Source organism: Pristiophorus japonicus, chromosome 21 (assembly GCF_044704955.1).
Source record: "Pristiophorus japonicus isolate sPriJap1 chromosome 21, sPriJap1.hap1, whole genome shotgun sequence".
In the NCBI taxonomy this organism is placed as follows: domain Eukaryota; kingdom Metazoa; phylum Chordata; class Chondrichthyes; family Pristiophoridae; genus Pristiophorus; species Pristiophorus japonicus.
Window position 1 is genome coordinate 12,013,925 of NC_091997.1, and position 72,089 is coordinate 12,086,013.

Sequence of the window (72,089 nt, forward strand, 5' to 3'; positions counted from 1 at the left end):
GAGCGCATGTTGCAGGTAGCTGATGCGTTGTCAGTGAACATGAGGGAGGGAATGTTGCAAATAGTTGACACACTGTTGCTCAACATGAAGGAGGGCATGCCACAGGTAGCTGAGACACTGTCGGCAAACATGAGCGAGGGAATGTTGCAGATAGTTGACACACTGTCAGGGCACATGAGGGAGGGAATGTCGGAGTTAGCTGCTGCAATAAGGTAACACGCGCAGACCCCGCGCCCGTTCACAGAATCAACTGCCACTTCCATTCCAATCCCCAGACTAGCCTCTGAAGAGGCTTAAGCCAGGCCTTCCACATTACCGCCTGCCTCCCCCCATCAAGAGGTGCACATTACCCGAGATATTCGAAAGAATAAGCTTGGTACTAACCCGAGAAATGCTGCGTCACCGCCTGCGGGCAGGGGTGGAGTCACCAAGACCAAGCGCAGCGGGCGGTCTTAGAATAAGATGGAGGAGAGATGGGTGCAGTCTTTCTTTGCTGCTGTTGTTGTTGTTGTTATTGTTGATGTTATTATTATTGTTGTTACTATTGTAACTGTTCTCAAATTTAAAGTTTTTTATAAGTTATGTAAATTTACAAGTTTAGAAGTTAGTAACTGATCTGAAAGTTTTTAAGTGATCTTAGAATTTGTAATATTTACATATTTACAGCAGGATCCAGTGCCTCCCAACGGGTAACCTACGCACCTACTAAAAACAGCAAGTTAAAATTACTTCCCGCTCATTTATGATGGTTAAAATTGGGCCTTTAATTTGATTTTTAAGAGTGTCTTCAGTTTTCAGCTGGTATATCTAACATATTACACAAAAAAATTAAGTAGTAAGGATTTTAGTTCAAAAAGTCCAGTGTCATTATTACTGAAAAACCATATATAGCATAAGGATTAATTTAGTAAGTAATTTGCAATAAAATCTTAAAGAATAGTTAGCCTAGGAGTTCCAAAATATTGTGGAGCTATATGGTTCAATGGCCTAAAAATTCGTGAATGCCACAAAAGCTGCCAATGCCTCCGCGGGCGGAGGTTAACGGCCGCCGAAAATGTTGGCTCTGGCAGGACCGAAAAATTGATGATGGGTGTTATATATGTAAACCTGTATATATATACCTTGTGTAGCCACCAAAGGGCTCATCCCCTGGAGTCCCAAGGGATCCCACAATCCCGTGGGAGCACCTGTACTTAAGGAGGCCTCACAGGCTGGAGAGGCACTCTGGAGACCTGCAATAAAAGACTACGGTCACACTCTACTTTGAGCTCACAGTATCCAGTCAGACTCTTTATTCATACATAACAACTTGCGACGAGCTACAGATGATGAACCCAATGATGCAGAGAACAGTGGGCATCCTGGAGAAATTTTTTGGAAGGAGATGATTGGGAAACCTTCATGAAGTGACTCGACCAATACTTCGTGGCCCACGAGCTGGAAGGAGAAGCGAATGCTGCCAAACTAAGGCCGATTTTCCTCACCGTCTGCGGGGCACCAATGTATGGCCTCATGAAAAATCTGCTTGCTCCAGCGAAACCCACAGAGAAATTGTACGACGATTTGTGCACACTGGTCCGGGAGCATCTGAACCCGAAGGAAAGCGTTCTGATGGTGAGATACCGGTTCTACACATACAGAGGTCTGAAGGCCAGGAGGTGGCGAGCTATGTCGCCGAGCTGAGATGCCTTGCAGGACATTGCGAATTTGAAGGACATTTGGAGCACATGCTCAGAGACTTCTTCGTACTTGGCATTGGCCAGGAAGTGATACTTCACAAACTTTTGAATGTAGAGACTCCAACCCTGAGTAAAGCCATAGCAATAGCCCAGGCGTTCATTGCCACCAGTGACAATACTACGCAAATCTCTCAGCACACGAGTGCTGCTACAAGTACTGTGAACAAAGTGATGTTGTTTTCAAATCGCAATGTACAGGGCAGGCCTCACATGCCTGCAGCTGCACGTCCGCAGATGTCTCAGAGTCCACCATCAAAGGTGATGAATACAAGGCCATTAACACCTTGTTGGCGCTGCGGGGGTGACCATCGTTTCCATTCATGCCGCTTCAAAGGGTAAGTTTGCAAGGGCTGTGGAACAATGGGACACCTCCAACCTCGAACTGCAAACCCTGCTAATCCTGTAAACCATCATGTTGCAGAGGAGGACAGATCCACGGCGGATCACGACGAACCAGAGCCTCAGACCGAGGAGGCAGAGGTATATGGGATGCACACATTTACCACAAAGTATCCCCCGATAATGCTGAAGGTTGAATTAAATGGACTCCCGGTTTCAATGGAGCTGGACACGGGCGTGAGCCAGTCTATTATGAGCAAAAAGACTTTCGATAAATTGTGGTGCAGCAAGGCCTCAAGGCCAGTCCTGACTCCCATTCGCACGAAACTGAAAACTTACACAAATGAACTGATTCCCGTAATCAGCAGTGCTACTGTAAAGGGCTCCTACGATGGAGCGGTGCACAAGCTACCACTCTGGGTGGTACCGGGCGATGGTCCCACGCTGCTCGGCAGGAGCTGGCTGGGAAAGATACGCTGGAACTGGGATGATGTCCGATCTCTCTCGTCTGCTGACGACACTTCGTGTGCACAGGTCTTAAATAAGTTCCCCTCGCTGTTCAAACCAGGCATCGAGAAGTTCCAAGGAGCAAAAGTGCAGATCCACCTAATTCCGGGGGCGCGACCCATCCATCACAAGGCGAGAGCCGTACCGTACATGATGAGAGAGAGGGTGGAGATCGAGCTGGACCGGCTGCGACGAGAGGGCATCATTTCGCCGATCAAATTCAACGAGTGGGCCAGTCCAATTGTTCCAGTCCTCAAGGGAGACAGCACCGACAGAATCTGTTGTGATTACAAAGTAACTATCAATCGTTTCTTCCTGCAGGATCAATACCCAATGCCAAAGGCTGACGACCTTTTTGCGACGCTGGCAGGAGGAAAGACGTTCACGAAGCTGGACTTGACCTCGGCCTACATGACGTAGGAGCTGGAGGAATCATCAAAGGGGCTTACCTGCATCTACATGCACAAAGGTCTCTTCATTTACAACAGGTGCCCGTTTGGGATTCGATCAGCCGCAGCGATATTCCAGAGAAGCATGGAAAGCTGACTGAAGTCGGTCCCGCGCATGGTGGTCTTCCAGGACGACATCTTGGTTACAGGTCGGGACACAGTCAAGCATCTGCAGAACCTGGAGGAGGTTCTTAGTTGACTCGACCTTGTGGGGCTCAAGTTAAAACGCTCGAAGTGCGTTTTCCTGGCGCCTGAAATGGAGTTCCTGGGGAGAAGAATCACGGCGGACTGCATCAGGCCCACCAATTCGAAGACGGAGGCAATCAACAACGGACCGAGGCCACAAAACATGATGGTGCTGCAGTCGTTTCTAGGACTCCTGAACTACTTTGGTAACTTCTTACCGGGTCTCAGCACACTGTTAGAACCACTGCACGCCTTACTGCGTAAAGGAGACAAATGGGTATGGGACAAAAGAGTTGATGACCCGTAAAGGGATCAAACATCTGCCCCGTTCAAACCAGCATCCAATGGTCAGGCAGAGAGAGCGGTGCAAACCATTAAGCAGAGCTTGAAGAGGGTGACTGAAGGCTCATTGCAGATTCGCCTATCCCAAGTCCTGCTTAGCTACCACACGAGACCCCACTCGCTCACTGGGATTCCACCCGCTGAACTGCTCATGAAAAGGGCACTTAAGACAAGGCTCTCGTTAGTCCACCCTGATCTACATGAACAGGTAGAGAGCAAGCGGCTTCAAAAAAGTACATATCATGATAGCGCAAATGTGTCACGCGAAATTGAAATCAACTGTCCTGTATTTGTGTTGAACTATGGACAAGGTCCTAAGTGGCTTCCCGGCACTATTGTGGCCAAAGAGGGGAGCAGGGTGTTTCGGGTCAAACTTTCAAATGGACTCATTCACCGGAAACATTTGGACCAAATCAAACTCTGATTCACAGACTATCCAGAGCAACCCACCTTGGACCCTACCTTCTTTGACCCCCCAATATACACACCAGTGGCAACCGACACCGCGGTTGGCCACGAAGCAGAACCCATCACCCACAGCAGCCCAGCAGGACTCACTACACCAGGTAGCCCAGCAAGACCAGCTGTACAGCAGCCCAGCGAGGGCCCAACAAACAATTCACCAAACCAGCATTTGCACCGAGACGATCAACCAGGAAAAGAAAGACCCCAGATCGACTCATCTTGTAAATAGTTACACCATTGACTTTGGGGGGGAGAGTTGTTATATATGTAAACCTGTATATACCTTGTGTAGCCACCAGTGGGCTCATCCCCTGGAGTTCCAAGGGATCCCACAATCCCTTGGGAGCACCTGCACTTAAGGAGGCCTCACAGGCTGGAGAGGCACTTTGGAGACCTGCAATAAGGTCACACTTTACTTTACTTTGAGCTCACAGTATCTAGTCAGATTCTTTATTCATACATAACAATGGGGACTAATTAACATTAGCCCAGTGGTTAACTCACTGTGCAACGCCATTCTGGTGGCATTTGTCCTGGCAGGAGGCCCTAATGTAACGTGGTTGTTGTTACACTCATCATAAATGGTTAGACTGTGTGATGAACAAGTGTGACCATAGCTCCTTTATTACAATTCCAGAGTGCAGGTATCTTGTGGGTGGCCTGCTTATATACTGTGCTCCCAAGGGATGCTGGGATCCCTTGGGATTCCAACAGGTGGGCCCTCTGGTGGTCAGGTGTGATGCAGGTTATAAAGGGTTAAATACGTAACATCACTCCCACGTGAAGTTAACAGTACACTTATTTACAAGGTGAGGCCATCTGGGGCTTTGCGCTCCTTTGACCATCGTCTCGCTACAAATGCTGGTGTGGGTGGGTTGGTCAGTTCTTCAGTGGGCTGTTGGGCAGCTGGCTTTGCCGGGCTGCTGGGGATGATGAGTTCGGTTTCGTGGTCAACTGTGATGTCAGTTGCCACTTGTGTGTGTGTGTTGGAAGGTCGAAGTTGGTGGGGTCCTCTTCGGGCTGTTCGTAGCTGTTGGTGAACCGCAATTTGATTTGGTCCAAATGTTTTCTGTGCGTTTGTCCATTGGTCAGTTTGACCTGAAACACTCTACTTCCCTCTTTGGCTGTGACCGTGCCAGCGAGCCATTTGGGACCATGTCCATAACTGAGCACAAACACAGGATCATTGATCTCAATATCGCGTGACAAATTTGCGCGGTCGTGGTACACACTTTGTTGATGCCGCCTGCCCTCCACGTGATCATGGAGATCAGGGTGGACAAGAAAGAGCCTTGTTTTAAGTGCCCTTTTCATGTGCAGCTCAGTTAGGGGAATCCCGGTGAGTGAGTGGGGTCCGGTGCGGTAGCTGAGCAGTACTCGGGACAACCGGGTCTGCAGGGAGCCTTCTGGCACATGTTTCAAGCTTCGCTTGACGGTCTGGACTGCTCGTTCTGCCTGACCGTTGGATGCGAGCTTGAACGAGGCAGATGTGACATGTTTGATCCTGTTGCGGGTCATGAATTCCTTGAATTCAGCACTGGTGAAGCATGGCCCATTGGCGTTGACTCGGACATCTGGCAAGCCGTGAGTGGCAAACATGGCTCGTAGGCTTCCACTGGTGGCCGTGGATGTGCTTACAGATATTATTGTACATTCAATCCATTTTGTGTAAGCATCCACGACAACCAAAAACATTTTGCCTAGGAATGGGCCCGTATAGTCTACATGGATCCTCGACCAAGGTTTGGATGGCCATGACTACAAACTTAGCGGTGCCTCTCTGGGTGCATTGCTCAGCTGAGACCAAGTGTTGCACTGGCGCATGCATGACTCTGACTCTAAATCTGAGTCGAAGTCAGGCCACCACACATGAGATCTGGCTATAGCTTTCATCATTATGATGCCTGGGTGGGTGTTGTGCAGTTCGCAAATAAATGGTTGCCGACTGAGAGCATCTGTGCAATTCTCTGTGCCCGGTCTGTGGCAGATTACATAGTTGTACGCCGACAGCGTGAGCGCCCATCTTTGGATGTGGGCAGAGACATTGGTATTAATCCCTTTGCTCTCCGAGAATAGCGATATGAGCAGCTTGTGGTCAGTTTCAAGCTCGAAATTGAGGCCAAATAAGTACTGGTGCATTTTTTTTACCCCGTAAACACACGCCAGAGCCTCTTTTTCAACCATGCTGCAGGCCCTTTCGGCATGGACAAATTCCTGGATGCATAAGCAACTGGTTGCAAAATCCCCGATTCATTAGCTTGTTGTAACACACACCCGACCCGTATGATGACGCATCGCAGGCTAACACGAATCATTTACATGGGTTATACAGGACAAGCATTTTGTTTGAACTCAATAAGTTTCTGGCTTTCTTAAAGCCAGCCTCTTGTGAATTCCCCCGTACCCAGTCGTCTCCCTTGCGCAGTAGCACATGTCGGGGTTCTGGCAGGGTGCTTAACCCAGGTAGGAAATTACCAAAATAGTTAAGGAGTCCCAGGAACGACCACAGCTCCAACATGTTCTGTGGTCGCGGCACGTTCTTGTTGGCCTCCGTCTTGGCGTCGGTGGGTCTGATGCCATCTGCAGCGATTCTCCTTCCTAAGAATTTGACGTCCCATGTCAGGTAAACGCACTTCGAACGTTTCAATCTGAGCCTCACGTGATCCAACCGACTAAGAACCTCCTCCAGGTTCTTCAAGTGCTCCATGGTATCCTGACCTGTAACCAATATGTCATCCTGGAGGACCACTGTACAAGGAATCGACTTTTGCAGGCTCTCCATGTTCCGCTGGAAGATCGTCGTGGCCGACCGAATCCCGAACGGGCACCGGTTATAGATAAACAGACCTTTGTGCGTGTTGATGCAGGTGAAGCTTTTTGAAGACTCTTCCAGCTCCTGCGTCATGTAGGCTGAGGTCAGGTCCAGCTGGGTGAACGTCTTCCCTCCAGTCAGGGTCGCAAATAGGTCGTCTGCCTTGGGTAGCGGGTAATGGTCCTGCAGCGAAAAACGGTTAATAGTTACTTTATAGTCCTCGCAAATTCTAATCGTACTGTCCTCCTTGAGTACCAGGACAATCAGACTGGCCCATTCATTAAATTCCACCAGCGCGATGATGCCTTCACGTTGCAGCCTGTCCCGTTCGATTTCCACTTTTTCACGCATCATGTACAGTACCGCCCGAGCCTTGTGGTGGATGGGTCGCATACCAGGAACCAAATTAATCTGTACTTTTGTCCCCGAGAAGCTTCCAATGCCTGGCTCGAATAACGATGGGAACTTGCTTGGAACCTGGGTGCATGAGGTGTCGTCGACAGACGAAAGCGCTCGGATGTCGTCCCAGTTCCAGCGGATTTTCCCCAGCCAGCTTCTGCCAAATAATGTGGGGCCACCCCCAACACAATCCACAGCGGGAGTTCATGTACTGCTCCATCATAGGAGACTTTGACTTCAGCGCTGCCAATTACAGGGATTAGTTCCTTGGTGTAAGTCCTTAGTTTGGTGTGAATGAGGCTGAGCTTGGGCCTGTGTGCCTTCTTTCCCCACAGCCTGTCGAAAGCCGTTTTACTCATTATGGACTGACTTGCCCCTGTGTCCAGCTCCATAGACATTGAAATACCGTTCAGTTCAACTTTCAACATTAGTGGTGGGCATTTCGTCGTGAACGTGTGTACCCCGTTACCCCGTACACTTCTGCCTCAGTGCGAGTTTCCAATTCAGTCTGATCCATTGTGGATCGATCTCCCTCTGCAACATGGTGGTTTGCAGGGTTTGCAGTTCACCAGCACATTTGTTGGAGATGTCCCATTGTTCTGCAACCATTGCACGCATAGTGCTTAAAGCGGCATTGATGGGGCTGATGATCACCTCCACAGCGCCAACAAGGTGTTAACTGCCTCGCATTAACAAATGATGGTGGACTCTGGGTCAATTGAGGTTGGGACACAGCAGCTGGTGTGTACGTTCTGCCCTGTACATTTCTGCTCGAGACCGACGTTACTTTATGCACAGTACTGGCCGAAACTTCGTTACTCTGCGATATTTGTTTGGTGTTGTCGCTGGTGGACATAAATGCCTGGACTATCGTTATGGCTTTACTCAGATTCGGAGTTTCTACAGTCAACAGTTTGCGAAGGATTGTCTCATGTCCGATACCCAGTACAAAAAAGTCTCTGCGCATTTGTTCTAGGAATCCCTCAAACTCGCAATGTCCTGTGAGGCGCCTTAGTTCGGCGACATAGCTCGCCACTTCCTGCCGCTCCGATCGTTGACACGTATAGAACCGATATCTCGCCATCAAAATGCTTTCCTTAGGATTTAGGTGCTCCCGGACCAGCTTACACAATTCTTCGTAGGATTTCTCTGTTGGTTTTGCCGGGACCAGCAGATTCTTCATGAGGCCATAGGTTGTTGTCCCACAGACAGTTAGGAGGATCGCCCTTCTAGCTCATTGGCCACAAAGTATTGGGCGAGTCTCTCCACGAAGGCCTCCCAATCATCCCCTTCTGAGAACTTTTCTAGGATGCCGATTGTTCTTTGCATTTTTGCGCAATTGTTTGTTACCTCGTCGCCAATTGTTACACTCATAATAATTGTTAGACTGAGTATTGTGTGTGATGAGCAAGTGTGACCTTAGCTCCTTTATTACAATTCCAAAGTGCAGGTACCTCGTGGGTGTCCTGCTTATATACTGTGCTCCCAAGGGATGCTGGGATCACTTGGGACTCCAACAGGTGGGCCCTCTGGTGATCAGGTGTAATGCAGGTTACAAAGGGTTAAATACATAACAGTTGTAGCATCATTGCTGCTAGAACAGCCAGTTCTGAAAGCAAGGCTGTCATTTCAGAAAGCGGTTTCGGTTTCTTAAAGGGGAACTGCCTTCTGAAATGAAAAAAATAAAAATCATGCAACAAAAGGCGGTTTTAGCCCTTACAGCTCAGCTGCCTTCAGAAGAAAATAACATTACAAATCTGAAAGCTGAATTCCCTTCCGCAAGCCAAGGAAGTGGCACCCAGGATCTCGCACACAGCGCCAGCTTTATGCAGGGGGTCAACACTGCAAGAGAGGTCCTCTACCCGCACGGGCCAGGAGGCCATCCAGAAAGAAAGAGGTGGGACCACATCACCGAGGACATCACTGCCAGCTGTGTCCCCTCCATGATCTGGCTCCAGTGCCCAAAGATGCTTCACGACCTCAGACCAGTGGTCAAGGTCACTGAATGAATCGTCAAAAGCCGTCGCCTACCAACTGCACCACTCATCTACCAACAATCTGTACCAATCACGAGGCACACCCCCCATTCCTAGCTTTACTTCACCCCCTTGGAGGAATCGGTACTGGCCATTCTTGACAGGGCCATGTCTGAGGCCGCAGCCAGCGGCGGGGCAGAAAGGATATAAGAGAATCCTCATACGTAATCTTTCTTTTCGCATGCACCTTTTGCTTTCCCACCCTCTCCTCATCACAACTCCAGCCTTATGCATTCCTCATTTCCCACACCCAAGAAATGCAGCCTGCCCAGTCATTGGTTCACCAAGAAGAGGGAGGAGAGAGAGAAGAGAGAGGAGAGAGGAGAGAAGAGAGAGAAGAGGGAGGGGAGAGGAGTGAGGAGAGCACGGGGAGGGGAGGGGAGGGGAGTGAGGAGCGAGCAGAGGGGAGAGGGGAGAGAGGAGAGAGCAGAGGGGAGGGGAGAGGGGAGAGGAGAGAAGAGAGAGAAGAGGGAGGGGAGAGGAGTGAGGAGAGAGCGGGGAGGGGAGGGGAGTGAGGAGCGAGCAGAGGCGAGAGGGGAGGGGAGTGACGAGAGAGCAGAGGGGAGAGGGGAGAGAGGAGAGAGCAGAGGGGAGAGGGGAGAGAGGAGAGAGCAGAGGGAAGTGGAGAGGAGAGAGAAAGCAGAGGGGAGAGGGGAGTGAAGAGAGAGCAGAGGGGAGAGAGGAGAGGGCAGAGAGGAGAGGGGAGAGGGTGAGCAGAGGGGAGAGGGGAGTGAAGAGAGAGCAGAGGGGAGAGAGGAGAGGGCAGAGAGGAGAGGGGAGAGGGTGAGTAGAGGGCAGAAGGGAGAGTGCCCCTACCCCGCCCCCCACTGAAAGTCAGCAGCCTTCCACCAGCCATACTGCAGCCACTGGGGTAACATGGCGTAACATCAGTAGGATAGACAAAGGCACACATGACAGTCATTAAGGGAATGCATAAGGGTGATGAGTTGATTTCTTGATGTCATACTGGATGCATATATGGATAAAGTTGGATTGGAAAATTTGTTTTGTACAGGTGCAGCATCGAGAATCCAGAACCCTCGGGACCGAGGCCGTTCTGGATTCCAGGCTTTTCAGGACTTTCGATCGTCTTTCTGATGTCACAAATCCAGAACGTCAGAAAGTGGGGGGGGGGGGGGGTGTAGAGGGGGGAGAGAGGGGGAGCGAGGGGGAGGGGGGGAGGAGGGGGTCCCTGCCAAGGAGCTTTTGGGCCACCGGCCCCGTCGATTGAGGTCGTCGGGCGGACCCCGCCACCAAGGAGGTGTTCGGGCGGGCCCTGTCACAAAGGAAGTGTTTGGGCGGGCCAGCGAGGAGGCCCCAAGGTAAGGGCAGTGGCGGTGAGCGGGGCGAGGTCCAAGGTCAGGCAGCGGCGGGGCCCCGAGGTTGGCAGGGTCGGCGGGTCCAGATTCCGGAACATTTTATGGATTCCGGCCGACCCTGCCACCGATCGTCCCGGAGTTTGGATTCCGGAATATTGCGGATTTCTGAACTCCAGATTTCCGACGCTGCACCTGTAGTGGCTTATATTTCAGCAATGTGGCCAAGAGGGCGCTGTGGTGGTCAGTAACAGAGGGAAGGGAAGGTGTGGGACAAAAGTTGAAAGGGGAATTGGGGTTGTGGTCACTTGTACCGCAGGCGGATGTTTCGATCCCAGATATCCCGGCCAGAAAGGGGCAGTCTGGGATGCAGCGTTCCTTCTGCTTCCTCCTCTTCTGCGTCTACCTCTTCGCTCTGCAAGCGGATGCGGCAAATCTGAAATAAAAGCAGTGGGGGGGGGAATTTTAACCGCTAGAAAGGGGCAAGTTTGGGTCGGGTGGGATGTTAAAATGTTAAAAATCTAATCCCCAACCCCAACCTGCTTCCAAAGCACCCACTTTGCTTTTAACACGAGAGGCACAGGAGATGAGCAACCAACCTGCTCCCAAGAGCGGCTTGGCAATTTAAATATTATAATGAGGCTGTAACCACCATTTTAAATGTAATCCTTGCCGGCCGAATTGTCCGGCCCTCAGAACTCTCGGTGGCTAATCATCATAGGCAGTCCCTCGAAATCGAGGTCGACTTGCTTCCACTCTAAAAGTGAGTTCTCAGGTGACTGTACAGTCCAATGTGGGAATTATAATCTCTGTCACAGGTGGGACAGACAGTGGTTGAAGGAAAGGGTGGGTGGGGAGTCTGGTTTGCCGCACGCTCCTTCCGCTGTCTGCGCTTGATTTCCGCAAGCTCTTGGTATGCTCAACGCCCTCCTGGAAGCTCTTCCTCCACTTTGGGCGGTCTTAGACCAGGGATTCCCAGGTGCCCAGGTGAGAGGCGAGGACTGCTGCATCCAGGCGGTAAGTTACCTGATGGATCCAGTTTACCTGCTTCATCAACTCCCCCGCAATCGGACAACCCCCTCCCCCCTCGAATCTTCGGGAGCAGCGTCGAGGAGGTCCGTTGGTGAGGCCTATAAAAGGCACAGCAGGGAGTCTGGGGCCCAGCGTCGGCGGCAGTCGGGAGCAGCGTCGAGGAGGTCCATTGGTGAGGCCGATAAAAGGCGGAGCTTGTGCAGCTACAGGGAGAAGACAAAAAAGAAGTAGAAAGAAACAGAAAGGTGACGTCACAGCCAAGGGGGTAAGTGATTGGCTGGTGATTGGTGAGTAGTTTTTCTTTTTTTCTTTTTTCTCTCCTATAACAGCAAGTAATGTGATAACATTGTTTTTGCCAATTTAAGTGTATCTAAGGGTTAAGTCATGGCAGGAAAGCTCGGTAACGTGATATGCTCCTCCTGTACCATGTGGGAACTCAGGGACACTTCCGGTGTCCCTGACGACTACGTGTGCAGGAAGTGTGTCCATCTCCAGCTCCTGATGGTCCGCGTTGCGGAATTGGAGCTGAGGGTGGATTCACTCTGGAGCATCCACGATGCTGAGAATGACGTGAGTAGCATGTGTAGCGAGCTGGTCTTACCACAGGTGAAGGGTCCACAGCCAGCTAGGAAATGGAAGACCAACAGGAAGAGCAGTGCAAGGAAGGTAGTGCAGGGGTCCCCTGCGGTCATCCCCCTGCAAAACAGATACACCGTTTTGAGTACTGTTGAGGGGGATGACTCATCAGGGGAGGGCAGCAGCAGCCAAGTTCATGGCACCGTGGCTGGCTCTGCTGCACAGGAGGGCAGGAAAAAGAGTGGGAGAGCGATAGTGATAGGGGATTCGATTGTAAGGGGAATAGATAGGCATTTCTGCGGCCGCAACCGAGACTCCAGGATGGTATGTTGCCTCCCTGGTGCAAGAGTCAAGGATGTCTCGGAGCGGGTGCAGGACATTCTAAAAAGGGAAGGAGAACAGCCAGTTGTCGTGGTGAACATTGGTACCAACAACATGGGTAAAATAAGGGATGAGGTCCTACGAGACGAAGTTAAGGAGCTAGGAGCTAAATTAAAAAGTAGGACCTCAAAAGTAGTCATCTCGGGATTGCTACCAGTGCCATGTGCTAGTCAGAGTAGGAATCGCAGGATAGCACAGATGAATACGTGGCTTGAGCAGTGGTGCAGCAGGGAGGGATTCAAATTCCTGGGGCATTGGAACAGGTTCTGGGGGAGGTGGGACCAGTACAAACCGGACGGTCTGCACCTGGGCAGGACCGGAACCAATGTCCTAGGGGGAGTGTTTGCAAGTGCTGTTAGGGAGGAGTTAAACTAATATGGCAGGGGGATGGGAACCAATGCAGGGAGACAAAGGGAAACAAAAAGGAGACAAAAGCAAAAGACAGAAAGGAGATGAGTAAAAGTGGAGGGCAGAGAAACCCAAGGCAAAAAACAAAAAGGGCCACTGAATATAAAGGGGCTGCAGGAGGGGTCAAAACTAAAAATCATGGTTTAAAAACTAGGATTAAAACACTCTACCTAAACGCACGCAGCATTCGAAATAAAGTAAATGAGTTGACGGCACAAATCATTACAAATGGGTATGATTTGGTGGCCATTACAGAAACATGTTTGCAGGGTGGCCAAGACTGGGAATTAAACATACAGGGGTATCTGACGATTCGGAAAGATAGACAAGAAGGGAAAGGAGGTGGGGTAGCTCTGTTCAGAAAGGATGATATCAGGGCAGTTGTGAGAGACGATATTGGCTCTAATGAACAAAATGTTGAATCATTGTGGGTGGAGATTAGAGATAGTAAGGGAAAAAAGTCACTGGTGGGCGTAGTTTATAGGCCCCCAAATAATAACTTCATGGTGGGGCGGGCAATAATCAAGGGAATAATGGAGGCATGTGAAAAAGGAACGGCAGTAGTCATGGGGGATTTTAACCTACATGTCGATTGGTCAACTCAAATCGCATGGGGTAGCCTGGAGGAGGAATTCATAGAATGCATACGGGATTGTTTCTTAGAACAGTATGTTACACAACCTACAAGGGAGCAAGCTATCTTAGATCTGGTCCTGTGTAATGAGACAGGAAAAATAAACGATCTCCCAGTAAAAGATCCTCTCGGAATGAGTGATCACAGTATGGTTGAATTTGTAATACAGATTGAGGGTGAGGAAGTTGTGTCAGAAACGAGCATACTATGCTTAAACAAAGGGGACTACAGTGGGATGAGGGCAGAGTTCGCTAAAGTAGACTGGAAACACAGACTAAACGGTGGCACAATTGAGGAACAGTGGAGGACTTTTAAGGAGCTCTTTCATAGTGCGCAACAAAAATATATTCCAGTGAAAAAGAAGGGTGGTAAGAGAAGGGATAACCAGCCGTGGATAACCAAGGAAATAAAGGAGAGTATCAAATCAAAGACCAATGCGTATAAGGTGGCCAAGGTTAGTGGGAAACTTGAAGATTGGGAACATTTTAAACAACAGCAAAGAATGACTGAAAAAGCAATAAAGAAAGGAAAAATAGATTACGAAGGTAAACTTGTGCAAAACATAAAAACAGATAGTAAAAGCTTTTACAGATATATAAAACGGAAAAGAGTGACTAAAGTAAATATTGGTACCTTAGAAGATGAGAAGGGGGATTTAATAATGGGAAATGTGGAAATGGCTGAGACCTTAAACAATTATTTTGCTTCGGTCTTCACAGTGGAAGACACAAAAACCATGCCAAAAATTGCTGGTCAAAGGAATGTGGGAAGGGAGAACCTTGAGACAATCACTATCACTGGGGGATAGTGCTGGACAGGCTAATGGGACTCAAGGTAGACAAGTCCCCTGGTCCTGATGAAATGCATCCCAGGGTATTAAAAGAGATGGCGGAAGTTATAGCAGATGCATTCGTTATAATCTACCAAAATTCTCTGGATTCTGGGGAGGTACCAGCGGATTGGAAAGCAGCTAATGTAACGCCTCTGTTTAAAAAAGGGGGTAGATAAAAGGCAGGTAACTCTAGGCCGGTTAGTTTAACATCTGTAGTGGGGAAAATGCTTGAAACTATCATTAAGGAAGAAATAGCGGGACATCTAGATAGGAATAGTGCAATCAAGCAGACGCAGCATGGATTCATGAAGGGGAAATCATGTTTAACTAATTTACTGGAATTCTTTGAGGATATAACGAGCATGGTGGATAGAGGTGTACTGATGGATGTGGTGTATTTAGATTTCCAAAAGGCATTCGATAAGGTGCCACACAAAAGGTTACTGCAGAAGATAGAGGTACGCGGACTCAGAGGAAATGTATTAGCATGGATAGAGAATTGGCTGACGAACAGAAAGCAGAGAGTCGGGATAAATGGGTCCTTTTCGGGTTGGAAATCGGTGGTTAGTGGTGTGTCACAGGGATCGGTGCTGGGACCACAACTGTTAACAATATACATAGATGACCTGGAAGAGGGGACAGAGTGTAGTGTAACAAAATTGCAGATGACACAAAGATTAGTGGGAAAGCGGGTTGTGTAGAGGACACAGAGAGCCTGCAAAGAGATTTAGATAGGTTAAGCGAATGGGCTAAGGTTTGGCAGATGGAATACAATGTCGGAAAGTGTGAGGTCATCCACCTTGGGAAAAAAAACAGTAAAAGGGAATATTATTTGAATGGGGAGAAATTACAACATGCTGAGGTGCAGAGGGACCTGGGGGTCCTTGTGCATGAATCCCAAAAAGTTAGTTTGCAGGTGCAGCAGGTAATCAGGAAGGCAAATGGAATGTTGGCCTTCATTGCGAGAGAGATGGAGTACAAAAGCAGGGAGGTCCTGCTGCAACTGTATAGGGTATTGGTAAGGCCGCACCTGGAGTACTGCGTGCAGTTTTGGTCACCTTACTTAAGGAAGGATATACTGGCTTTGGAGGGGGTACAGAGACAATTTACTAGGCTGATTCCGGAGATGAGGGGGTTACCTTATGATGATAGATTGAGTAGACTGGGTCTTTACTCGTTGGAGTTCAGAAGGATATGGGGTGATCTTATAGAAACATTTAAAATCATGAAAGGGATAGACAAGATAGAGGCAGAGAGGTTGTTTCCACTGGTCGGGGAGACTAGAACTAGGGGGCACAGCCTCAAAATACGGGGGAGCCAATTTAACACCGAGTTGAGAAGGAATTTCTTCTCCCAGAGGGTTGTGAATCTGTGGAATTCTCTGCCCAAGGAAGCAGTTGAGGCTAGCTCATTGAATGTATTCAAATCACAGATAGATAGATTTTTAAGCAATAAGGGAATTAAGGGTTACGGGGAGCGGGCGGGTAAGTGGAGCTGAGTCCACGGCCAGATCAGCCATGATCTTATTGAATGGTGGAGCAGGCTCGAGGGGCTAGATGGCCTACTCCTGTTCCTAATTCTTATGTTCTTATGTTCTTATGTTCCGATCTTCCCCCAACAACCCTTCCGATCTCCTCCATGAGGCCTTCGAGCCCCGCCCCCTCCCCCTGCACAGGCCTCCGATCTTCCGTCTGGTCTCCGATCCCGCCCCCCCCCCCTCCTCTCCGTTCCCAGGCAACGGCCTGATGCTGAAGGCCTACCCGCTCGACAGGCAGCCGGCCTCTCAATCTGGGTGACTGCAGCTGGGAAACGGAGATAAAAAATACTATTCAGATCCTGCCATTAAATTCGGCAGGACGTGAGAGAAACCCGTTCTTACTGGTTTCCCGACCTCAAAGCAGCCCCTCCCTCCCCGACTCTGTATTAATATCCAGCCCAGTGTTCCTTGAGGAAATAATCATGAGGTCAGTGTTTTAACCAAATATGTTTTACATATTGTTCACTGTCTCATTCAGCAGAGAACACCAGCAAGCAAAATATTTTTACAAGATTGAACATCCTCACAACATCATCTTTGAGTCGAGGCCATGCAGGAGAGAAGGCCTCGGACTTAATTTGCTGCTGGATGCGATTTTTCCTTGATGGTAAATGGCAATCACACCAGAGGTCCCAATAAGCACTAATTTTAATATTAGATGCGTTGCTACAGACCGGTAGGTAACATTGCCCTATCATTCACACAAATTGTCTGTATTTATTCTGTAACTGCCTTTCAGGTCTTCAAACACTCAGATTAAACGATATCTGGTTTCTGGTTAGTCACAAATTTAGCCTTCTACTTTTTTGGGCTCCTTTGTAATATTTTGACGTTCTGTACAACCACAATTTTGTAGTTCAATACATTTCAGTTTTAGTGCAGAATTTTTGCAGACTCCAATGTCCATAGCCTAAATTCATCCAATCAATCTCTTGACATATCAACTAACAGTATTCAGGCATCAGATCCATATAATGATATTGGTAACCCCTCCCCCGCCAAGGCCACCCCACCCCCCCTGCCACCCCCCCCCCCCCTCCTCCCCACCACATACATTCTCTCAAACATTCACAAACCATCATATCATAACTCATTTGACCAGTTTCTATTTGCATGAATCTTCTTGATCTTCTTCAGTTTTCATTCCGATCGTCAGGATTAAATTGGATTGACAGAAGATTAAAGTGCCTTGAATAGATAGCACTGCAGCTTAATGCATTTTAAAATAAAGTAGTGCTGTTAGCCTGTAGCGCTAATGTACATTACATCATACTTCCAGTCACAAGAGTACATGATCTTCTTGTTAATGTACTTTGTCCTTGGCTGCAGTTTGCTTATCTTGGGTTTCACAGCATGAGGTTGTTGAATGCAAATTCCTTTTCCATTACATAACAAAAATCTTGGCTACGACAAATTATTACTACAGTATATATGCCCAACTTAAAATGATCAATTTGCCTGTAAGATATCAATGTATGAACAGCCATGCAAACTGCATGAACCTGATATATAAAACGGTATTAAATTTAATAAGCAATAAATGTGTACAGTTATGTTGGACATCCAGTGTAAATTTTGACAACAAAATTCTGAAAGGCCTCCTTAATGTTATTTAAATGCCTCCATTGAAACCCCCTCTCTGCCCTCGTCCTTGTGCCTGATGCAAGACGTTAATGGATTTATGTCTCCAAAACGAAGGCTATTCACTAATTTGCCTTAATCTCCTCCAACTCCTATGACTACGCCCAGCTCACCCTCTAAACAAAATGATCATTATATTTTCTCGCCTCTCTCTGCCACAATACTCATCTCACTCATCTCCCCTGAGAGAGCCACCTCACAACTCAGCTCTTGACCATTCAACTGTAGTCAACTGCACCCTTTCCTTAGGCACATTCATCCGCTTTCAAAGCTGCTAGAATCAATCCACTTTTTAAACAGCCTACCCTTGATACTCCATCTACAGCTACCGTCCCATCTCTAATCTCCAGTCTTCCCTTCCTCACTAAGGTTCTGGAAGTGTTAATTCCTTGTCCGCCACTCCCGGTTGGAATCCCTTCAGGCTGGTTTCCATCCAGTCCACAAAACTGTCACAGCTCTGGTGAAAGTCATCAACTAGATTCTGTGTGACTGACACAGTGCAATATGTATCTCTGCAGTTTTTTGGCATGTTTAACCACACCATCCTCCTCCACTGCCACGCTCCAGTGTCCACTTCTCTGACACTGTCCGAACATAGTTACATTCCTACCTGCCCAAAATGCAGCAACTGCAATCTTGCAAAGGCTTCTTCTCCTGTGCCCATGCAGTCATCTCCAATGTGCTCCAATATTCCATCATTGACCATCTTATTTTCCTCATCTATACATTACCTTTGGCAACATTTTCCCAAAGTGTGGTGTCAGCTTTTACATGTATGCCAACAACACCCAGATTTGCCTCTCTATGACAGTCACTGTGCTTCCTGCTTGGCATCAAGTAGTGAATGACCCAGAACTTGTTGCAGCTTAGCATTGGCATGATTAAAGGCAACCTGTTCAGCCCTGGTAGAATCTTTGCCTTAGCCTCTGAATCCTCCCCCTTTCCTGGATTTCAGTTCGAGTTCAATTCAATGGTGTACAGCTGTATTGTGCCGCTCAATCCTGAGCTGGGCTTCAAACCCTACATTCATTCCATTACCAGGGCCATCTACTTCTACCTTCAAAATAACACCCTGCTCCAATACTGCCTCACTTCCTGCTACTGAAACCCTTTGACACCTCCAGACCTAACCTTTCCAATGTTTTCTTTATCAGTTTCCTAAATTTCAACCTCCATAAATTCTAACCCACTCCGAACTCATCTATCCTGCACAAAGTCCCACTCACCTATCACACCATTCCTACTTTTCTCGATTGGCTCCTCATCCACAATGCATCCCTCGTCCTACAAATCCCTCCATAGCCTTATTCCTCCAGCCTATGACTTGCTGCACTTCCAATTCTAGTTTACTGTACGTTCCCCTCATTGTCTCCTCTACCATCTTAGGCAGAACCTTCAGGTGTCTGGCCTTATGGTTTAGAACTCCGTCCTAAACCCATGCAATGCACCTTGCTATATCATCAACCCCCCCCCCACCCCCCGCCCCGCCACCTTCACAAATGTCCTTAAAACCTATTCCTTCAACCACATTTTCAGCCATTTTGCCAGAATTCCCTCCTATTCCTACCTAAATCTGACCATCCACAACCACTCCCCACTCCACACCCCCAACCCTCTCCACCCCACCACCAACTAGGAATTACCTTGGGACCTTTTGTTCAGTTAAAGATACTACATAAATGTAAATAGCTTATTTCTATAGTGAAACTATTTTTCATTTATTGTCACATTTTTCAGAAGTAAAAATTTGTTATTTAAATTATTAATGGAAGCAATTTTATAATGTATAGATTGTTTATTGTGTTGAAAATCTTTAAAATCCTGAATATGTAACCACTTTTTTGCCAGACCTCTTGATTTACTACACAAATTGTTTCCAGTTGTTCCTTTCCATTTTCTGTTCAGTTAATCTCAACAATATGCTAATGTTAACACTTAATATCATCATCATCATAGGCAGTCCCTCGGAATCGAGGAAGACTTGCTTCCACTCCTGAAGTGAGTTCTTTGGTGGCTGAACAGTCCAATACGAGGGCCACAGACCCTGTCACAGGTGGGACAGACATTCGTCCAGGGAAGGGGTGGGTGGGACTGGTTTGCCGTACGCTCCTTCTGCTGCCTGTGCTTGACCTCTTCATGCTCTCGCCGTTGAGATTCAAAGAGCTCAACGCCCTCCCGGATGCACTTTCTCCACCACGTCGGTCTTCGGCCGGGGACTCCCAGGTGTCAGTGGTGATGTTGCACGTTATCAGGCAGGCTTTGAGGGTGTCCTGGTAACGTTTCCTCTGTCCACCTTTGCCCACCTTTGGCTCGTTTGCCGTGAAGGAGCTCCACATAGAGCATTTGCTTAGGAAGTCTCGTGTCTCGAACCATCAAAATGTTAATCCTCTTTCCAAATAATTTCAGTGCGAATATTGCAATGATATGATGTACGTTTATAGATGTTCACTTACTTATAATCTAGGTTGACACTTCAATGCAGTAATAAGGAAGTGCTGCATTATCTGTTGAGACATTAAGCCAAGACCCTGTCTGCCTGTTCAAGTGGATATAATCATCCAATGCTACTTTTTTCAAAGAAGTGCAGGAAGACCTTTTGTTTCCCTGGCCAACATCCTCCCTCAACCAATACCGCTAAAACAGATTAACTGGTCAGTCATCTCATTTGCTCGGATTTTGTGGTAGTAATGATGGTGAGCTGTCAGCGTTCGCCGCCATTACCTCCCTGAAACTGACCGTAACTTCAGGATTTAGCAGGTGCGCAGATAAACACAGAAACCCTGAAGTTGCGGTCAATCATTCCCTGCTACACCATACGTTGCACTATGGAACTCCCCATAGCCGGCAATCAGCGTAATCAATTGAACTCATAAAAACTCAAGCTTTTCTAAACAAATTGCACTGTTAAACACCCCATTAAAATAATTTGTTGGAACAGGTGTAATGGGGATTATTGACATATTGACTGCTCAACAACCATTCTGAACCTGAAAAATGAATTTTATACTTCTCCATTATGCGAGAAAATTACTAAATTTTTAAAATAATAAAAAAATATTTAAATAATTTTTTTCAGGTTGTTTATGATATTTCGGCTTCTACCTTAACCCCCTGTGTATGTCCAAGTCTTTATTTCGCTCTCTGTAAAACAAAATTAAAACTGAATTGAAACAGTGATTTTTATTTCCTGGTTTGTTATTTGTCATAATTTTTCAATGTGATTGGCTGCTTAGACAGCTTGATGACATAATTGCTGCATTGTGCTAGGGATACACTATTGAAAGTGCTACAATCAATGTCGAGAAACCTAAAGTTTTCGCCACAGAGATTACAAGATCTATGTGGGCAATTTTCTTCTTGGCCATATAAGATTCTGAGGTGAAAGGATAGGGTAGATGCTGAGAGGTTGTTTCCCCTGACTGGAGAGCCTAGAACTAGGGAGCATTGTGTCAGAATAATGGGTCGGCCATTTAAGTCTGAGGTGAGGAGGAATTTCTTCATAGAATTTGAGAAATTTACAGCACGGAAGGAGGCCATTTTGGCCCATTGTGTCTGCGCCGGCTGCCAAAGAGCTATCCAGCCGAATCCCACTTTCCAGCTCTTGGTCCGTAGCCCTGTAGGTTATGGCACTTTAAGTGCACATCCAAGTATTTTTTAAATGTGGTGAGGGTTTCTGCCTCTACCACCCTTTCAGGCAGTGAGTTCCAGAACCGCACCACCCTCTGGGTGAATAAATTTCCCCTCATATCTCGTCTAAACCTCTCCCCAATTACTTTAAATCTATGCCCTCTGGGTGTTGAACCCTCTGCCAAGAAAAATAGGTCCTTCCTATCTACTCTATCCAGGCCCCTCATAATTTTATACACCTCAATCAGATCTCGAAAGTAAACTTGCGCAAAACATAAAAACAGATAATAAAAGCTTTTACCGATATATAAAACGGAAGAGAGTGACTAAAGTAAATGTTGGTCCCTTAGAAGATGAGAAGGGGGATTTAATAATGGGAAATGTGGAAATGGCTGAGACCTTAAACAATTATTTTGCTTCGGTCTTCACAGTAGAAGACACAAAAACCTTGCCAAAAATTGCTGGTCACGGGAATGGGGGAAGGGAGGACCTTGAGATAATCACTATCACTAGGGGGGTAGTGCTGGACAGGCTAATGGGACTCAAGGTAGACAAGTCCCCTGGTCCTGATGAAATGCATCCTAGGGTATTAAAAGAGATGGCGGAAGTTATAGCAGATGCATTCGTTATAATCTATCAAAATTCTCTGGACTCTGGGGAAGTACCAGCAGATTGGAAAGCAGCTAATGTAACGCCTCTGTTTAAAAAAGGGGGCAGACAAAAGGCAGGTAACTATAGACCGGTTAGTTTAACATCTGTAGTGGGGAAAATGCTTGAAGCTATCTTTAAGGAAGAAATAGCGGGACATCTAGATAGGAATAGTGCAATCAAGCAGACGCAACATGGATTCATGAAGGGGAAATCATGTTTAACTAATTTACTGGAATTCTTTGAGGATATAACGAGCATGGTGGATAGAGGTGTACCGATGGTGTATTTAGATTTCCAAAAGGCATTCGATAAGGTGCCACACAAAAGGTTACTGCAGAAGATAAAGGTACGTGGAGTCAGAGGAAATGTATTAGCATGGATCGAGAATTGGCTAGCTAACAGAAAGTAGAGATTCGGGATAAATGGGTCCTTTTCGGGTTGGAAATCGGTGGTTAGTGGTGTGCCACAGGGATTGGTGCTGGGACCACAACTGTTTACAATATACATAGATGACCTGGAAGAGGGGATAGAGTGTAGTGTAACAAAATTTGCAGATGACACAAAGATTAGTGGGAAAGCGGGTTGTGTAGAGGACACAGAGAGTCTGCAAAGAGATTTAGATAGGTTAAGCGAATGGGCTAAGGTTTGGCAGATGGAATACAATATTGGAAAATGTGAGGTCATCCACCTTGGAAAAAAAAACAGTAAAACGGAATATTATTTGAATGGGGAGAAATTACAACATGCTGAGGTGCAGAGGGACCTGGGGGTCCTTGTGCATAAATCCCAAAAAGTTAGTTTGCAGGTGCAGCAGGTAATCAGGAAGGCGAATGGAATGTTGGCCTTCATTGTGAGAGGGATGGAGTACAAAAGCAGGGAGGTCCTGCTGCAACTGTATAGGGTATTGGCGAGGCCGCACCTGGAGTACTGCATGCAGTTTTGGTCACCTTTCTTAAGGAAGGATATACTAGCTTTGGAGGGGGTACAGAGACGATTCACTAGGCTGATTCTGGAGATGAGGGGGTTACCTTATGATGATAGATTGAGTAGACTGGGTCTTTACTCGTTGGAGTTCAGAAGGATGAGGGGTGATCTTATAGAAACATTTAAAATAATGAAAGGGATAGACAAGATAGAGGCAGAGAGGTTGTTTCCACTGGTCGGGGAGACTAGAACTCGGGTGCACAGTCTCAAAATACAGGGGAGCCAATTTAACACCGAGTTGAGAAGGAAGTTTTTTCTCCCAGAGGGTTGTGAATCTGTGGAATTCTCTGCCCAAGGAAGCAGTTGAGGCTAGCTCATTGGATGTATTCAAATCACAGATAGATTTTTAACCAATAAGGGAATTAAGGGTTACGGGGAGCAGGCGGGTAAGTGGAGCTGTGTCCACGGCCAGATCAGCCATGATCTTGTTGAATGGCGGAACAGGCTCGAGAAGCAGAATGGCCTACTCCTGCTCCTATTTCGTGTGTTCAATGTCATCATCATAGGCGGTCACTCGAAGGAGGATGACTTGCTTCCACGAGTTCACAGATGTTTCAATGAAGGACCCGATGTTCCAGTCCTGAACTCCAATTGAGGGAGTGGAAACAGAGAAACATAGAAAATAGGTGCAGGAGTAGGCCCTTCGGCCCTTCGAGCCTGCACCACCATTCAATAAGATCATGCCTGTGCGTGAATTTTTTTTTAACGTGTGGCGACCATTGCACACCAGCCACCACACGGGCTTGACAGAGCTCGGCCTTTATCCAGTGGCAAGGGTTAACCAGGACGACTGGAGACCTGCTCTGCTTTCACTGTCATGTTCAAACAACAGAGTGTGACTGAAAACTTTGTTCCCCAATGCCCATTATGTGACCCACCCCCAAACATTGGCTCCGATGTTAAGGGTTATGGGGAGCGAATTAAGGGTTATGGGGAGCGGGCGGGCAAGTGGAGCTGAGTCCACGGCCAGATCAGCCGTGATCTTGTTGAATGGCGGAGCAGGCTCGAGGGGCTAGATGGCCTACTCCTGTTCCTAATTCTTATGTTCTTATTATGTTCTTATGTTACGTAAACCCTCAGCCTGCTTCACATTTCACCACCCCAATGTGGCACTGCGTCGAATTGCCCAGGTGCAGGGCAGCGCTGCGCGTGCGCAGTGCGCAGCATTCTTCGGAGGCGCTCGGCTCCGCTCGGGATTTGTCCCCGTCCGACACCCCGTATTTACCCAGCGTGCAGCTTGAACCAAGATGGCGGAGCCGAGCGGCTGAACGGTGTTGACAAACGAAGAGAGGGAATCGGGCCTTAAATTCGGGGAGCGGCGATGCGAGGTAAGGCGAGGCGGCTCTCTCCCCGCCGCCGGCGGCCACGGGTGGGTGGGTGGGTGAGGGAGGAGGTTAGAACCGAACGGAAGGCGGCGGCGGCTGAGCCGAGCCGTGCTCTGGAGCGTTGGGTGAAGCGGGCCCGGTGCGTGGAGCCCGAGAGTCGGCTCGCTGGGGCAGCGGGACAAAGCGGCGCAAAGCCGGCCAGAAACAGTCGCGCAAAAAAAAAAAGCACCCCGCCCGTCCAACTCACGCAGCGCCCCGGGAAAAGGGTTTGCGCGGAAGAATGAATAAAGCAATCGAGCCGAGTGCCGCTTTCCAGACAAAGCCAGGGTGCCTCGTTCATTCCAATTGGCTTAACTTGAGTGAGGCTAATATCTTGGAAGTTTAAAAAGGGGGCCTATGCCACTGCCTTTTGATTTTTTTTTTCAATTTCCAGGCAATATTTTTGAACTAATATTTAAAGTAAAAAGTGTTAACTTCATAGAGTAATAAAATTCACAACTTTTGTAAACTAAATTTTCATCCAGATTAGAAATACTTTGAAATTTAGGCAATTTTTCCCACTCTAGCCTATCCCTTTGCCAGCCTTAAAGTGAAGTGCTGCATTAACCCACTTTACTTACTATTCAAATCTTACACACTGAAAGGGAAGGCAATTGTGTTTTGTTCAAAATACGCCACTTTTTGTATCAGTAAATGTTAGGATCAAGAAAATGTAATTTTTTTTTTTGTCTTTTATGTGGATATGGACACTCATTGGGGCAGCTATGTTGACATCACTGATGGAGAGCATCCCTCAGTAGTTCCATGGCAAAGGAGAGTGGGACTGACTTGACTGCCACACCATATACCTGGAAAGCCACATCACATAGTTGGAGTTGTGCCTGCTGTTTCCCATGGAATTGTTCCAGGGCACAGGAATGCTCCCAGTCAGTGATGTCACTGAAATGACCTCGCAGGAAGGAAGATCCTACTCTTATGGTGTCCCTGTTCGTAAGAAAAATTGTACTTAAATTTAAGCAACTTTTTTTCATCTGGAGCTTAATATTTTTTCTTTTAAAATGGGTGAGTATTTTTCAATAAAAATCACTACCTCCTAGCCTTCTCTCCTGTCTAATTTTGTTCTTGTAGTTTTTGGTTGCTTTTCTTGATACTGCTGCTTTAGATACAAAATGAACTTGGAAACCCTAACTGCTGTTCTGAATCAGCAGAGTCTAAAATCTAACAATAAAAACTGCAATTGTATGTCCCATTGTTGCATCTTTCTGAAATTCACATTTCTGATTGTGCTTGGTTGAGGATAACATGCTGCATTGTATCAAACCTATTTGAAATAGATATTTAGTGTGTGGAATGCCAAATGTTACATTATTTTTAATCGAGTTAGGCTACATGATTATGAATATGCTACTAAATTGTCACAGTACAGCGTGAAACACATGTACACTCACTGGTGTTTGTCTTGCATTCTTCCTGTATTTTATCTTTTCAAACTTTGACTTTGATCAGAGGTGTCCTATGAGCATATCTTGTGTAGAATATCTGCTTTGTTGACATGAATGTGCGTGATAAACATTGGAAAGTCTGGGGAAGAATATTTTTGTTCAAAGTGCTCTGCATTTCCCCAAAAAAATTTATTTAAAAATAATTGTAAATTTTCCCCCCAGTGTGAAAATTCTGGAGTCAGGTCCCACAGTTGAATTGCTGTAATGTCATCACGTGGGGAACATCCTGTGCTTCCCAAAGTGCCAAATAGAGATATGGGGGGGGTCAGGTGGGTGTGACTCAACTTTAAACTAAATCTGAGGACTGCCAAATTTCAGAAAGCCTAGCTAAAGATTGGGAAATTTGCATTCCCTACCAGTAATGTGGTTTCCTGGTTTTGGACTGCTCCAGACTGGCCTTGGGTCATTTTCAAGTGCCAACTGGTGCTTATAATGGAACCTTTCCAGGGTGCTCCCTCTAATTGATGTCACTAGAGCAGCCTCACAGAGGGAGACCCTGCATATTTTTGGAGAGAGTATTCATTTATTTTGTGAAAGGTAGAATTTTGTACTGAAAGTACTCTTTCATTCCCCCCCCCCCCCCCCCCCCAACATACTTTTCTTCCCCAATAGCCCAGAATTTGCGGTCGGACACTTCCGACCTGCAAACGAGATCTACGAATATACTTGGTGGTCCGGGAGGTTCATAGATTCGCGCTCCTGGGCCTCTCCAGGTACCTGCGGGTAAAGGGCCACGTAACCCAGGGGCACATGTAGTTACAAGCACCCCTGGAATCAGGTGGGCTTGCCAACCCCATTAAAAAAGCATTCATGTTTGCAGGAATTCAGTTTGTATGGAACTCATAAGTATGAATGGGGATTACTTAAAAGATACACGAACACATGAAATACATTTTTTTTTAAAACATAAACATGCCAATTAATTAAATATTTTAAACAAAACTGTAATTAAAAAAAAATGTTTTAACAGGGATAAAAATAAACCTGCCTTATTGGACTGGGTTTTTAATGAGTGGTAACATTTTATTTTTTAATTAAAAAAAAACCCTTGTACTGGTAAAAGCAGGCCTTACGCCTGTTTTTGCCAGGCATAAAATTTCAAGGGCATTCGCCGGGCAGAAGTTGGGCAAATAGTCCAACTCTTTGTCCGCAAGGCCTATTTCTTTCGGATTCGTATAGTCTATCAACTTGACAGATCGCAAGTTCTGGGTTTTCGCACGTGGGAACTTTTGGGGGGCCACCGCCCCGTGCGCACTTCGGATGCATCCGTAGGGGCCGCAAATTACTCCCCATTATCACTGGCAATGGGGTTGTGTGTAATATATTGATTAGACAAAGCAAATTGGCCAGGGTAGCCTTGAGGAAGAGTTCATAGAGTGTATCCGGGATAGTTTCCTTGAACAGTACGTTGCGGAACCAACCACAGAGCAGGCTATCTTAGATCTGGTACTGTGTAATGAGACAGGATTAATAAACCAGTGTTCTAAGCTTAAACAAAGGAGACTACAAAGGTATGAAGACAGAGTTAGCTAAAGTGGACTGGGAAAATAGATTAAAGTGTGGGACGGTTGATGAGCAGTGGCAGACATTTTAGGAGATATTTCACAACTCAACAAAAATATATTCCAATGAGAAGGAAAGACTGTAAGAGAAGGGATAACCATCCGTGACTAACTAAGGAAATATGGGATGGTATCAAATTGAAAACAAGGGCATACAAAGTGACCAAGACCAGTGGGAGGCCAGAGGATTGGGAAACTTTTAAAAGCCAGCAAAGAATGACAAAAAAAATAAGAGGGAAGATAGATTATGAAAGCAAACTAGCACAAAATATAAAAACAGATAGTAAGTTTCTACAGGTACATAAAAAGGAAAAGTGACTAAAATAAATGTTGGTCCCTTAGAGGATGAGACTGGAGAATTAATAATGGGGAACAGGGAAATCGCAGAGACTTTGAACAAATATTTTGTATCGGTCTTCATGGTAGAAGACACTAAAAACATCCCAGTAGTGGATAATCAAGAGGCTAGAGGGAGGGAGAAATGTAATACTATAAAGAAGTAGTGCATGTACTCGGTAAAATAATGGAACTAAAGGTGGGCAAATCCCCTGGATCTGATGGATTACATCCTAGGGTCTTAAAAGAAGTGGCTGCAGAGATAGTGGATGAATTGGTTATAATCAACCAAAATTCCCTGGATTCTGGGGAGGTCCCAGCGGATTAGAAAACTGCAAATGTAACACCCCTATTTTTTTTTAAAAAAGGAGGCAGACAGAAAGCAAGATACTATAGACCAGTTTGCCTAACATCTGTGGTTGTCAAAATGCTGGAGTCCATTATTAAGGAAGTTGCAGGACATTTGGAAAAGCATGATTCAATCAAGCAGAGTCAGCATGGTTTTATGAAAGGAAAATCATGTTTGACATTTGCTGGAGTTCTTTGAGGATGTAACGAGCAGTGTGGATTAGGGGGACCAGTGGATGTGGTGTATTTGGATTTCCAGAAGGCATTCAATAAGGTGCCACATAAAAGGTTGCTGCACAAGATAAAAGTTCACGGGGTTGGTGGTAATATATTAGCATGGATAGAGGATTGGCTAACTAACAGAAAACAAAGCATCGGGATAAATGGGTCATTTTCCGGTCGGCAAACAGTAACTAGTCAGGTACCATGGATCGGTGCTGGGGTCTCAACTATTTACAATCTATATTAATGACTTGGATGAAGGGACCAAGTGTAATGTAGCCAAGTTTGCTGATGATACAAAGGGATATAGACAGGCTAAGTGGACAAAAATTTGGCAGATGGAGTATAATGTGGGAAAATGTGAGGTTATCCACTTTGGCAGAAAAAATAGAAAAGCAAATTATAATTTAAATGGAGAAAAATTACAAAGTGCTGCAGTACAGAAGGATCTGGGGGTCCTTGTGCATGAAACACAAAAAGTTAGTATGCAGGTGCAACAAGTAATCAGGAAGACAAATGGAATGTTGGCCTTTATTGCAAAGGGGATGCAGTATAAAAGCAGAGAAGTCCTGCTACAGCTGTACAGGGTATTGGTGAGACTACACCCAGAGTACTGCATACAGTTTTGGTCTCCATATTTAAGAAAGGATATACTTGCATTGGAGGTTGTTCAGAGAAGGTTACTTGATTGATTCCTGGGATGAAGGGATTGACTTATGAAGATAGGTTGAGTAAGTTGGGCCTATACTCATTGGAGTTCAGAAGAATGAGAGGTGATATTATCGAAACATATAAGATAATGAGGGGGCTCGACAAGGTGGATGCAGAGATGATATTTCCACTCATGGGGACTTTAAAACTAGGGGACATAGTCTCAGAATAAGGGGCTGCCCATTTAAAACTGATATGAGGAGAAATTTCTTCTCTCCTGATGGTTGTAAATCTGTGGAATTCTCTGCCCCAGAGAGCTGTGGAGGCTGGGTCATTGAATATATTTAAGGCGGAGATGGACAGATTTTTAAGCGATGAGGAAATAAAAGGTTATGGGGAGCGGGCGGGGAAGTGGAGCCGAGTCCATGATCAGATTAGCCATGATATTAAATGGCGGAGCAGGCTCGAGAGGCCAAATGGCCGACGACTCCTATTTCTTATGTTCTTAAAACAAATGACTGCAAGCATTCTCTGGCTAGCATTTTGTAAGCATAAAGTACAGGATCAAGGGAGAGCTAAGGAATGGGTGATGGCTCAGGCATTTTTTACTATAGCATTTAGGATAATATTTTAGTAAAAAATACATTTTTCACGTAACTGATAAAACATGCAGCCAAAGTCAAATGATTTGCTTTTTACCTCAGAGCCTTTAACAACCTTCACATATCTTCAATTTTCACAAGGCTGCCACATTTCAGCCTTTTTCTTCCCATTGGAGATTTGGTTTTTATGTGCACAATGTCTTCTGTTATAGCAGGAGATGTGCCACACCCATACCTCTTCGTTCTCCTGTGGTCCTCTCTGATGTGGAGGTGTGTTGCATTTCAGCAAACTTAGTTTTTCATTGCAAATACTGGATATTTTGGGAGTTGAGTTGAAGATTTAAACTGTAATGGTGGGGAGTAAAACGACAATGAAGTAAGATTCACAATAAATTTCTGTTATTTATATATCATCTTTGTTTAATTTTTATTACATAATAGCTGGAATAATGTGATTCTTAGTTGCAATGAAATTTAGTGGTTTATGGATCTGATGCAAGCGAAATCTCCATTTAAGCAAGTATTATAATGGCTCGGATTTTCCAGAGCCTATGGGACACCCGTAGACTGCACAGGTTTTCACATGCAAAGCGCATACAAGAAAACCTTGAACTTGCGATCTGTCAAGAATTTTCTTTACAGATAATGGCCCAGGAAACGGCATCCGTGGGCAGAGAATTGGGCTATTTACCCAAATACTGCCCAGCGAATGCCTGCAAAATTCTTATGCCTGGTAAAAGCAGGCATAAGGCCTACTTTTACCAGTGTAAGAGTTTAAATGAATATAAATTTATTTTTCAAAAAATTACATTTTTGTTTTAAATGTTTAATTAAATTGTATTGTAATTAATTTTAAATGTGTACATTTTATTTGCTGTGTAAATGTATTTTTATTTGTGATCCCCATCCATGCTTATGGGGGATTCCTCACTTATTTTCACTGCAAAATCCAGGCAGTTGTGTGTGCTTATAAAATGAACCAAATTATAAGGATGTTGATCCCCCTTCTGAATACTCATTCAGATACATTACTAAGAGGCACCAGCGTAAGTATTTATTTTTATGCCGCACTGTAAAATGACTTGAGTTTTGCAACTTGTAAGTTTCAGTAAAAAGTACGCGCTCCTTAAATAAGGAGATGAAATACAGATCTTTAATATTGCACTAATTCAGGCAAAAATGTGACCACCATATCCTGGAATTTTCAGACTGTGTAACCTGGCTACAGTGCTCAACCTTTAGTATGTGTATTGGCATACTTGGGTCAACCCAACAAAAGCCCACCTTCTGTTAATAACCAGAAGAGCAGCATGGATGCCAGATGTTAAGTCCAAGAGCCAGACCACAGCTTCCTGATGATGGAAGAAAATTTTCTAGAACTAACCAAATGCTGCCATGAAACAAAATTGGAGTTAAATGTAATTGAGCAGTTTTCGAGGAAAAGAAGTGATCTGCATTTAGAATCTGAGAAACCTTAGGAAAGCACTAGAAATATTTTCATGTTGACAAAAAACAGTATATTCATTTTGAAATTTGAGTGCATTTTTAAAGTTTAGCTCTACTCACTGGAGGAAAAAAAGTTGTGCCCAATGCGGTGAGAGATGTTCGGGCTGGAGAATGTGGCACTTCCCATTTCTGGTATCCACTGTCACCATCAAGCGCCCCAAACTCGGGTTTAGCGCAGTCCTGTTTAGAGGATAGCTTCCTGTACTCTGCCCCAACAATATGCCTCGAGCGGCCAGCAACATTTTCTCCACTTCCCGCATTAATCATCTTTGGCCTTGTCTCACTTAGTGCTAAATTAGGGACAGTTTTATGCTGTCGGCCCGTACCTACTAGGAACTAGACTGCGAATGCTCAAACTCATTTCATGTCGAACATTTACATCCAATGGACGGAGGAGATGGGCTGGATTTGAGGCCAGTATTTAATCCACCGTGAAACCTGGTTCCTGTTTGTTGTGATTCGTTGATCTTTTTCTCTTGCCAATTTTCTACCCTCCTAGAGACAGTATGACACGACAGGTTTTTATTTCAGATTTCCAGCATCTGCAGCATTTTGCCTTTTATGATGCTACAGGTGCTGGTCAGCGGTGGAACTGTGGCTAGCTTACCCTTCCCCGAGGGGCTTTGAGAACAATTCTATCATCTGCTCCAGCTGCTTTCAGCCATTTCAAGGATTGAAATGGGAACCTTGCTGGTTTGCACAGCTCACCTACAACTGGATAAACTCACTGAGCCACCAGGGGAGCTGTTCAATTTATATCATGCGGCAAAAAATACTGAGTTTGGATTTTGCAACGCAGTAACACAATATATTTATACAGTTAACCAATCTGGCAAATATGGGCTTTACTGAAGTGGTGTGTCGGCCATAGATGAAGTGGGGAGGTAAGAAGAAGAAATTGTCAGGACTTCCAACTAGTGTCACACTTCAGATCCATTTATTCCCTGTGTAACATTAGTCAAGTCTACAAAGATATTTGTAATTGCCCACTCCCCCTTTCAGCTGAAGTTCATGCTGTGTAACCCAGGAGGTTGCATAGGGGATGAGAAGTAACATAATACCCATATTGTACAGCAGCTGTAGAATATTTACTTTGAGGAAGTTCACGCCATTGAAATGACCCTAGATTATTTAAACCGAACATTATAAGTAAATGTAGTATCCAGTAGATAGTTGAAACTTTTTGAGTGATTTATTTTGTAATAAGCCATCAGTAGTTTGAGCCCCAAGTTAACTTTGAAACACATTTTCCCATGTCGGGTGTTTTGTCATTTGTCCTTGTATGGTGATATAATAGGTGTTCTATATCTATTTCACCCTTCAAGAGAAGCAGTGGTGAAGACTGAATCCCACGCTGGGTTGTCCAGCTGAAAGAGGAAGCAACGGTGTTGTCTTAAACAGAACATTAGTCTTTTGAACGTACCTGTTTCTCATAATGAAAGAGGTAATTTGGAGCATAGCAGAGGCAGGGTGGCTTTTTAAAAAAACATATCAGTTAGCCATCACTTGAATCTATTTTGTTTATCTTTAATATAACTAGATTTATGTACACTTTTTACTTCATTACTTTGTCCAGGACACACTGTTTCCTAATGAAGTTATACTTCCTGTTACTTAATTTGGCCATCATGTGAGTACAGTTCCAAAATCCAGGTCCGAAAGTTGAGCCCTACCAACTTTTTTGTACCTTCAGTAAAACAATGGATAAGAATCTGTTACTCGGCAACTACACAACTGAGTGATTATGATGTCATAAGCATCAAGAGCAAAGTTTTGAGTGGCTTATAAACAGAATTTGATCCCACAACTATACTTCTCCACTGAGGTCGAGTGACTTTTTAATTTGCTTTTGAGTTAAAGGTTCCAAGGTCCACTTACAGACTTCAACATAGACATCCTCTTGCGCCCTTGTATTAGGAGTTTACTATATATATCCGTGCAACATAAATGTCAGGAGCCATGCTCTGACTAGCAAAGCACATTGTAAATTTGAGTGACCTAGCGTGTAACGTTGTGTACTTTGCCATTTCATATGTCTAATATTTTTCTCTTCTCATTACTTCAGGAGTGTGCTGTCGATCTGGCTTTGAATCATTTTAGACTTGCATCATGAGCATTGTTCACAACAAGTTAGGTAACGAATTCCTCAGGAACGGTGGGATGGAACCAAACTTCTCTTCCGGTATGATCATGTTCAGTCACCTCCCACCAATCACAAATTTTTCCAGCCTCGCTGCCCATTCTGTCACACCAGCTGTACCTCAGGATTTGATCCTCAAAAAGGATCCCGACGCTCCAGCAGAAAAATATCCGTCCGAATATATGCAGCCCATTTCTGATGTTAAAGAGAAGAAGTTCTCCGCGCATGATGGATTTGTATTTTTTAAGAATAAACTTCTTGAGGAAGAGGAGATGGGCAGGGGACCGAGCATCTTGACCCACAACCTGAATCATACCGGTGTGGTAAGTATTACATTCCCATTCCATTCCCTACACTGCTCGATAGTAAATGTATTTCTTGCCCAGTATATCAATGAATGAACTTCTATCGTTGGCCCAGATGGTACTTAAACCAGACTGAAATTTTATACGGGCTGCAATTTAATATTTTGGGCAGACCATTTGAATTTGTGTTCCTCGGTTTTATCTCTCTCCCGCCTGAATCAATGCCTCACACTTGTGATACGATTCCACATGTGATGGTAACCCTTGAGCCCAACTGATCATTCTTCATGTGTGAGCTCAGAACACAAACATTGGTAGCTTATTTTTCTAATGAGGGGGAGGTTTTGTAGCTGAGCCGGATCCTACGTTCTTCCAATGTCTTAAGCATATGCTTTCCAGTAGGGAGCCACGCCATATCAATGAAGAGTGGCATGTTTTCTTTTTTCCCTTTTTAGCAGAGGGACCTTGAAGCTAAATTGTAATGCCCTCTTTACCAGATCAGCTAGCTCAGCACAGGCTTGGGATAAAAGCTGTGCACCAATATTATGCTATGTGTTGCATTTATCTATTGGACTATCGGGAAGCCCCGTAATTTGTTAATGTATTTTTGATCTTTGTTCTCTTTTTCTCTATTTCCACCTATTTAGGAAAAATTCTGTGAGTTTGCTTATTACAGTGAAGTAAGTCAGTGCTGAGAGGTGGAATGTTTATTTTCCATTTTGACATCCCAATGTTAGCATCAGGCATTCCCGGGTCAGGTAGTGTTGGATGCTTTGATTCAACAATATGCTGTAACCCCAACCTCTGAAGAACTGTCTTTACCAATATGAATTTTGGCATTTCTCACGTGTGGAAGATATGGAATGAAGAAGAATGATTAATCTCCCTCATATTCTGTGTCCTGCCTGAGTGAGATTGGTCATTCTTGCTAATTCCGTATCTTCCATATGTATTGGGTGTAGTAGCATTGTGCTTATGGTACTGCAATAAATAGGTCGAGAGTTCAAATCCCAGCACGGCAAGTTGTGAAATTTAAATTTACTAATGTCTTTACGGGAAGGGAGTCTGCCTACACATAACACGCATAATGGAAAGGTGACTATATTCGATCATGGCCTTCTGTTCCCACTTGCAGATGCCTTGATTAGTTCCTGCTGAGCATCCACTAGTAACCTTAAGCTCAAAAGTGGAAACATTTTGTGATGAGGTCTATTAAATTAGTTTGTTATAATGGTGATGGCCCACATATTCTGGAGTGACTCCATAAGAACAAACTTACATTTATATAGCACCATTCACGACCTCCAGATGGTCCAGCTTGATTCATAGTCAATTAAATACATTTGCAGTGTAGTCACTTTTAATGTAGGGAAACACGGCAGCCAATTTGTGCACAACAAGGTCCAACAAATAGCAATGAAGTAAATGACCAGATAGTCTGTTTTAGAATGATGGTTGACATTAGTCTAACTTGGTTCTGCTTGGTTCATGTGGCTATTTCAGTCTTCCACTGCATTTGGATCATTTACCGCCAGCTTTATGTGAACTGATCAATCAGTAACTTCGTATTGTCATAATTCTTTGAATCCAGTATGTACCCTCCAAACATCCCACCCATCAAGGGTTTTTTTGGAGGGATTAAGTGGTTAGTTCTAGTTTAGCTTGTGATCAAAATGAACTGCAGTAAAGTTGTGAGTCCTGAACTTTATGCGACACTGGAGTAAGAGGTCATGAGCAGCGCAGCCGGTCAGTGACTCCGTGACACTTTTTATACGCATGCTCAGTATATCATACTCCCAGAATCTATCCAACTGTGCTATGCCATGTGGGGGTTGCACATCATTCAAGGATTCAAGGAATGAAGAAGACCTTACTGAGTAGTTTATTTTTTCACAGAGGACCTTTGGAGCAGAGAGGGAGAGAGAGAGGAGTGACTTTCATTATAACAGTCTTGACTGGAATGGAACCAAGGTGCTAGAGGTGAAAAAATGATGTGCAAGCCACTATGTTACTAGCTTTTTTTTTTAATCCTCCCTTTTCTTTTTAATCCTCCCTTTTCTTATCCCCTCCTCCCAGAAACCTTTGTTTGCCGAGCTCCATTTGATTGTTGGATATGTTCTAATTCAATGACTGAAGAAGATTATAGATTCTCACGATTCATCTCCTTGTGAAAATAGTTTTAAACTTTTCTTCCTTTTTCCGACCCCCACCCCCCCCCCCCCACCAATAGAATTACTAATGTGGACTACCGCTATCATAACATAAGAATTAGGGGCAGGAGTAGGCCATACGTCCCCTCAAGTCTACTCCGCCATTCAATAAGATCATGGCTGATCATCGTCCTCAACTCCACTTTCCCGCCCGATCTCCATATCCCTTGATTCCCCTAGAGTCTAAAAAAATCTACCTCTGTCTTGCATACACTAAAAGACTGCATCCACAGCCCTCTGGGGCAAAGTATTCCAAAGATTCACAACCCTCCTGAGAGAAGAAATTCCTCCCCATCTCAGTCTTAAATGACCTCTACCTCTTATCCTGAGATTATTCCCCCCTAGTCCTAGACACTCCATCCGGGGGAAACAACCTCTCAACATCTACCCCGTCAATCCCCTTCAGAATCTTGTATGTTTCAATGAGATCACCTCTCATTATTCTAAACTCGCATCATAGAATAGCCCTCTCATCCTACGAACCAATCTAGTGAACCTTTGTTGCACTGCCTCCAAGGCAAGTATATCCCTCCTTAGATAAGGAGATCAAAACTCTGCGCAGTACTCCAGGTATGGTCTCGCCAAGGCCCTGTATAATTGTAGCAAGACTTCCTTACTCTTATACTCCAACCCCCTTGCAATAAAGGCCAACATGCCATTTGCCTTCCTTATTGCTTGCTGTACCTGCATACTAGCTTTTGGTGTTTCTTGAATGAGGACACCTAAATCTCTCTGAACACCAACATTTAAGTTTCTCGCCATTTAAAAAATATTCTGATTTTCTATTCTTCCTACCAAAGTGAATAACCTCACATTTCCCTACATTATGCTCTCAATTGCCACCTTATTCTCCACTCACTTAGTCTATCTATATCCCTTTGCAGACTCTTTGTGTTCTCCTCAAAGCTTACTGTCCCATCTAGCTTTGTATCATCAGCAAACTTGGATACATTACACTCGGTCCCTTCATCTACGTCATTAATACAGATTGTAAATAGCTGAGATCCCAGCACTGATCCATGCGGCACTCCACTAGTTACAGCTGGCCAATATGAAAATGACCCGTTTATCTCTATTCTCTGCTTTCTGTCCATTAACCAATCCTCTGTCCATGCTAATACATTGCCTCCACTCTCATGGGCCCCTATCTTGTGAAGGTGCCACATAAAAGGCTACTAATCAAATGCCTTTTGGAAATCCAAATATACTACATCAACTGGTTCCCCTTTATCTATCCTGCTAGGTACATCCTCAAAAAAAACTCTTAATAAATTTGTCAAACACGATTTCCCTTTCATAAAAACACGTTGACTCTGCCTGATCATGTTATGATTTTCTAAGTGCCCTGATACCAGTTCCTTAACGATGGATTCCAGCATTTTCCTGATGACTGGTGTCAGGCTATCAGATTCATTACATTTGTTGTGGGTTTTCCCCAATGTCTCTTTCCCCCCTGTCCCCAAGGTCCTGGCTCAGGTTGGAGTGTAGTTCCACGTCAGTTGGCAACTCTTCAGCGCCTTGTCTAAATGGTCATTGTTAATGGGTGAACCTAGGCAGTAATACGAAGGTGTCACAGCCAGACCTTGTCCACACTTGTCCCCCATATATACACTTTCCAGCAGCAGTCACCGATCGGGAGTTGGAGCCCTGGCAAGTTTGGTTTAGACTATGTTTTATCTTAATTCTCTGGATTAGATTCTTAATAATTGCCACTTGACTTATACTTGAAGATTTGCCACTCTGAAACTATTCACGAGACTGGGATTTAAAGTCTGCTCCTGTAGTTCTACACTTGCTGGCCATGCTACCCAGACGCTACTTTGAAAACTTAGATGGGATATTTATCACTGCATGTACTATTTCTGAATTGGTAATTTAGTGCATTTTAACAACAATGCACTAAATTACAAAGAGTGGTTCAGCTCATTAAAAGATTTACTTGCTAAATATATTTGTTCTTTGCTACCTTTCAATGCTTTGATTATATTTTGGGGCCAGAATGACCTGTTGTATGCTATTAAGAAGTTACAGTACCTACATATGCCCTGTAGTACATTGTGTTTTTATTTAAATTAGAACTTTCATTAACATAACATTTCGAGTGACTTGTTACTCAGAAGAATTGTGCCTGTGAAAATATTTGAACGCAGATGTGCTTTTTCTGTTCTACTAATCAATGTTTGTGCAACATTTTTGTTAAAAATAAATATAATCATTTATTGCCTGAATATCATATTTTGATGCCTAATAAATGACAGTGGCCCGCAATTTGCGCTCAGCGGTGAAGTAAAGGCAATCGCCACTGGTCCCGAAGTAAGCTTCCCACAAAGGTCTTGCGATCTCTGTGGCAAGAAGTTCAGATGCAGTTGAAATCAGCATAGTTTAGTGGGGATCCCCTAGTGTGAGCTGCTATGGCATCAGCAAGCTGTCTAAGCAGCCAATCATAATGCAGAATTCTCAGACTGGGTACCAGGAAATAGAAAGCACTAATAATGAATCATTTAAAAAAACAAAATTACAATAGCGGGGGGAAAAAAATTACAGATAGCGAAGTAAAGATTGGGACCAACACACTGGGTTAAGGTAGAAGCTGAAATATCATGAACAAACTTTTTTTTTTAATTATTCACTTTAAAATCTAAACGTTTTTAACTTAATGGAGTCCACAGCGCAGCCAGTAGAGGAGCAGTAAATGACAACGAATGGGATTTCTGCATTCGGCTGCACACGGGCTGAATCCTGAAGTTGCGGTCAATTTCAAAGGCAAAATGGCGTCAAACACTGCTAGTTCTGACCGCAAGTTCTGGGTCAGTATGTCAATGTACTGGAACTGTTCCAGAGTAGTAATGCTTTGAAGTAGCTGACCCAGCTTCCCAGTATAGCTGAACACATAAGTAGAAAGCAAGTTCCTGTCTGCAATTTTCCCCTGCGGTAAATTCCAACTTTGATTATGGCTATCGAAGAAGGAATTCACAGAAGCCCTGGCACCTTTACCCAAAGGGATGAGATTGGTTATCCTGTACCGCTGTCGCACACCAGTTACGTGCAGAGGGAATTTGGCAGAGGCCTGGTTGTGGGTTGCCTACTCACTTTTCCAGTCAGGCGTGGTGCATGAAGGGAGAGAAGAAACACTTAAAAAGAAAGTGGATTCAAACAAAATTTGTATCTGCCACTTCTCAATGTTCTGAATTTTAAATAGTAGTTTTGTTGTTGTGAAAATGTTATTTTAGGACCCAGCATAAGAGTTAAAGTCTCTACAGATATTACATTTTCTTTTTCCTACCTCCCCCCCCCCCCCCAGTCACAAGTCAGATATGAAAAAGATTACCTCACTGTTCCAAAACAAGGGAATGTTAAGAGGGCAAAGAAACAGAACTCCCAAACTCAGGATGCAAAACCCAAGCGCAAACGAAGTGAAACGTCCAAGGTAAGGATTTTTTTTCAGTGCATTGTTTACACTGGAAGGTAGCTTGGATGATTAATTATTTACTGAAGTCAGCAGTTTTTATTAATTTTAGAACTTAGCTGGGCAGCTTATTGCATTTTAAAAATACCCAGGGAATTACTGGTTGAAGATTATACTAAAATGTGTAATCCAGAGTTGCTGAACACAGAATTCATCAGCACCTTGAAACTCAAAAGTTAACGCAGTGGTGTTCTGTATCATTTCCAATGGTTTTGGGAATGTAACAGACTGCAACTTTAAGGAAGTAAAGCATTTTTAATATTTTGTTTGTGCTGAGTGCTGATAAAATCAAGTGCACCACCTGACTGAGCTGAATTAACATATACATTGTCTGTTGCTATCTTTCAGTGCACACTCCTAGTAACCCTTCCAACTGCTGCAGCCGGCAACACTTGTCATCGAAATATAAATATATTTTTAAAATTCGTTTGAAGTTGTGGCAAAAATAATTTCTCCACATCTTCAATTGATTACAGATCTAATGAACTTCAATAGTGTTTTGCTTAACCTTGTTACGATGATGGCAGTAATGTGCTCAACATTGCATATAAGGAAGAAACTAAGATCACTTAATGGGGTCAGATAGTAGCCATTCTATCTGGATCTCTCCTCTTTCTCACACACACACACTGGCACAGGTCCAACTATAAATCATTGAAGTGCTCGAGTAACGTGTGTGTCATAAAGCACAAGCTGTTTGTGTGACTCCTTAATAACCTATGGCATTCATTCATTGTAAGAACTGCTCTCAACTAGTAGGATATTTTTCAGTGCTCCCATTTTTTTAGATTAAACCCGCTCTCAATTTAGTGGCAAACCTGGCCATTGTAGCTGCCATAGGCCGTTTTACTAGGCAAATAATTTTACGCAGCTCACAAACTATTGCTGAAAAATATTATCTTCATATTCTTTCCCACACCATGTCTTTTTGTGGCTGTGTTCTTTCACTGATTATATCTACCACCTGTCTGAAGGATAACACCCGTATCTGTAGCATAATGGCAAGCATGTGATTAGCTACTTCATGGCAGATGCATGCCTGAAGCGCAGCTCTGTCATGCTTTCACATTAATGTTCAGGTGGTATAAAATGGATCATGAATAGCCAGTTTAAAAACAGTGATTTTATTTTTTTTTGTATTAATCAATACAGGCATATAGATCAAAATGTATCGTTAGTTTTACTCATGACTTGGCTCAGTCAAAATCTTGTGACAGCAGATTTTTTTAAAAAGCTTACAATTTGTAAGCAAGCAAAATGCTGCTGAACAATTGCAGCAAATTGCCACCCGAGTTAAGCAAAACAAGGCTTGAATATCATTGTATAAGCAATGTTAAAACCTGACTAAAATATTCTATAAAAAGCTCTCTATGTACTTGCACAGAAAATATGGGGATTTGACTGGGAAATGGAGCAAAGTGGACTGATGCTCAACCTCTAAGAGAATCGTGTCTTGTTTTAGATGCAAAAAGATTGAGGTTTATTTACAAACTATTACATTTAAAATCTTCTAGATGTTCACTGCTTCTGTTGATTATTCCACTTATTTAAATATAAATGTATTAAATCTTACTGCTGTGTACACTTCCCATCAAATGTTTCCATTATAAGTTCCTAGTCCACCACACCAGGGGATGTAACTATAGCATGGGAAGTTTGCATGGACAGTTTCCATTTATAAATATGTACATAGGACTTTAAAATGAAAATACAGAAATAAAGACAGAATGTATGACTTCAAATTAGAGAATGAAGTAGATCTCCGCATACTGGTCCAATTATACGCTCACTTCACATGAAGGCTACATGCAATGTTACTTCTCATGCACGATGCCACAGGAGATTGACTAGTAATATTAGGATGTGCGTGCGAATGTATCAACTTGCCCCACAACGACTTAAAATTATTTAAAATCTAATTGCCATTATGGCTTGACCTTGGAAGATAATTCAGTAACACAGTATGGGGCTTGATTGTGTTTTAATCAAATTAGTTCATGGGCTTTAACACGGAATTGTTTTTCTTCATAGTCTTCAACGGGTGGAGATGGTACCAGTCTTTTACATGGTCCAAAGGTTCATATATGTGAGCATTGCTGTGCCTCCTTCCGTAGTTCTTACCACCTTCGTCGCCATGTGCTCATTCACACTGGTAAGGATTGAAAAGTATTGATGGTACTGGAAGTAAGCTATAAATTTTCCCACTGTTTTTCATGCAGTTTTTTATCGTGCATAGTATTTTATTGCTTCTTTACTTTTGAACTGCTTGCTACAGTTCTTGCTTGAGACAGCTAAGTTTGACCTGACCGCCTGTGTTGGAGGGATAATTCTAAAATTGTTCTTGTTGTAGGTGAACGGCCTTTCCAGTGTAGCCAGTGCAACATGTGCTTCATTCAGAAGTATTTGCTTCAAAGGCATGAGAAGATCCACAGTGGTATGCACACAGCAGTTACATTGGCACCTACTTCAGCTAACTTCAGTGCTTTTAATTTTTCTTGCCATTTAATTTTTGTTTAAACTTGTTTTAATTGTAAACTTGTATGTGTCGATGCTGTGTACAAGAAGTGCTAATTCGTATATATTTTGAAGTTTTAAAATCTAAAATATATATATATATATGTTATTTCAAGGAGAGAAGCCATTCTGTTGTGATCAGTGTAATATGAGGTTCATCCAGAAATATCACATGGAGAGACACAAACGGACACACAGTGGGGAAAAGCCTTACCAGTGCCACACTTGTCAACAGGTATTGATGAATGGGCAGCTTTTGAAAGCAATTCTTGTGAATGGAAAAGATGTAGAATGTAAATAACAAAGTACTGTTGTCTGGTTTAATAAAGACAGGTTTGTGGGGGTTAGGTATGGGGTTGTATGCTATAGGAACCAGCTGTATAGCTGGAACCATAAGCAATATATGGTATTGCTTTAATTAAATAGATTTTATAATGGATGCAAGGCAAATTATTTCTTTTGGGAGGAGTGGTGGTTGTTGCTGTTCAGAAAACCTATTGGCCAGATTTGATTTTGCAGGGCACTCATTCACTGTCCTCAGACCAAACAGTTGTCTCAGTCTATTGTCCACGTAGCCTGACCTAAACGCAAAAGGAGTGGAGGAGGCAAAGTATGGTCAACTCCTCTTCAGCTGCTGAGACTTTCAGAAAGGAGAGAGATTCTAGAGAATTGAACATGTAATCAAACAATAGGCCAAATGTTAACCTATGCTGAAATTTCTACATTTCCAGAAACCAAATTATTTGTTACTTTCATTATTCTGCTGTTTGTCGTGTATGGAAAATAGGCTTTGCAAGGATGTTGGAAGTGACCATGGTCATTCTAACAAAATATTGGTAGAAATTTCTAAATCTGACCCCTTGAATTGCGGTCCTGTAGAACAACTTGAACCGTTTTTAAAATGGCATTGTACCATATTGGCTAAGCCTGTTCCAGCTTGAAGCATGTTGCAGTGATGTATTGGTTCATTATGGCAGAAGCTTCCATCCCACCACCAATCTTCTCCACTTTCCTGCTCTCTTGAAGTTGGTGGCTCCTCACTAGAGTATAATTTCATGGGTGTCTGGCATTTTGCGATACTTCGCCCTTCGTGCCATTAATAATGTGAGGTTTGACAGCAAATATTGGCAGGTTATTCACCTACAGGGGCCATCACAAGTTAGCCCAATCTATCACCCAGCTTTCCACCAGCACACACCAGAAGAGAGAAATCTTAATCATTTCTTTCCCTCCGGTTCCTCTTTCCCAGACTGTGACAGAAACACTGGCCGACACTGTTGCTAAATTAAAAAGTAATTTTGTGTGGTTCAATTCACTTATAATCACTCCGTTCCCCCACAGTCCTAGCCTCTGATACAGACCTGGGGATGCTGAGGCCTGTTGTAATATCTCTGCCGCTGCTCCATCTAAGATCATTTAACTTATCACATGCAAGAATTCTGCTGAACCTTCCTAGTCTGCTTTAACTACTCACTAGAATAATCTCATTGAGCCTGTTGCAACCAGCATAAGCTATCTCAACACATGTCCTGCAGATTCCTGTTTACATCTCTCGACATCAATTCCTCAGTAGGAGACCAAGTAGCAAGAATGAAGTCCTGGATGACCACACATTAGGTAAAGTTAGTCAGCCACACAGCAAGACCCCAGCAACTATTTTCTTATCTTCTCTACGCCGTAAACCCTCTCCTCCCACCCACCCACCCACCCCCCACCACACATCTATATGGCTTGTATTTATGCGGAAATTACATTTCATTAAATTACACCTCTTTTTCAGTGGGAGTGATAATTACCCTTTAACCACTGATGTATAATGAAATATTGTAGAGTTTATTTTGGGGGAGTAAAGGGTATCTCAGGATAAGGGGTCGGCCATTTAGGACAGAGATGAGGAGGAATTTCTTCACTCAGGCTTGTGATTCTTAGGACTTCTCTTCCCCAGAGGGCTGTGGATGCTGAGTCTCTGAATATATTCAAGGCTGAGATAGATTTTTGGGGTCTAGGGGAATCCAGGGTTGTGGAGAGCGGGCGGGAAAGTGGAGTTGAGGTTGAAGACCAGCCAAGATCTTATTGAATGGCGGACAAGGCTCGAAAGGCCAAATGGCCTACTCCTGCTCCTCTTTCTTATGTTCTTAGAAAAGTAATTTATATTGAGTGTATGTTTATAAAAAATATTATTGCATGAAACCTCTTTAATTCTGCTTTTCATCTCCTCAGTATTTTTCCAGAACAGACAGGTTATTAAAGCACAGACGAACATGTGGTGAAGTCCTTGGTAAAAGTGAGAATGGAATGGAACCTGGTCCATCCAATCAAATGGGAAATGGTTGTTTCACATCAACTCAGGGAACTACAGCTCCACGCAAAAAAGCAAAATCAAAAGCTACATCTCAGGAGACTAAGGACAAGGCAGTCCGCAAAAAGAATAAATCCAACATCCCTATCTCTGAACTACCAAGTAGCTTAACCAGCTGTAAGGATAAATTGTCTGTATATAACATGCATGAATATGCTGTGGAGATGCCGATGGTATCCTCTAGTATGAAGTTGGGAAGTACAAATGAAGAGGAATTGCAAACAAGAGCCCCTAAATTGGTAATCAAAAAAGTGAATCGGAAGAGCCCTCAAAGGACAGGTCTGAACAATGCAACACATCTTGTTATACCTGCCTCAGAGCTGGTGAGGCAAAAGCTGATGGCTAATAAGCAAGGAACACTGGAATTGAACAATAGCACCAGCATGGATAATATTGTCTTGCTGCAGAACACGAGCAATAAAACAGAACCGGCCAATAACTGCAACTATGATGACGCTATGCAGTTTTTTAAGAAAAAAAGATACTTACAAGCTGCCTCCAGTAACAATGACTATGCAGTAAGTATAGGACAGATGGCATCTCAACAGTCCGTAATTCAGGCAGCAGTTGCCAGTGTGATGGATAACGAAGCCTCACTTACACTGCTGGACTCTTCTCCAATGAACGTGGATGTGAAAGTCTGTCACGACAAGTCTGGAATTCCAGATGAGGTCCTTCAAAGCCTTCTGGACCAGTATTCCCACAAACATGAGGGCCAGCATGATGTTCCTTTTGATATTACTGACCAACATATCCCAATCCATTCTTCAGGAGAGAATCCAGAGATACATGAGGAAGCTGTTTGCCCAGAACCACACGCATCTCGTGGTGACAAAACAGGAATGCTCCAAGAATATTCTAAGTACCTCCAGCAAGCTTTAGAGAGAACAAGTCAAGGTGACGGTTTTTCACTGAACCCAGGGATGCAGTTTTGTCCCACTAGTCTTCCATCAAGTCTCCCCAGCCATAATTTATTCCCTGATAAACAGGCTTACACCACACCTGCACTCGAGTGTGGCTTCAGTCCATCTATTACCTCAGTGTTGCCAACCACCTCACCAAAGTCGCATTTTGGTTTGTTGGTTGGAAGTTCCCAACCTGGCATTCACTTTCCCAGTACAGAAGCTGCTCATCAAAGGCTGACGCCATCTCAGGAGCTAGTTGGGCAGCTGGAACAGCAAAAGAACTTGGAGGCTGGCCTGAACCATCAGGTCTATCAGATTGAGAATTTTGCCCAGGCCTTTGGATCTCAGTTCAAGTCAGGTGGGAGAGTGCCAATGACCTTCAACAGCGGCGCCAGCGAAGAGGCAGGCCACAGAATTAGGACTACAGTTTCTGAATTCTCAGGGTACACTAATTTGTTGTCTGATGCTAATGAGCCAATTAGTACGGGAGCCAAGACTCCAACCAGCCAAAGTTACAGGTAAGGTCATCAGTATGACCAGGCTGGAGGGCCTTGAGTGCTTGATACCATGTTTTTAACCATGTGTAAGCACATTGCCAGTCCAAATGTTTATATATCAGGTTCTGAGAAAAAAAAAATGTAAAATGAATGAAGCCCTTCCAATGCAACATTTTACCATTTTGTTTGGTGCATTCAGTCTGTAATCATGTTAGAACAGTTTGTATTAGGAATAAATTTTAAAAACAGTGGATAGGCAGAAAATTAAATAAGTCTGGAATTTTTTTCTCAGTGGATTGGAAAATGTTTTAGCAAAATAGCATGACTTGGATGGGGTTAAATGTTTTTTTTGTGGGGTTTGTGTTTTTTTTTTAATTCAACTGTATTAATGGAAGAAAAGCGTAACTGTTAAACAAAGCATCAGGGAAATGCTCAAAGTTCAATTTTCAAAAATAGAGACATCATTAATATTGAGCTCTGGCTCTAGTTTATAGTATGACTCAGGAAACATTTGATGCAGTAAGGGGAGATTTCTATTGAAACAAATTCCACAAGCACTGACTTGAAAGGGGAACAGAACTCTGACTTTGGAAAATTTGCTGTGTGTATTTGAAGCATTTGGTCCCTGCAAACCGCTTTGAGACTGCAAAGCAGTTGCCTCATTAATTCAAAAGGAACTAATGATTTGACCGATTTCATTTCAATGTAGTAATTTTTTTTAAAGTTAAAAATGAACTTTAAAAAATTAGGTAGGACAAGACTTTATTTACCTCATTCTACATTTCGAAAGCCGTGAATAGGCAGGTACCAATGCAAGTATCAGTAGTAAAAGTAGCATGACTCAACATTGCATAAAAGTAATAATTCCCATTGGACGCTATTAACATAAGCAATGTTTACAGGAAAAATGACCTTTGTTTTAGAAAACTGCAAAGTACAGGGTGAGAGGATGAAACCGCAGTTCTGTACAGTGAAAATTATGGTTGCAAAGTATATTGAAAAGTTCAGTATGCGATCATAAAGTCTTTTATACATTTCATAGTATTGCAAAAGCATAGTGTTATAATTCAGATTTACCAATCAGTTTGATGGTAACAACCTGCTAATATAATAGCCATTAAAAGTGTGTGCTAATTTGCTGCTTTGTTTTGAGTTGTAAGGAGTTGAAAAACGAGAAATGGTCAAAAGTAACAAATCTAGTTAAACCGACAAATGCCTGGTGGGCCTAGTTGTATATATTCAAAGTAATTTTTACTTTGATTCTGTATTCCATCCCGAATGCCTGAGGCCACGAGTGATTACAGTACATAAGCTTCGTTATTTATCATTCATAAATAGTTTGTGTAGTTTCAGAAAGTTGTCTGTAAAGTTGCTAACAATTATATTGTATGTTTGAAAAAGTTGTATTTGACTTGAATTATTTCAAGGGTCAGTTAGAAAATCTCCCTTCCCTGGGAAGAGCAAATGGAATACTAGGTAAACTCTGGTTGTGGTTTGTATATCTAGAGTCTAAGGATGTCTCCTAGAGTTTTTCGACCTGTAATACATCTAGTGGTGCAGTGATCAGAAATTGTCTAAGCAACAGTAATCGTGACCCCAAGCTTGCCCTCAAGTGTCTTGATATGATTTAAGATTGGTGTTGGTCCTGCTTCAGAACCATACTAGCAGTATTCACATAGCTGATTGCACTTAACTCTACATCATCGGTGCACCATTAAGCAAACTGGGTCTTCTAAACAGTCAATAGGCTGCCCAATGTTTTTCATTGAGGCTACATGTCCACCAAGTCAATACACTGCCTATCTTTTGTTGTCAGATTGATCTAACATTTTTGATTCAGTCTCCAGTAGACCAAGTCCATGGAGGAAAAATAACTGCTTTAACTGTTAAAATTATAACCGTGTAGGACGACATTTACACAGTGACGAGATAGGTTCAGATGAAGGAGGCCCTCAACCCATTTTGGAGACTACCTTCCATAATACAAAATCTGTCTTCCCATTGCAGCCGTCAACTATTAAATGAATCCAGTACCTCAGCTCAAGCACATTTCCTGGTAACCCATTCCATTACACCTAAATTTGCACTTCGCAACTCTGAATCATTTTGTCCTGCTACCCTGAATTATCTCAAATTTGTGTTTCTTTACTCTGATTTCTGGAATATCACTTCTGAGACATCTCTTGAGGCTTATCACCTTGTTCCTCATAGCAATTTCCTATGGCACCATTCGGGGAAAACTGAGCTAAATGTTCTCCACTTTGAAGCAAGCATTAGCTCCATAAAGGGTTGGAGAGGTAATTGACTCCAAATTATATCACTTTATAATATTGTGATGCGTATTCATTCTCGGCAAAATTGTGTATTGCTTCCCAGCCTGCAGTAGCTACCAGTAGATCCTGACTGGCATATTCTGGACTTTCTAAAACAGAAAAAAAATAAACCATGAAAATCCTCAAATGCGATTACTGTCTAATATTAGAGTGCATTGGCCTGCCTAAGCCAAGAGAAATATGCTTCAATATGTTTACTTTTTCTCCCCTAGATATTTTGCCAAGAAATCTTTCTGGCTAGGATGTTGAGCCTGTTTTGGCTGTGTTGGTCCATTGCCATCCATGTCCTTCAATTGTAAAACATAGCTAAGTTGTACTATAAGTGAAGTAAAGAATGCGGAGGGGGGAGGGGGGCGGGTGGGTAGGGAGTTGTAGTCTTCTACAATTTTTCTTTTAATACTATATTTTATAAACAAACAAAATTAATTGCATTTTGGATCATTTCATTTTACTGACCACAAGAATAAGAAACCAAAACTGTTAATACTGTAATTATATAAAACTAAATCACTCAAAAAGCAAACATGCCCAATTATTGGATGAAGAGCCCAATTCTGATGGTGTGGCAGTCCATTTTGAATATAGCCTGTAGACTAAACCTGCGAACGTCCGTGTATGTTTAATGTCAGTATTAAAATTGGCAGAAAATGAACATTATTTTCCTGTTTGTAGAATGGCATGTCCTGTTCGAATGAGCAACGACCTTGTTCTGTCTTCAGTGTAGAAATTGTTTGTGATTTGCAGTAAAGCATAACTATAAAATGCTCTGCCAATTGTTTTAGATGCTTGCCATGCATTTCAGTTGATCTCTTATTTTCTACTAAAACCATGCATGATTTAAGGGCTGTAAAGATTTATATTTCCTCTTTTGATTGGTTGGATGAGAAACTTGTCCTTTTTTTACTTTTTTAAAAAAAAATGAAAGCAAATATTTAAATTTGAACAAGAATTGTCACTTCATTGTTGATGGCTTTTATCTCACTTCAAGTTGTAAACTTGAATTCTATGCCTGATTAGAATTCCATCCTTCTTTCACCTGGTTCGTAGTCCTTGCTGAGTGAAGTAGCAATCATATAAATTGTGGCTTCACGGTGGCAGTAATGAACAGGCTATACTGTGGGAGGAGTTGTACAATGAGTGCAGCAAGGAAGATGAAGAAGAGCGTTGGTGCGATGACACAGCCTTGCTTGAATCCGGTCCGAATATGGATTGGGTCTGTGGTGGATCCGTTGGTCAGGATCGCGGCTTGCATGTCGTCGAGCAGGCGGAGAATGGTGACAAACTTTTGAGGGCAGCCGAATCTGAGGAGGATACTCCATAATCCCTCACGGTTGACCGTGTCGAATGCTTTTGTGAGGTCACAAACGATGCCAGACATGAGACTCCCAAAACAAGCACTCATCTCAGAGCTCTGACACAGCAAGCGAGCCCCAGGTGGGCAGAGGAAATGCTTCAAGGACACCCTCAAAGCCTCCTTTGGAAAAAATGTAACATCCCCACCGACACGTGGGAATCCCTGGACCAAGATCACCCAAAGTGGAGGAAAAGCATCCGGGAAGGCACTGAACACCTCGAGTCTCTTCGCCAAGAGCAAGCTGAAGCCAAGCGTCGACAGCAGAAGGAGCGCCTAGCACCCCACCCACCTGTTCCTTCAACCACTGTTTGCCCCACCTGTGACACAGACTGTAGGTCCCGCATTGGACTCTTCAGTCACCTGAGAACTCATTTTTAGTGTGGAAACGAGTCATCCTCAACTCCAAGGGACTGCCTATGATGATGACAATGAGTGATCCTAATAATGAGGAATAATCAGTTTAGTTTTCTAATTGTGCATGCCCTACATTGTGTGGCTATCTTGACTGAAGAATTTTCTTCAAGGGCAAATTCGCATTGGGGCCATTTTAGCAGCAAGATCAAGCCATTTAAAAGACATAGATGTTTAACCAAAACCTAATGAGATTAAATCATTTAAAGTCACAGTTTATCCTTTCCTACCTTGCTGCAAATGGAGCAAAATTGAAGAGACCAGAAATGATTATCTCTGCTGCATTGGTTTTTGCTGCAAGAGAATGCCCAGTGATCCCCAAAATGACCTGTACTGCTTCTATCATTCTTTTTCACAACCAATTTGAAGACAATTGGCTACTGATCCTTTCAAACAGATAACAAAACAGCCCCATCACATGCAACAGAATGGTGCCGCATCTAAAAGCCATTACCGTTCTTGTTGCTATTGTGACTATAGACTGCTAATTGTGATTAAGATTATTGAAAAGTTACACTTAAAATTTTATACCTAATGAAATATGGCTACAAGCCATTTTTATTTTACCATTTTGGTTTCTTTTATCTGAAAGGGGACAGAAGAGGTGACTAGTTTAAGGAATGTTTTGTCATTGTTATTTGGGGCATACATTATACTTTGAATTTTCTGCTTTTGCCCTTATTATTGCACACTTCATTGCTTTCCATTTTCAGTCTACAGTTAAATCAGGTTTCCATTTACTGCTTGAAATGATAAAGGCCAGTTGCTATCCGTTCCCTTTTTCACTTTCTCTCCACTCAATTATCTGGTTGAAAACTTAAATTTGAAATTTTGCCTCGTATGTTTACTGAGCTGATCAGTTATTGAATCCAGTTTTCACAAATCTGTAGGCTTTTATCACAATGCCATAGAGAATAGACAGCTATGAGTACCTTCTGATGAATCTCTTAAAACAAGGTGGTTAGAATATTTAATCTATTCCACTCCATCTATATTAGACTACTTTTGTCAGAACATTATAGATTAAATCAAGTACTGTATATAACTATCTTTTTATCAGCTTATTTTCTGTAAAATACTTGTCATGTATGTCTGGATTGTGTGTTGAGTTTTGTTAATACTAATTGCGTACTTTCAGTAGATTAGATGATAACGTAATAATTTGCTGGCAATTTAATACTCCTGGCAGAGGTTGCACTCTGCATCAAATGCATCTTTCCGCATGCACCTTTATTCGATAGATTACATTTTAAAAGCCATAACTGGTCGATCACTAAATCAAGTTATATAGCACCATAAAACAACTTACTAAACCGCTCCCCTGTGTATGTGTGTGAGTGTATGTATCACTGGTGTTAATAGTGATCTATAGTCACTGTAATACTTCCCATTGAAATTTTGTGAAATATTCAACTGATAAAAGTAAAATTGAGTTTGGATTTCAGGAACATTCAAATTGTAGTCGCACACTTGCTGTAAATTGGTTTTATTGTATTATGCCATCATTACACCTTCAAGCAAAAATGGAGCTGGTATGACATTTGATTAGCAACCTGGAGTGAAGACCTCCTATGACCTCATAGCAATAATGAATGTGATATAGTGGATTCCTGTTTCCTGCTTTCATAGATCAGGATCGAATAAAGTTGATTATATATAATAGCAGTAGGAATAATCAGACTTGAGCAGCTAAAGATGTAAAATTTTATGGTCAACTTTTTTGTTCGATTCTATTGCCCTGATAACTCGTCCAGTACTCTCATGCATTTTATCTGCCAAGACCTTGTGAATTTTGTTCAATCAAGTACAGTGTCATTTGCTGCTAGTAAAATAGATCAGGCTGTAGGGCTATCTTGAAAGATTATAAGAGCTGTCGGTCCTATCAAAAGTAATTATTGATTGTCAACTGTCAAGTGCTGGCATATTTCTAGATATAACTGAAATGCTGAGTATCAGTATGTACAATGGGAAGAACAAATTTATCCAAATAAAGTATGTAGATTGAAATGTATATTCCAAAACTGCTGGCTAAGAATTTACCCCTCATAATCTAATTTGATCAATTTGTCTTGAGATTTGAGCATAGCCTTCATGGTTTTGATTCTTAGAACCAACTTCAGAAATTAAATGTTCCTGCGGTGAGGTTTTTTGCTCAATAATAGTACTTTAAGCATCCTCATTAACAATTTTTAGGAATAATATGGACGAATTTGTGACATCGCAATCTAGCCAAATCTGACAGATACTTTTAAAATGTAGTTTACTGACATGGACTCGAAGGAGATCTTTTTCATAAACTGCTCCCACATTTGGGAGACAGGTTTTGGAAGGTGGCATCATTACAGATAAATTTAAATCTATATGCTTCTTCCACATTCTTTGATTTTAGGCCTGCTTGTAAAATACTGGCCTGGTTACCTAGAAATGCTGACAATGTAAGCACGATTAATCAACTAATCTCACTCAATATCCTGAATATAATGTGAATTATCTTTTCAATTAAAAGTTTTGCAATTTTTGGTTTCATCCCAAGGAGATTATTTCTGATCAGGAAGGAATGTAGCAACTGTAGCTGAAAATAACATCATTGTGTGTGCCACAAGGTCACAGAACTCTGCATGAATAGATTTCTAAGTAACTGAGTTATATGGGAAGTGAACTATATACTTGTTTGAGACCTTAAAAAGACAGTGATTAATACACCATGGTGAAATCAGGCTTTTTACCTTTAATTGAATTCAAAGTGTAAGGATTTAAAATGTGTATCCCCATGTGCCAATTAAGAGGAAAAGGGAATGGTGCTGCATGGAGCACTGAACAGAATTCGCCTCCCAGGTTACAAGGTAGATTAATAATTAATACAGAAGTTGCAGACAAATGAACATCTTGGATGGGCTATTGGAGACTGGCTCAAAGTTTTATTAGCCCAATAAGTCAAGCCTTGTTACTGATCGCCCGGACCATGAATTTAATAAAAGGCAATTAGCATGGGCTGCCTGTACTTTTTTCCTTCCTGCATTTTTGTTCATTAGCACCTTTCTAATCTTTGACCATCATATTGGAGCTGGTGATTTTTTTTTTAACTTTGAATTTAGGAATGTATTTTTTGGGATTTAATCCCTAAAGAAAAAGGCCCTGGAACTTTTAAGTTCTAGTAGGAAATCCAGATGCTCCATCACTTCCTGTGTAACTTTGTATCGTATCATCACATTGGAAATCTTCAATTATGGGTTATCTTTGTAATACTTCAACAAGAGATTCCACCTTTAAACATTCAGAGCTGGGTCTGCAGTCCTTAACCTTTTCCTTATCTAGCTGCATTTATGTCTAGAAAGTTTAAGTTAGTAGACTTTAATTTTGCAATAAAGAAACAAACTGCAATTGTATGGAGTTGAACCATTTCATTTGTGAGGGGGGGGCGGGGGTGGATGGTGAATGGTGAAGAGAGAGAGGTCGGCATTCCTTTTTTTCTCCCTCGCTCGCACGCACGCACTCGTACACCCAAACAAAAGAGGTGTTGAACAGTGATTTATTTGTAAAGGTGTTACAAAAACACTACTTCTAAAAGAACTCTGGAATTACTCTTGACCTCGTTCACATTAGTACCAACTACAGACTGACATCAGAAAAGCCTTATTCGCATCACATCTGGGGTTGCCAATTCTGATTGGACGTATTTCTGGAGGTTTCATCACGTGACGTCCCGCCTGCAACCCAGTCAAACAGCCTTTTTTCCCCCCAGCTTCAATATTTTTATAATAACAGAAAATGAAAAAAACACTTTTTAATGCTCATGATTTTTCTTCTGGGTTGCTCTCAGCATTAGATTAATATTTAATTCCTGGAGACTCCAGGACAATCCTGGAGGGCTGGCAACCTTGATCATATCTCAGTCTTGACACTCTAAGGCTAATTCAGTGGTACTCCTCAGGTCGGGAAAACCTTTGGCAATATGGAAACAGCAGTACAGGATATTGTAGATAAGTAATCCAGGTGGTGATCTATGCAAATTTTCTTTCGCAAATACAAAGAACTTCCTACTGAACATATTTCTCAATTTGCAACCCTTAAAAGACCGCATTAGCAGTACCTTGGTAGATCTTTAAGCAACTGGATATGTTTAAAAGCTCGGATAACTATTCTGATCTCTTGTAGAGCTGCAGATGTTCCGCGTTTATCATAAAAAGCCATTACAGTGTATGCCTTGTAAATATACATTTATAATATTTAAATAATTTCACCAGAATTCAGATATGTGAATGTTCAGAGGTAGTTTTTTTTAATGTCTGTTTAAACCTCAATTATCAAATTTATTGACTACTTACCCTGATGTTCTCGAGGTGTGAACAGGGTGATGTCCGTTCATTTGGTACACCAACACACGGATTATTTTTAAGAGCTGAAACAATTCCACAGCAAAATTGCTTTCTAAAACCGAACTCTCGCCCACTTGGATTCTTTCAACCAGCAATACATAGGCCAACTGTTTTTTTTTATATCGCTTAGCTGAAGTGCTGATTTAAATTTGGCTATTAGCTTCGAGCCTGCTCTGAGGATTGCTGCAAAGCCATCACACTGGCTGCCGCTGTCCTATCGCACTGGCTGCCACTGTCCCTGTTGCAGCGCCGTCACACTGGCTGCCGCTGTCTCAGCTGCAGAACCATTGCAATGGCTGCCGCTGTCTCAGCTGCAGAACCATTGCACTGGCTGCCACTGTCCCTGTTACAGCGCCATTGCACTGGCTGCCACTCCCTTTAGCTGCCCCATCGCACTGGCTGCCACTGCCCTATCGCACTGGCTGCCATTGTCCCAGCTGCAATGCCAACCTTTCGATTAAAGCTGATAATTGTACCAGCCGCTCAATCAATGACAAAATGATATTGCACGTTTATTTTGTTTACTAACCCAGGAGCTGGCTGATGGTGCCCTTTTTACATGCTATATGAAAGCTTGTTAATTACAAGCTCACTAAAAGGCACGATAAATGTGGAAGTTTAGATTTCCAAAAGAACTTACAATCTCTCCTATGTATTGCAGTTAATTGTTTTTTTGCACATGACTAGTTCTCAACCTGTGTAGTAGTGAAATTTACAATTGCATCATGGACATGAGTGCAGGGGGCAGAGGAGGAAAGGGTTCTGCAGTAATGCTGTATTTAGAAAACATATGTCAAGAAATGGAGACTTAAAGCAACATTTGCAGCTAATATTAAAGCACCAAAAAACAAATGCAAAATTCTGTGAACTAGGAAAGTCTGTTTTCTCTCTATTTAAACCGATAGCCTTATATATTAACATACCACATTTACCTCACAATAGCAGTTTTTGTAGAAAGTGTTTAATTGTGATTATTTTTTTTTACAAGTTTGTAAGAAAACTGTTTACTTCCAGTCATTATGTGAAATATATTTGTATTATGTACGGACCCTTCTGTTATCATTGATGAGCAGTGTTTCCTTATTTGCTTCACAACTTGATCCAAATTATGTAACCGATTATGACATTTACCATAATTTTTTTTCCTTTTGTATAGATCATGAACTATTTCATGTGAACTTTATTAATGGTCAACTTAGTGTGTGTGGTGCACCATTTCTGACATCAATAAAATGTTCCTGCCAACCTAACACTTGATTTGATTTTATTTTGAAGTTCAATGCTCAAGCACAGGACATTGTGACTTCTGATACGCATCTAGTTTGGTGTGTGTATGCAATTTTTAAAGTAAATGGAAATGCCTTAAACACTAACTGCAAACCCAGCTTGATATGCCACCGCCACCCCCCCCCCCCCCCCCATAGATCTAAAACTCACTCCAACCTCCCATTGCACAGTTCGTCCGAACACAGGCAGACCAGGCAAACCTAATGTGTAAATTGTGTTTGGGGGGGGGAGGGGAGAAACGACCGAACACATTTCTTGCAATAGTGGACTGCTAGTGAACAAGAAACTTGATTTTATGTCGTCTTTTTTTTAAATTACACTATTAAAAATTGTCCGTTTTAATAGAGCATTCATCAGTAGCAGTAGTCCCTCGGAGTCGAGGATGACTTGCTTCCGCTCGAAAAGTGAGTTCTCAGGTGGCTGAAGGGTCCAATGCAGGACCTACAGTCTCTGTCACAGGTGGGACAGACGGTGGTTGAAGGAAGGCGGAGGGGGGGGGGGGTGAAGAGTCTGATTTGCCGCACGTTCCTTCCGCTGTCTGCACTTGGTTTCTGCTTGCTCTCGGCGACGAGACTCGAGGTGCTCAGCGCCCTCCCGGATGCTCTTCCTCCACTTTGGGCGGTCTTGGGCCGGGGATTCCCAGGTGCTGGTGGGGATCTATAGAGCATTGTTTTTATGATGGCAACGGTTGTCAGACCACTCCAGCAGATTTTATATATTGTACATTTTCTGCGGAACAAGAACGAGGTGTGCTGATTTAATGCAATTGCAAATTATGGATACCTCATTAAACCAAATTTGTCACGGAGGTGAGAAGCAGTATCAAATAAGACACAAACACAAGTTGTGCTGAACATTTCCAGCAAATCAGTCAACCTCTAAAGGGAAAGCCAGTTTAACATTTTAATTGTAAACCCTTCAAAAGACTCCAGTTGTGTGTGTTCTAACAAGTGGGATAAATTCTCTTTCTATGTTCAATGGCTTAGCTTTGAGTATTGTATTTAGATTTGTCTCCCTTTGTCTTGATGGGATTTTTCTGAGCAAAACAATTGAGGGAAGGGATGAAAGTTGATATTTGTACTGTGTCCCTGTGGAGCTTTGTACATACAAAGCTTGCCACAGTGATGCTGATGTAGGTTGGACCTCACTGCTCATGCTGGGACTGTTGCCTGTTGGTTCTGTGGCTGAGCTCCCATAACTACTTCAGGTGCTTTTTCTGGTTGGTCATGCTGTAGCTAATGTATGGGGCAGGGGTAAATTCCCCCTGAGCTGTGACATTGGCCTAAAGCCTCCAGATGAACTCCCATAAACCAACCCTCTAACTGGGAAGGGCTTTGATTGCAGCCACCTCTTACAGACTGAAAGATAACCAGTTCTAGGCCCGGGGGGGGGGGGCGGGGGAAGCATTTTACAAAAAAATAATTTATCTACTGCTGGCAATAGCATCTGAACAAGTTGTATGAATCCGTGCACCAAGACTCAATGAGTGAGAGACATTTCCTTCTCTTTGTTTTTTTTCTGCAGCCCGACTGTCACTTGATCATGATGGTGAGCATTGTAAATAAAAAGATTCTGTACACTGCTGATTCATATTTCCTATCTTTGCTGGTCCTTTACCTTTCCCCAATCTACTACCTCATGTAAAGTTGAGACTGGAGCTACTTTTGAGCCCCCATTGCATACACACCCACCTGATCCTGCAGTCGGTTGTGTACTGTGGCATTGCTCTGTTTTTGGAATGGCACCTCTGAGGGGAAAGGTAAGTTTGTTTGTTTATATATGGTTCCCACAGCTCAAAGTGTCTCTGCAGCTCCCTCCGTCCACAAGGCCAGATTTCTTTACAAGATTGACTACAGCAGTGTACGGATGGTACAATTACTTAAGAAACTAAGAAGTAGTCCACAAGGGAGTAAGATAATAGAACACGTAGAGTCTGGTGATATGCAAGATTTGTGGATGAAATAGACTTTTGTAGACTTCCCAAAGCAATGATGTGGACAGCATGATTCTTAGGTCAGTCTTTGTGTCTAACCTAAGATTCAGTCTAAACTAAATACACAAGAGGACTCAAGAATTTATCCCAGACTCTGAACAAAAAGCTGCCTATTCAGTTCAGATTCACTGGAGCATCCAGTACATAGAATCACTTGAACAGATGTCCAGACCTCGTGCATCAATTCAAAAGCAAAATACTGTGGATGCTGGAAATACAAAATATAAACAGGAAATGCAGGCAGCATCCATGGAAAGAAACAGTTAATGTTTCAGGTCTTTCGTCAGAATTTTGTGGTGAAGGGTCATCGACATGAAACATTAACTCTGTTTCTCTCTCCACAGATGCTGCCTGACCTGCTGAGTATTTCCAACATTTTTTGTTTATCTTGTGTGTTAATGAATGGTTTGACTGTGTATAATTTGATTTGCACCCTGGACAAAGGTGCTGCATCCTGGCTAATTTACAGAGCAAAGAACCAGGTGCCATAACCATCTTGCCTCTGGTTATGTTGTCTGTTGCCACTCCTCTCAGATGATGTCATCCATAATATCTTCTGAAACTTCCTCCCCCCCCCCCCCCATATGAATTATGGCAGCTCTAAAATATTTGGGACCCCATAAAGTTTAAGACACAGCCCTGCCTCTCACTGGGGATGTCTTATAGACAGGCAAGGTACATCAGTTTTTGGGGGGCTCCTAGATTGCCATCTGACCTGATTTGCACCATCTATAACTATCATCTTCAGCCCCGACTTGTAGACATTTGGCTTTCTGATTCAGAGTGAAGTCTGAATGATTCATTTCCTAAGGGGGGTAAAATGGTAGCCTGTTAATCATTCACTAGATTTGTTCTGTTTCATTATGAAATGACTTCCTTGCCCTGATTAATATTAACTCCTGCCACTGGGTGCTGCTGTGGAGCTAGAAACATTGTGCCACTGGACAAAATAAACAGCTCGGCTTATTTTTGAGTGGGAGAGAATATCCAATATTTAATTGCTTCCTCTCTCACACACACACACACATTACAGTTTGGTAGGAGGATTCTCACAGGGGGCAGCTTGGATCAGTTGATAGCACTGTTGCCTCTGAGCCAGATCATGTTTTTTCTGTCTCATACTAAAACCTGAGTACATCATCCAGGGCAGTACTGTGGGAATGCTGCTTTGAATGAGAGATCTAAGGTTCTGATGAACGTTAGACCCCATGGCGTTATCTATAAAGGAGCAGAGAGTTCTCTGCCTTATCCAAGATCATCCCAAAAAGACAGCTCATTCTGCTAATCGCTTGTGTGTGGGAGGTGGTTGGGGCACATGTTACTACATTTTCTGACATCAATAACCCAGCTGTGGTTCACTGCACAAGCCCTTCAAAACATTTCAACATGAAAAGATACTATATAAATACAAGTATGTTTTGGCCATAAACACTATTCAGATAAATAATTCAGAAACACATTTTAAACCGAGGATGATAGTTTCTCTCCTATTATCAGAAAAATATCAAAAAGATTGCAGAGAACAGCAGCGATCCTCTCAATACTGTCCGAACCATATTCATTTCCCAGTAAGTTACTTCCTGACCGCCCCCCCCCCAAAAAAAAACAACTGCTATAATTTTGCTATTGATACGGTTCCTCCATGAACACGTAAAAGGTGTGTATTAATTATATGTATTGCGTAGAGGATTATTGTTTGCTTTTTGTAAATTGAAAATGCATCAATTTGTCACTATATTCAGTTCATTTTAGAAATTTACTCAGCTGTTGGCAGTGACATTAAGCTGAACAAAATCTACAGTGTGGTTCAGTGCAGGCACATTGTGTCTCTTCCACCTGCTTGATTTTGAAACATTAAAACGTTGTCAAGGTAGAATTTATTTCCGTTAACTGGAGTCACATCACGTTTTGATTTTTTTAAACCTTCATTTTGAAGCCAGGTTTTCCTCGTCCACAGTAGACTCCTTTCTCCACGGGTGCTCATGGCATCTCAGCATTCACGTGCAGATTTAATGTCAGCAGGCTATTTGGCACAGAGGCATCACCGTTGACCCAAACAAAAGCAAAATACGGTGGATGCTGGAAATCTAAAATATAAACAGAAAATGCTGGAAACACTCAGCAGGTCAGGCAGCATCCCTTTCTCTTTCCAGAGTTAATGTTTTGGGTTGATGACCTTTCAGCAAGGGACCTGTAATTTTATTATAGCTGAAGCAAATCCTTGTACTCGTGCATTTCAGGCAGTGGGCAATGGCCAGTGGTCAGGAACTGGGGGCAGTCTCCCACTCCCTAATACAGGGACACTGAAGCCTATTGCAACCTTAGCTGACTCAGTGCCAGGAATTTAACTTGGGATGTTTCTGGTCTGCATAGCTCAACTACTCACTCATTGTGCTACTGGGGAAGCTACGGCTTCAAAATAAAACCAAGGATAGCTATAATGCTAGAAGATTGGAAAGGATGCGGAAAGATGAACTTCTTTCGGATGAGACGTTAAACCGAGGCCCTGTCTGCTGTTCCAGATGGACGTAAGAGATCCCATGGTACTAGTACTATTTCGAAGAAGAGCAGGGGAGTTATCCCCCCTCTCCTGCCAATATTTATCCCTCAACCAACATCACTAAAACAGATTGTCTAGTCATTGTCACATTGCTGTTTGTGGGAGCTTGCTGTGCGCATGTTAGCTGCCGCATTTTTTACATTACAACAGTGACTACATTTCAAGAAGTACTTAATTGGCTGTAAAGGGCTTTGGGACGTCCTGTGGTCATGAAAGACGCTCTACAAGTCTTATGATTCACACAGATGTCTTTGCTACAGGGGTGTTTCACTCAGTGTGCAAGGGAGTAATGAATCTATGGAAGGGAATGGTTTGCTGCACTTACTATCAGATCAGTAAGGCGCACATTTGGTAATGGTTCTGTGGAGACTGTCACAGAGCAGATCCTGTCATTAGAGAGGGATACCAAGAAGGTGAATGTGAGATGCTGAAAACAAACAGCAGAGGTTTGAGAGAAAATTCTGGGGGAACAAAACTCAGGATCTTCCTTATACCCCCCACCCCACTTTGGGAAAAAAACTATAAAGTGAAAGATTGTTACTTGTGTTTTTTTTGTTAGCACATCATCATAGGCAGTCCCTCGAAATCGAGGAAGACTTGCTTCCACTCTAAAAGTGAGTTCTTAGGTGACTGTACAGTCCAATACAGGAATTACAGTCTCTGTCGCAGGTGGGACAGACAGTGGTTGAAGGAAAGGGTGGGTGGGGAGTCTGGTTTGCCACACGCTCCTTCCGCTGCCTGCGCCTGTTTTCTGCATGCTCTCGGTGACGAGACTCGAGGCGCTCAGCACCCTCCCAGATGCACCTCCTCCACCTAGGGCGGACTTGGGCCAGAGACTCCCAGGTGTCGGAGGGGATGTTGCATTTTATCAAGGAGGCTTTAAGGGTGTCCTTGAAACGTTTCCTCTGCCTACCTTGGGCTCGCTTGCCGTTTAGGAGTTCCGAGTAGAGCGCTTGCTTTGGGAGTCTTGTGTCAGGCATGCGAACAATGTGGCCCACCCAAGGGAGCTGGTCGAGTGTGGTCAGTGCTTCGATGCTGGGGATGTTGGCCTGATCGAGGACGCTAATGTTGGTGCATCTGTCCTCCCAGGGGATTTTCAGGATCTTGCGGAGACATCGTTGGTAGTGTTTCTCCAGCGATTTGAGGTGTCTACTGTATATGGTTCACGTCTCTGAGCCATGCAGGAGGGCGGGTATCACTACAGCCCTGTAGACCATGAGCTTGGTGCCAGATTTGAGGGCCTGATCTTCAAACACTCTTTTCCTCAAGCAGCCAAAGGCTGCGCTGGCGCACTGGAGGCGGTGTTGGACCTCGTCGTCTATGTCTGCCCTTGCTGATAGTAGGCTCCCGAGGTATGGAAAGTGGTCCACGTTGTCCAGGGCCACGCCATGGATCTTGATGACTGGGGGGCAGTGCTGTGTGGCGGGGTCAGGTTGGTGGAGGACCTTTGTCTTACGGATGTTTAGTGTAAGGCCCATGCTTTTGTACGCCTCAGTGAAGATGTTGACAATGGCTTGAAGTTCAGTCTCTGAATGTGCACAGACGCAAGGAGGAATAAAGCAGCAGATTAATTGGTATATTGGCACATTTTACAATTGTAATAGATACCTTCAAATATTTTCTGAGATTAAGAAGCATAACATGGTCAGTGTAAAATGGGACTATCAAAACAGTTCATCTCAGTTTAATTAAATATTTCTGACTGAATCTTTCATTTCAGTTTAAATGAACCCAATCTTTTCACAATCTCAGTCACTGCATTTGAGTTCAACATTTTAAGTTCTTGAATAATGCAAAATAAACCAAAAATCAATATAAAAACAATTTTGTATATAAAACATCATTACTGTAAGGGGTACTAGTTTGAGAATGGTACATATTGAGATTTCACAGGCCCAAGTTATTGCGCCGTTTCCACAGCGCCCTTTGACCTGGATGTGTATCCTTGCTTGGGTTTGCCAGCATCACTGATCAGCACCAGAATCTGAATGTCATTTTAATTTTAAACTTTACAAAGAACCAACATGAGAATGAGCTCTTTGCTAACATTCAGAAGATCAGAAATGAAGTTCAAAGAAATCTAAGGACATTTAAGGATGTACTTTGCACTCGTTGCATTGAAGCTGCAGCTGGTGTGAAGTTGAAGTGATGACAAATGAGTTAAATCAGCTAATTCATATCTGAATTACACTACGCACAACGCAATATTCAAGGCATTCTATCTTGACGCAAAGTGTTTATTATAACTGATTGGAGTCAATCTAAAAAATGCCAAATGGACAATTACTGACAGTCAATGCTTTGATTAAGATAGTTTTGTTGCTATTTTATTTTTGTTTTAAATGCAAAAGAATTAAAATAATAAAAACTTTTAACTTACCTTTTTTTGCAGGTCTTCATACTTACCGCTGCTCCAACGCAGCTTTTTACCTGCCGGTATTTTTCACGCTAAATACAGGTGCGCGTGAGCCAAAGTTTTGGCGAAAGCGATATTTCTAGTTTAGCATGGCGGCAGTCCGCTCCTCAGCAATACTTAAAAACCATTGCCGCAAGACGTCTCTGAATTTCCCGCTGACCGGTTTTTTCACCAAAAATGGCGAAATAGCGCCAAAACAACGGTCGCAATGTCGGCGAATTTTTAGCCCTAACCTTTTGGTGCAGTTTTAAAACTGTAGATGTTATATTTTGATACAGCTGAACCCTGACTTTAATATATTGGAAAAGAGACATTGATAAAGTGACCTTATGGGCCTCTGGTACCAGGACTAAAACAAATGGAGATCCCTTATCAGTTTAAAGTAAATTACTGATATAAAGAACACCTGTGTCTCTTTGTTTTATACTAATCCCTGGCAGGACAAAGCAATCTGTAGTTAAAGATTACCCAGCAAGGGTGAAAACAGCAAACAGAATTGTAGTTGGAGCCAGAAAAGTCTTTGTGTTTTGGATTTGTTCCCTTCCTTTAAAGTTATTCAGATAAAACCAAATACAGTGAGTAACCTGTCTGTTTTCCCAGTAACTGTTTCAACACATCCAACAAATGTGGCGGTTTCTGTCATTTAATGTTCTATATATTCTGTTGGGTTGTGCAGAGGTATTGGCACGTGGTTTGGAAATGATATGTCCCATTAAAGGGTGAATTAATTACCATTTTGTTCTGCTTTAGTCAAACATTTCCCACTGGTTTTGTGGGGTAGGGTTAGATTAATTGTGATGTGTCACAGTAAAATATTTTTCTGTGAGCAAAAATGACAAAATATAAGCATTATACAACAACTTGTATTAGTATAATGTCTCTAATATAGAAAAATATCCCAAGTAGCTTTACAAAAACATGAGGGAAACTCAAATTGATGCTGAGTCAAATTAGAAGATATTAATAGGGGTGGCCAAAAGCTTGATCAGGGATGTATTTTAAGGAGAGTCTTGAAGGAGGTTAGAGGGGTTTAGGGAAAGCAGTCCCAAACATGTGTCCTACTGGTTTGTAGTGCTGAAGAAGATCATAAAAATAAGAAGAGGCAAGGTCATGAAGGGATTTAAACACAAGGATGAAATGTTAAATTTGAGGTGTGTGAGCCAATGTAGGTCAGGACATCAGGCATGATGGAAGTGTAGGAGTTGGTGTGGATTAGGATATATGAAAGAGCAGGGTGTGGTGTCGGGTTAGGATGTAAGCAGCAGAGTTTTTGATGAGGGTTTCGGTGGAAGATGGACTTGAGTTTGAGGTGGGGTTGGAAGTAGGTAACATTAGTAATGGAGAGGATACGGGGTGCAATAGAATGCTGAGGTTGCTAACGGTCTAATCTGTGACCGAGGATGGGCACAGGGTGGAGTCAGTGGCAACAGTATGGCGTTTGTGGCTTTGGTCTTCCAAATGTGGATTATCCAAGATTAGATGTTGGACGAGAAGTCTATCAGCACAGGCAATGAAGGGGTTGTGGGAGGTGGCAGAGAAGTGAAGCTCGCCGTCATCAGGATCTATGTGGAAACTGACCCTGTATCCCCTGGAGGCCTGCGACCAATGATTCCCTTTAAGCTGTGTGGGCGCACAGCGGCTTTTAAACAGAAAAAAAACATGCTGTGTGGGAATTTGAAAGGGCCGCTTGGGTCCTAGGTCCTGAAGGCACAGGCACCAATGGTGGGGCGAAGGAAGTGGGGGATGCACAAGAGGCCCAAATTGCAGAAACACAGTTCTCAGAGGGTTGTAGGGCTGGAGCAAGTTCCAGAGATAGGGAGCGGTGAAGCGATAGAGGGATTTGAACACAAGGATGAGAATTTTTAAATCGAGGCGTTGATGAACCGGGAGCCAGTTTAGGTCAGCGTACACAGGGGTGATGGGTGATGAGACCTGGTGCGAGTCAGCATACAAGCAGAGGAGAGTTTTAGACGAGCTCAAGTTTATGGAGGGTGGAAGATGGGAGGCTGGCCAGGAGGGCATTGGAATAGTCACGCCTTGAGGTAAAAAAAGCGTGCATGAGGATTTTAGCAGCAGATGGGCAGAGACAGAGCAAGGGGTAATATTATGGAGATAGAAGTGGGCGGTACTTGTGATGGAAAGGAGATAGTGTTAGAAGTTCAGCTTAGATACAAATAGGACACCAAGGTTGTGAACAGTCTGGTTCAGCCAGAAATGAAGGGTCAACGTTGACTTTTCACTTGGGTCTGCCACGTTCAGCTGGCTTGTTTAGATAAGGGTTTAAAATAGGGAAAACATGTTTTGTCAGTGTAACTAATATCCTTTTTATACAAACAAAACCATAACTTCTCACTATAAATGACACCAGTCAAGAAATGACTACATTTTAAAAACTCACTTTTTTTCTTTCTAAAAATCAGACATTCGCAGACATGGCTTCCTCGCCATGATCATCAAACAAAATGGCTGCTACCAGCCCAATTCCCCCGCTCATTGTTCAGACATGATGCCATGTGTTTTCCAGTGTTTTCTGCTACTGTGCTTTGGTAGCGATGCTTGGGGAGGGAGGGGGCAGGCGTAGACATGGAGGAGCGGGCAGGGGGAGGGGAGAGAAGTGCTGATAAATAACTAAAAAACTGCACACCACCATTTTTGCCTTCCTGTTAATGAAACCACACCACCTATAAACGGGGTCATTTCTCAAGACCTAGTAATATTTTGTCAACAATATTTTGACCATATGTACTGGTCAGAAAAGTAAAAGCCTATGGGATTCAAGGGAAAATGGCAAGTTGGATCCATAATTGGCTCAGTGGCAGGAAGCAAAGGGTAATGGTCGACGGGTGTTTCTGTGACTGGAAGGCTGTTTCCCCTGGGGTTCTGCAGAGCTCAGTACTAGTTCCCCTGCTTCGTGTGATATATATATCAATGATTTAAGGGGTGAAATTCCATTGCGCCCCGTTTGGGGGCGGTAACATCCGGGAGGCGGGACATTTTGCACCAGGCTCGGGAGTCCCGCCCCGCTCAAAAAAAAAAAAAAAATTAGGGTTACTGCCCCCGAAAGGAAGTGGAGCGCAAAATAACGCACTCCACTTTTTTTCTGGGGCGGTAGCGCAGTGGACGGCTCAGTAGCGGGGCGCAGCCCTACGCATTGGGCCAAGTAGCGCTGCCGCATAGAGGGGCTCTTCCCTTCATTAAAGGGAAAAGGCCCAAGCTGCAAACACCGCAGTTAAGAAACGGGCCTCCTGGACTGCCGGGGAGCGTGGGTGCCGTGCGGCACGGACCCCCGCAATCGGAGTGCCAACGGGGCGCAGAAGAAAGTCGGGAGATTATTTTATAAATGGCCGCCAGCTCCCCTTTAAGTACCTCCCTGCGAGCGGCTTGCCGCCCCGGCTCACGTCCCCTGAAGCAGTCACTGGCATTGTCCGGCGCAGCTTCAGGGGGCGCCCCCCAATTTTTGTTCTGGGGCAATAACGGAACACTGCGCCCAGTGATGACATCATCACTGTTGGCGCAGTGAAGCAGGGCGCTCCGAGGTTACCGTCGCCGCTTAACTGCCGCAGAGTTTAGCAGGAGTCGTTCGCGGCGCCGCAGTCTGCCGAAAAGTAGTTTGTGCCCCGTTAGCGCGAACGGGAGGCGCAAACGACCCGACTTTCTATGCCTTAGACTTCAGTGTAGGGGGCGTGATTAAGGAGTTTGCAGACGATACAAAAATTGGGCGTGCGGTTGATAGTGAGGAAGAAAGCTACAGACTGCAGGAAGATATCAATGAACTGGTCAACTGGGTAGAACAGTGGCAAATAGAATTCAATCCGGAGAAGTGTGAGGTAATACATTTGGGGAGGGCTAACAAGGCAAGGGAATACACATTAAATGGTCGGACACTGAGAAGTGTAGAGGAACAGAGGGACCTTGGAGTGCATGTCCACAGATCCCTGAAGGTAGCTGGACTGGTAGAAAAGATGGTTAAGAAGGCATCTGGGATACTTGCCGTTATTAGCCGAAGCATGGAATATAAGAGCAGGGAGGGTATGCTTGAACTGTATAAAACACTAATTAGGCCACAGCTAGAGTACTGTGTGCAGTTCTGGTCACCACATTACAGGAAAGATGTGATTGTACTAGAGAGGGTACAGAGGAGATTTACGAGGATGTTGCCAGGTCTGGAAAACGTAACAATGAGGAAAGATTTGATGTGCTGGGGTTGTTTTCTTTGGAACAGAGGAGGCTGAAGTGAGACTTAATTGAGGTGCATAAAATTATGAGGGGCCTAGATAGAGTGGATAGGAAGGACCTGTTTCCCTTAGAAGAGAGGTCATTAACCAGGGGGCATAGATTTAAAGTAATTGGTAGAAAGTTTGGGGGGAATTGAGAACTTTGTTCACTCAGAGAGTGGTGGGGGTCTGGAACTCACTGCCTGAAAGGGTGGCAGAGGCAGGAACCCTCACCACATTTAAAAAGTACTTGGATATGCACTTAAAGTGCTGTAATCTACAGGGCTATGGACCAAGAGCTGGAAAGTGGGATTAGGCTGGATTGCTCTTTGTCAGCCTGCACAGACACAATGGGCTGAATGGTTTCCTTCTGTTCTGCAAATTTCTATGATTCTATGACTACTGTTGTACTGTAACATCAGAGCTATATATAACAGTGAATAAATCAGAGCTTCTTTGTACAATAGGCAGTGTTTAAATAATTTTGCCCTGCCGAGCACAGACTCTAAATAATTTATATATTCTTTAACTGAGAGAGATAAATTGTTTTGTTTCCAGAAACATTACTGAGCAGATTCAAAACACAGTCTCGGTGGAGCAATGCTCTATTCACGGTTAGCATTTGTTTATTGGGGCCATTGGTGTTTTGAGTAATGATTCACAACAATAACAATGGCCGGCTGGCAATGAATTACACTGAGTCAGGGAAGATTGTACGTGAGCTGAGTAAGGAGCAACTTTGATTGGCTGAGTACCTCATTTCATGCTTTCTTGGCTTCTTAAGTGATTCTGGCTTCATAAACTGCAGAATGAAGCTCGAATATTCTCAGAATCTCAGGATTGAATTAAAGCTCATTGCCAGCTATTTGTGTTATTCATTAAGATGTGGATGCGAGTTTAAGTTTTTCAAGCATTTATTCAATGACAATTCTGAATGGGAAAGCTGTGCCAACAACAACAACTTGTATTTATATAGCGACTTTAATGTAGTGAAAGGTCCCAAGATGCTTCACAGGAGTATTATGAGACAAAACATTTGACACCGAGCCGCATAAGGAGAAATTAGGGCAGGTGACCAAGGAGGTAGGTTTTAAGGAGCGTCTTAAAGGAGGAAAGAGAGGCAGAGAGGTTTAGGCAGAGAATTCCAGAGCCTAGGGCCTACGGAATAGAAGACACAGCCACCAATGGTTGAGCGATTATAATCAGGGATGCTCAAAAAAGCAGAATTAGAGGAGCACAGATAGCACAGGGGGTTGTGGGGCTGGAGGAGATTACAGAGATAGGGAAGAGCGAGGCCATGGAGGGATTTGAAATCAAGGATGGGAATTTTGAAATCGAGGCATTGTTTAACCGGGAGCTAATGTAGGTCAACGAGCACAGGGGTGATGGGTGAGCAGGACCTGGTGCGAGTTAGGATATGGACAGCCGAGTTTTGGATCTGCTCTAGTTTATGTAGGGTAGAATGCGGGAGGCCAACCAGGCATTAAAATAGTCAAGTCTAGAGGTAACAAAGGCATGGATGAGGGTTTCAATAGCAGATGAACTGAGGCAAGGGTGGAGACGGGCGTTATTAGGGAGGTGGAAATAGGCGGTCTTAGTTATGCTGCGGATATGTCGAAAGCTCATTTCAGGGTGAAATATGACACCAAGGTTGCGAACAGTGTGGTTCCGCTTCAGACAGACATGACTTAATGTCTGTGTCATGACATAATAGTAATCCAAATTCTCTCTCTTCTCTTGGGCAGTCCCTCGGAGTCGAGGATGACTTGCTTCCAAACTAAAAATGAGTTTTCAGGTGACTGAAGAGTCCAATACGGGACCGACCGTCTCTGTCGCAGGTGGGGCAGACGGTGGTTGAAGGAATGGGTGGTAGGGTGCCTGGGTAGCCACGCTCTCCTTCTGCTGTTGACACTTAGCTTCAGCTTGCTCTCGGCGACAAGACTCGATGTGTTCAGCGCCTTCCCGAATGCTTTTCCTCCACTTTGGGCGGTCTTGGGCCAAGGATTCCCAGGTGTCGGTGGGGATGTTGCACTTTATCAAGGAGGCTTCGAGGGTGCCCTTGAAGCATTTTCTCTGCCCACCTGGGATTCGCTTGCCGTGTTGGAGCTCTGAGTAGAGCGCTTGCTTTGGGAGTCTCTTATCAGACATGCGGACGATGTGGCCTGTCCAGTGGAGCTGATCGAGCGTGGTCAATACTTTGATGCTGGGAATGTTGGCCTGAACGAGATGTTGGTGCAACTATCCTGCCAATAGTAATCCAAAATGCTGACATAGGAGCTGCAGGTATGTAATAGCATATTTATTCTCTGCACTGCAGCATGCTATATCATTATTCTGTATAATGTCTGTGCAATATATACTATATATTCTTAACACATACTGTTTCTGAGACTTTTATGCAGTACGTATTCTCTGTACAGTATATTGATACATCCGTTACATATTGGAACATCGGTGGGGCCCAGGCACAGCGGATGTGCAGCGAATGAGAGTACGGGGCCCAGAAGAGCCAAGGGCCCAAGGGCAGCAGGGGCCAGCCCACACTGCGATGTGTGTGCGCACTAGGTCCGTGCTGCAGAGCAGGTCTCCAGTCGTCCTGGTTAACCCTTGCCACTGGATAAAGACCTAGCTCTGTCAAGCCCGTGTGGTGGCTGATGTGCAACAGTCACCACACGTTAAAAAAATCCACGCACAGGCATCTTCCCACCCCCCCTCAATTGGAGTTGAGGATTGGAATATCGGGTCCTGCATTGAAACATCTGTGAACTCAATCCTTTTGGTGTGGAAGCAACTCGGCCTCGTTCGAGGGACTGCCTATGACTGACTGACTGCTATTGATAAACAGTTATATTATAGTCTATATTATATTGCCTCCTTTGTATACAATATATACATTAGCATTGGCATCTGTATGCGTTATTTTTTAGTTTTATACCCTACATTTCACTCTGTCATGAATTTCATAGTAAATCCTATGACATGCAAGTTTATAAACACAAATGGCATCAGATGACTCTTTTGAGATTTTGTAATACTGGCTCTTTGGTAACTGGCTGGTTATTCCTGCTAAACAATCCCTCCAAGACGAGGTAAGGCCACAGTGGAAGAGCAACCTTCAAAAATTTAGAAAACACAAACCAGTTTTATGTACAGTAATAATTTGCAAAGTAATAGTTTCTAGTACAGAAGACTCTGTTTATTATCCGTCAGTTGTAACGAATTCCCTGTTGCGGCAAACAGCTTGAAATGTCCTGATTTCAATCTAGTGTAACTCTATTGTAATACTGCTCACATATAACACATACACTTCCCATTGACGATGTTGTAGGTGGGCAGTATTACCATGCAGCTTTTGAAACCGCTCCTAGCAACCCTGAGCCAACTCCTTCTGATCGGAGTAAAAGCTGTTCGAAACTAAACATGAGATGCAGGAGGTGAGCAGGATGCACTGATATCATCTGCAAACAGTTGTGGAGGAGAAGCCAGCACAAGGGACCATTGATGTGTTACCTGCTCCTCTTTATCGGGCAACTTAAAAACAAAGGAATAACTTGGTGGAGCCCACTTCCTTACCCTGTCCTTGCAGATTCCCTAAAAAAAATTTTTTTTTTTTTTTTTTTTTTTTAAAGAGTAGTTTCAGATTTATATTTATTAAGGCCCTATATTTGGCTGAGACCCCTGGGCATGGGCACTATAATCCTGTGTGTTAATCCACACCTGGTTATACCAATTGCACATAACATGCGCATGTCATAACTTGAGCTACAAGAATACTCAGAAGGGTTGATTTTAAGCAGCCACACAGTTTTAACATGGAGACCAGCATTTTCAGCAATTTGAGCATATCCTCAAATACCTGCTACGTGGTCATGATGATTGACACTCTGCTGCGGGGGGTGGGACTTTGTAAAATTTCCCCTAATATTCCATCTACCGTACCTCGTTCTGCTGGGTCTCCAACTCCACGAATGGGATTTCCTTTAACCGGGTGCAATGACAGCAGCAACAGGAGGTGGAAGCGAGAAGGAGCTGAAATGGTTGCTGGGAGTGGTGTGGAGAAACAGAACTGGGAGCTGAGAAGTGGCACTGGGAGTTGAGGGGCTGGGAATGGCACTGAGCAACAGGACTGGAAACTGCCACAATTGTCATAGAATCATAGAAATTTACAGCACAAAAGAACGCCATCGTGTCTGTGCTGGTCAAAAAAAGAGCTATCCAGCCTAATCCCACTTTCCAACTCTTGGTCCGTAGCCTTGCAGGTTACGGCACTTCAAGGTTCTGCTACCTTCAGGGATTCTGTGGACATGCACTCTAAGGTCCCTCTGTTCCTCTACATTTCTAAGTATATCACCATTTATTGTACATTCCCTCCCCAAAAGCATTACCTCACACTTCTCCAGATTGAATTCCATTTGTCACTTTTCTGCCCACCTGACCAGACCATTGATATCTCCCTGCAGTCTGCAACTTTCTTCCTTACTATCAATTACACAGCCAATTTTAGTGTCATCTGAAAATTTGTTAATTATGCTCCTACATTGAAGTCTGAATTATTGAAATATAGCACAAAATGCAGGGGAGCTAGTACTGAGCCCTGTGAAAGCCCACTGCAAACTGCTTTCCAGTCACAAAACATCCGTCGACCATTACCTTTTGCTTCCTGCCACTGAGCCACTTTCCTTTGGATCCCATGGGTTTTTACTTTCTTGACCAACCTGCCATTGGGACCTTGTCAAATGCTTTGCTAAAATCCATGAAGACTACATCAAAATGCATTACCATCATCGACCCTCCTCATTACCTCCTCAAAAAATTCAATCAAATTAGTCACCCCTTAAGAAATCCATGCTGACTGTCCTTGATTAATCCATGACTTTCTAAATGATGATTTATACTGTCCATCAGAATTTTTTCCAGTAATTTTCCCACCACCAAGGTTACATGGAAACATAGAAAATAGGTGCAGGAGTAGGCCATTCGGCCCTTCAAGCCTGCACCACCATTCAATAAGATCATGGCTGATCATTCCCTCAGTACCCCTTTCCTGCTTTCTCTCCATACCCCTTGATCCCTTTAGCCATAAGGGCCATATCTAACTCCCTCTTGAATATATCCAATGAACTGGCATCAACAACAACTCTGCGGCAGGGAATTCCACAGGTTAATAACTCTCTGCGTGAAGTAGTTTCTCCTCATCTCAGTCATAAATGGCCTACCCCTTATCCTAAGACTGTGTCCCCTGGTTCTGGACTTCCCCAACATCGGGAACATTCTTCCCGCATCTAACCTGTCCCGTCCCATCAGAATCTTATATGTTTCTATGAGATCCCCTCTCATCCTTCTAAATTCCAATGTACAAAGGCCCAGTTGATCCAGTCTCTCCTGATATGTCAGTCCAGCCATCCTGGGAATCAGTCTGGTGAACCTTCGCTGCACTCCCTCAATAGCAAGAATGTCCTTCCTCAGATTAGGAGACCAAAACTGAACACAATATTCCAGGTGAGGCCTCACCAAGGCCCTGTACAACTGCAGTAAGACCTCCCTGCTCCTATACTCAAATCCCCTAGCTATGAAGGCCAACATACCATTTGCGTTCTTCACCGCCTGCTGTACCTGTATGCCAACTTTCAATGATCGATGAACCATGACACCCAGATCTCGTTGCACCTCCCCTTTTCCTAATCTGCCACCATTCAGATAATATTCTGTCTTCGCGTTTTTGCTCCCAAAGTGGATAACCTCACATTTATCCACATTATACTGCATCTGCCATGCATTTGCCCACTCACCTAACCTGTCCAA

The 72,089-nt window shown here is 43.5% G+C and overlaps 1 protein-coding gene across 2 annotated transcripts; it reads left to right on the forward strand.

The window, feature by feature from the left end:
- Positions 1 to 24,134: 24,134 nt before the first annotated feature.
- On the forward strand, positions 24,135 to 46,743 carry znf281b (zinc finger protein 281b). Of its 2 annotated transcripts, XM_070864394.1 has the most exons (8): positions 24,135 to 24,221; positions 33,013 to 33,410; positions 35,289 to 35,372; positions 38,904 to 39,029; positions 41,100 to 41,220; positions 41,419 to 41,502; positions 41,699 to 41,817; positions 43,803 to 46,743. In XM_070864394.1, the coding sequence occupies exons 2-8, from the start codon at positions 33,057 to 33,059 to the stop codon at positions 45,366 to 45,368; spliced, it is 2,454 nt and encodes an 817-aa protein (XP_070720495.1). In that variant the 5' UTR covers positions 24,135 to 24,221; positions 33,013 to 33,056; the 3' UTR covers positions 45,369 to 46,743. The 2 variants fall into 2 exon arrangements, with proteins under 2 accessions (XP_070720495.1, XP_070720496.1); XM_070864395.1 differs by lacking the exon at positions 35,289 to 35,372.
- The last annotated feature ends 25,346 nt before the right edge of the window (positions 46,744 to 72,089 follow it).

What these genes read in the sequence shown, in the direction of transcription:
- znf281b (XM_070864394.1), top strand. Translation starts at nt 33,057, where the DNA reads ATGAGCATTGTTCACAACAAGTTAGGTAACGAATTCCTCAGGAACGGT. An exon ending in ACCTGAATCATACCGGTGTG is followed by an intron (nt 33,411 to 35,288) that starts GTAAGTATTACA and finishes ATTTTTTCACAG; the next exon opens with AGGACCTTTGGAGCAGAGAG. An exon ending in AGTGCCACACTTGTCAACAG is followed by an intron (nt 41,818 to 43,802) that starts GTATTGATGAAT and finishes TCATCTCCTCAG; the next exon opens with TATTTTTCCAGAACAGACAG.